The sequence below is a fragment of the Micromys minutus genome (genome assembly GCF_963924665.1).
Source record: "Micromys minutus genome assembly, chromosome: 30".
NCBI lineage: Eukaryota > Metazoa > Chordata > Mammalia > Rodentia > Muridae > Micromys > Micromys minutus.
The window spans coordinates 27,919,392-27,991,480 of record NC_137965.1 but is presented as its reverse complement, the minus strand read 5'-3'; the positions used below and the strand labels follow the sequence as shown (position 1 = coordinate 27,991,480).

The following is a 72,089-nucleotide window of genomic DNA, read 5'->3' as shown; positions in this document are numbered from 1 at the left end:
TATGCAGCAAAAGCCTGGATTTTGTTTATATATCCAGTCTGATAACCTATGTCTCTTTATTGGGGAGTTGAGTCCATTTATGTTAATAGATATCGAGGAATAGTTGTTTCTGTTTCCTGCCGTTATTGCTTTTGTGGGTTGAGTTGTGTCTTTGTCTTTTTCTTCTTTTAGTTTTCTTGTTTAGGAGTTTTCTTGTTTTTATGAGGCTGTATTTTCCCTCATTGTATTGGGTTGTCCACCTATAATTCATTGTAGTGCTTGGTTTGTGGTCAGATATTTGTAAATTTTGATTTGTCTTGAAATATCTTCATCTCTCCATCGATGGTGATTGATAGTTTTGCTGGGTATAGCAGCTTGGGCAGGCACTTGTGCTCTCTTAGGGTCTGCATGATGTCTGTCCAGGCTCTTCTAGCTTTCATAGTCTCTGTTGAGAAATCGGGTGTGATTCTGATTGGCGTGCCTTTATATGTTACCTGACCTTTTTCCCTTACTGCTTTTAGTATTCTTTCTTTGCTTTGGGCACTTGGTGTTTTGACTATTATGTGTCGGGAGGTATTTCTTTTTTGGTCCAACCTATTTGGAGTTCTGAAGTCTTCTTTTATGCTCGTGGTCATCTCATTTTTGAGGGTAGGGAAGTTTTCTTCTACGATTTTGTTGAAGATATTAACTGTGCCTCTTAGTTGATACTCTTCTCCCTCTTCTATTCCTATTATCTTTAGGTTCGGTCTTCACATTGTGTCCTGGATTTCCTGGATATTTTGGGTTAGGAGCTTTTTGTTTTTTGCATCTTCTCTGGCTGTTTTGTCTATGTTTACAATGTTGTCTTCTGCCCTGGAGATTCTCTCTTAGATCTCTTGTAATCTATTGGAAATGTTTGCTTCTGTGACTCCTGATTTCTTTTTTTGGTGTTCTGACTCTAGGATTATCTCTTTTAGTATTTTCTTTATTGTGTCAATTTCCGTTTTAATTTCCCTCTTCCATTCCTTTATTTCTTTGGTTCTGTTTTCCTCTAGTTCTTTGAGTTCTTTGAGTGTTTTTCTTGTTTCCTCTTTAAAAGCTCTGAATCTTTTTGTTTTTCCTCCCATTCTTGTTTAAGTATCTTTATCAGCATCTTGAGGTATGATTTCAGGTGTGCGTCTTCTTTTTCTTGAGTATTTGGAATTCCGATGTTTTCTGTTATGAAAGAGCTGGGTTCTGGAGTTGCCAGGTTGTCTTGGTTTCCTTGGGATATACTCTTTTGTTTTCCTCTTGCCATTTTGTTGTCAGTGATATGTTCTTGCCTTTCCCTTGTATCTGGTCTGTGTCCCTGGATCTCCACTGGTCCAGGTGGCAGATGGGCCCAGCCCTGTTCTATGACTCAGGGTCGCTGGGTAAAAACAGAAGTTCCAAAGTTCTGTTCCTGGTCCCTGGATCAGGCAGGTAGGAGGGTGCGCTCTGCGTGTGCACTCTACAGAGATCTCTCTGCTCCCTGGCCGCCCAGATCTCCCACTCACCAGTTTCTCAACCCCTAGGGGCTGGCGGTTTGCGTGGCAGATGGGCCAGGCTCTGTTCTGCACTCTGAAGTCGCCACCGGGTGGAAACAGAAGTTCCAAAGTTCTGTTCCTGGTCCCTGGATCAGGCAGGTCGGAGGGCACGCTCCGCATGTGCACGCCGCAGAGATCTCTCTTTATAACCTTATTCTTGAGAGACCTACCTCAAGCTACAGGTGCCCATGTGCTTGATACTAGCCCTTACAGGGTGTAGCAGAAAAGCCAGATTCCTGCCTTGGCCGGCCCCAAGATATCCTGGAATAATATTAATATTACTCCATCATAAACTGTTAAGAGGTGCCAAAATGCTCTCCACAAATGAATTTATCTACTTATTTACAAGTCAGTCATGATCCCCTCTCTGCGGCCATCCTCTCAGAGTTCTTTATCCCATTTTTTTACCTGCCAATCTGCAAGAGGGTGCTCCAGAAGTCCAGGACTAACCCCGTTTTGGGCCTCAAGTATCTCAAGAATGAGAATTAGGAACATCACCCATTGTAGGCACACAAGACAATCCTATACTATATATGTGTTTGGGGTACCAGACCTTCTCACTTATGCTGTATAGTTGGCATCTTACTGTGTGGGAGATACCAAAATTTTTTGTTAGTTGAGACTGCTGGTGTACCTATGGGGCCACCTTTATTTTCTGCAACTACCTTACTTCACCTACTTCAATTACAGGGATTCCCAGCTAAACTATAGTGTTTTGTATTTAGTATCTACCTCTGTCTCAGTCATCTATTGGAAAAGCCTCTCTGATAAATTTAATACTAAGGTCCTATATGTAGAAACATCATAGCATCAGTAATAATGTCAGGCCTTGGTGTTTTCCAGAGAATTGGATTCCCAGTTAGGTATGTCACTGGGCCACTTTTCATTGGTCTTTGCTCAAATTTTTTTCCCCACTTCTCTTCTAGAAATGAATACTTCTAGGTCAGAAATTTTGACTTTGGGTGGGTAACACCATTCCTTCTCTTGAGGCCATGTATATCCATTAAAATAGATTTTCAGGTCCCCTCTCTCCACTGTTGGTCATTTCATTTAAGGTCACTCCCACTGATTCCTGCGGGTTTTTCACTCACTCCCAGGTCTCTAGTATTTTATAGCATCTCCTCACATCTCACCTTTTGTGGCTGCATATTTCCATTCATTCTTCAGGCCCTCTGTGTGTCTCATCTGCCCACAACCTCATGCCTAATCCATTTCCTTCTCTTTGCTCTCTTCTTCCACCCAAATATTTCCCTCATTCTGCCTCCCATGATTGTTTGCTTCATCTACTATGTAGGATTGATCGATAATCTCTTAACTTTTCTGCTTCTTAATATTAAAATCTCTGGGTTTTATGCTATGTGTTCTGTGCATTATTGGATAATAATAACTTAGTAGTGAGTTCACATTTATATGCCCATTTGGGTCTGGGTTACTTCTCTTCACTTAGGATAATATTTTTAGTTTCTTATATTTTCATTTTAAACTCATGATGCCCTTGTTTTTATTAGCTGAATAATAATCCATTGTGCAGATGTGTCACTTTTTTTTGTATCCATTTTCCTGTTGTGGGACATCTGGGTTGCTTCTGGGTTCTGGTTCTTACGAATAAGGCCACTATGATCATAGCCCAGCATGTGCCCCTGTGATATGGTGGGGCATCTTTTGAATATATGCCTAAAAGTTGTATAGTTCCTACTACTGGTACTGAATAATGTCTTACTTAAGGTTTTACTGTTGTAAAAAGACAGTTTGACAGAGTCAAGTTTCATAAGAACACCATTTTATGGGGATTGGCCTAGAGGATCAGAGGTTCTGTAAACTATTCTCACTTCAAGAGTATGACAAAACTCAGGAAAACATGGCAACAGAGGAGTTGAGAGTTATATATTTTCAGGTGAAAGCTGCTATAAAAAGACAGACTTCCATACCTCTATGGAAATGTTCTTAAAGCCCACAGGAGTGTCATATTTTCTTCAACAGGATCACACTTATGAATAGTCATTCTCTGGGTCAAGCATATTCAAACTACCACACTCAGATAATGTAACTTATAACCCTTGAAGCATCTATTTTATGTTAATCATAATATTTACAAGAAACCAATAAAGTTCAAGAGCAGAGTACGATGGCATTATTTTAAAATCACTCACTTCTAATAATATTTTATCTATGTGAAAACATATGCTTGCCTCAATGTTATGAAAACACACTATTGGGCATTTTTGAGCACTATCTAAGGTAATAGGGTCTATTCAATAAACTTCAACAGAGAATAACAGAATGTGAAAACAAAAGAATTTTAGGGAGAAAAGTAAATTTTGGATTCACATATAAGAAAACATTATCTGAAAGTTTCTCCAAACAATATACTTCCTCATATCTGTATTTTCAATGTTAATCTTAAAAAGGTATGTGAATTATGAGTACGATCCAAGCCATGGTAGGCATTTGCAATGTAGTTTAATATTCTAGTTACTTTAAAAAGAGGTAAAACACTGTCATTAAAGGCAGAGAGATTCTGTAGAAAAAGTGAAGATATTTAGCTAGCACAGCTTTAGTCACAATGAAGATTGTTAAGGATTTTTTCTGAAAGTTGATGAGTATCTGTAATCATACAATAATATTCTGTACACAGGTAGCACTTGAAAGTCTACACATTGTCCCACTGAAGCCATTCCCAGTTGTATATGCACTGGTTCTACTGAGTAGAGTGAGTTGTTATTAAAATGTAGAGAAGGGAGCACATTGAGTTCTGAATAAAAACAGGTAAGGGAAGGAGTGTGATTGTAGTAATTAAAGAAGGATTTAATCAAATCCTATTATATATGAACATGAATACAGAGAGATATATGTAAAAGAAAAAGGTGTAGTTTATAAGTATAGAATTGTGTGAACCAACATATTAAATACCTTTTCACAGAGAAAATAAAGTACGCTAATTTTTGTGAACCTACGCAGTCTCTTTAGTTAGAAATGTCTGGGAATAAAATGAATCCCCTTAGTCTAGACTTTTGATCTCATGATATCTTACATTACTGATAAGATGCAGAAGAGTGTGTGAAGTATCCAGACAGTCATTATGCAAATAAAAAGAAGAACAACTGCTACCAAAAATCTGTGAGCTTTCTGGCCTATGAAGAACCCTTGGGGATGGCGTTAGCCAGCATAGATTTGTGCTTATCTGCACTCACTGCCTTTGTAATTGGCAGCTTTTTGAAGCACAAGGACACTCCTATTGTCAAAGCCAATAATCAAGCTCTCAGTTATATTTTGCTCATCACACTCGAGTTCTGATTTCTATGTTTTTTGAACTGCATTGGTCAGCCAAACACAGCTACTCACATTCTTCAGCAGACCACCTTTGGAGTTGCTTTCACTACAGCTCTTGCCACTGTGTTAGCCAAAGCTATTTCTGTGGTTCTTGCCTTTAAGGTCAGTTTTCCAGGTAGAATTGTAAGGTGCTTAATGATATCAGGGGGTTCAATCTACATTACTTCTATCTACACCCTGATCCAAATTCTTCTTTGTGGAATACGGATGGCAACATCCCCACCATTCATTGACCAAGATGCTCAGACTGAACATGGACACATCATCATTTTGTGCAACAAGGGCTCAGCTGTTGCCTTCCACTCTGTCCTGGGATATCTGTTTCTGGCCCTTGGAAGATACACCAGGACCTTTTTGTCTAAACATTTGCCTGATACATTCAACGAATCCAAACTTTTTTCATTCAGTATGCTGGTGTTCTTCTGTGTCTGGGTCACCTTACTTTCTGTCTACCACAGTACTAAAGGAAAGATCATAGTGGCTATGGAAGTGTTCTCCATCTTGGCTTCAGGCACAGCACTCCTTGCCTTCATATTTGGCCCTTGGTGTTACATTATCTTGTTGAGACCAGAAAAAAATTCATTTAATCATATGAGGAAAAAAAACACATTCTAGTCATGAATTCTCTTAAAATATAGTTTAAAAACTTTAAGTTATAAACATTGATGCAAAAATACTCAAAAAAATCCTTGCAAACCGAATCCAAGAACACATCAAAACGATCTTTCATCATGACCAAGTAGGCTTCATCCCTGGGATGAAAGGATGGTTTAACATAAGGAAATACATCAACATAATCCTCCATATAAACAAACTCAAAAACCAAAATCACATGGTCATCTCACTAGATGCTGAAAAGCATTTGACAAAATCCAACACCCCTTCATGTTAAAAGTCCTGGAAAGAACAGGAATCCAAGGCCCATACTTAAACATAATGAAAGCAATATACAGCAAACCAACAGCTAACATCAAACTTAATGGCGAGAAACTTGAGGCAATCCCACAAAAATCAGGGACTCGACAAGGCTGCCCACTCTCCCCCTACCTATTCAACATACTACTGGAAGGCCTGGCTGAAGCAATTACACAGCAAAAGGAGATCAAGGGGATTCAAATCGGAAAGAAAGAGATAAAAACATCACTCTTTGCCGATGACACGATAATGTACTTGAGTGACCCCAAAAATTCCACCAGAGAACTCCTACAGCTGATAAAAAAAAGTTCAGCAAAGTGGCTGGATACAAAACTAACTCAAACAAATCAGTAGCCTTTCTATACTCAAAGGACAAACATGTGGAGAAAGAAACTAGGGAAAAGGTACCCTTCACAATCGTCATAAAAACTATGAAATACCTTGGTGTGACTCTAACTAAGCAAGTGAAGGACCTGTATGACAAGAACTTCAAACCTCTAAAGAAAGAAATTGAGGAGGATCTCAGAAAATGGAAAGATCTCCCATGCTCATGGAATGGAAAGATCAACATCTTAAAAATGGCCATCCTACCAAAAGCAATCTACATATTCAATGCAATCCCCATCAAAATTCAAACCCAGTTATTCATGGAATTGGAAAGATCAATGTGCAATTTTATATGGAATAACAAAAGACCTAGAATAGCTAAATCCATCCTCAACAACAAAAAAACATCTGCAGAAATCACTATCCCTGACCTCAGGCTATATTACAAGGCAATTGTGCTGAAAACTGCATGGTACTGGTACAGCAATAGGCATGTGGATCAATGGAATAGAATAGAAGATCCAGAAATGAGCCCTCATGTATATGGTCACCTGATTTTTGACAAAGGAGCCATAAACATTCAATGGAAAAAAGACAGCCTATTCAACAAATGGTGCTGGTCCAACTGGCACTCAGCATGCAAAAGAATGAAAATAGACCCTTTCTTATCTCCTTGTACAAAGCTCAAGGGTAAGTGGATCAAAGATCTCCACATTAAACCAGATACACTGAAACTATTAGATGAGAAAGTAGGGAAAACCTTAGAACACATAGGCACAGGAGAAAATTTCCTGAACAAAACACCAATGGCTCAAGCTCTAAGGTCAAGATTAACAAATGGGACTTAATGAGATTACAAAGTTTCTGTAAGACTAAGGACATCTTCAAGAAAACAAAACGGCAACCAACAGAATGGGAGAAGACCTTTACCAACACCACATCAGATAGAGGCCTAATATATAAGGTATACAAGGAACTCAAAAAGCTAGACACCAGAGAATAAAATAACCCTATTAAAAAATGGGGTACAGAGCTAAACAAAATGTTCTCAGTTGAGGAACACTGAATGACTGAGAAACATCTGAGGAAGTGCTCGACATCCTTAGCCATCAGGGAAATGCAAATCAAAACAACCCTGAGATTCCACCTCACACCAGTCAGATTGGCCAAAATCCAAAAATCAGATGACAACAGATGCTGGCAAGGCTGTGGAGAAAGAGGAACACTTCTCCACTGATGATGGGGTTGCAAGCTAATACAACCACTCTGGAAATCAGTCTGGTGATACCTCAGAAAATTGGATCTATTACTACCTGAAGACCCAGCTACTCCACTTCTGGGCATATACCCCAGAGACACTTTAATACACAACAAAGATATATGCACCACAATGTTCATAGTGGCTCTATTTATAATAGCCAGAAGCTGGAAAGAACCCAGATGTCCTTAAGAAGATGAATGGATACAAAAATTGTGGTAATTTACACAATGGAATACTACTCAGCCACCAGAAACAATGACTTAACCAAATTCTTAAGAAAATGGCTGCATCTAGAGAAGATCATCCTGAGTGAGATAACCCAGTCACAAAAGAACAGACATAATATGCAGTCACTGATATTGGGATGCTAACCCCAGAGGCTTGCACTCCCCCAGAAACAACTCTCAGACTGTATGAAGTCCAAGAAATAAAGAAAACAAAAATATATATATATTTACAATACAAGAAGACTTTGACAAGTTCCATGTTGCGTTTTGTTTTGCATGTACTTTATGCTCATTGTAACTATTAGGTTTTCAATGCATACTGTCAAGCCCTTGAAAAAATCAAGTACTGACTAAAAAATATATTCACATAGTGTTATGTAAAATTTATTTTAATATCTGAAAAAACAGTACTGACAAAAATGTATAATTTTAAGCAAAAAATGTTTAAAATCTGTACATTTATCTCTGTTTTGTAAAATAAAGTCGGTCAAAAAAAAAAAAAAAGAATGTGCATCTCCTAAAACATAGAATTTAAGATGGTATAGAATTCTGTGGTCAAAATATTTACAGATACAGAAAACGTTTTTAGATTACTTGTTTCAATCATCATTTGAACCATTTTAGCCAGTTATACAGGGACCAGCAGATAGGCACATGAAGAGGAGAAGTTACTTCATGTTTTCTCTACCAAAAAAATTTTATTGATTTGTCTTAAATTTAAAATCAGGCATGAAAGATCCTCTCATCTTCTTGTCCATTTGTAGCATAATTTCTTGATGAAATAAAAAACATCCACAAAACATCTCTTTGTGGAAGGAATAGTCTGTCAGTATGTTCTAGTACATACCATATTGCCCACATTTCTTTATTTATACATGTTTATTTGATTAATTCATTTATTTAGTTTGAGTTTTAAGGTTTGTACTATATGCTCCATATGGAATATTTACCAAGACAACTCAGAAGGAGCTTTTATGTTAACAATTTCATAAAATAGCTCATTTATATATCATTCTAAAATATGTTATACCATTTTAGTAATAATGCAATTATATTGGGTTTTGTTTTATAACCCAGAGTTATTATAGTATTATAGAATCAAACTCATTTGTTTTTCACATTTGTGAATCCACATTTTCGCAGGTCATTCAACTTTTCTGGGTGTAATACCTGATGGTACCATTCATGAATTACATCAAATGTTTGTATCCTTTTTTTTATATAAACTTTTTAATTTATATTTTTATCTTTTAAACTTTATTAATATTCTACCCTCTGCCTAAAATAGCAAAACATTTATTTTGGAAAGTCCATTGAAACATATGTTCTTAATTTCCATTAATTTATCATATTAAAACTTAATTGCCTGAATCATAGTCCCTGACTTCAAGCTGTATCACAAAGCAATTGTGTAAAAAACTGCATGGTATTGGTACAGAGATAGGCAGGTAGGTCAATGGAACAGAAAAGAAGATCTAGAAAAGAACTCTCACACATAATGTCACTTGATCTTTGACAAAGGAGATGAAAACATTCAATGTAATAAGGACAGCCTCTTCAACAAATGGTCTTGCTCAACTGGTAGTCAGCATGCGGAAGAAAGAAAATTGATACTTTATTATCTCCATGGACAAAGCTCAAGTGCAAGTGGATCAAAGATCTCCATATAAAATCAGGAACACTGAAACTATTAAGAGAGAAAGTTGGGAAAAGTTATAACAAGTGAGCACTGGGGAAAATTTCCTGAACAGAACAGCAATGGTTTGTGCTCTAAGATCAAGATTCCATGAATGGGACTTAATGAGATTGCAAAGTTTGTGTAAGTCTAAGGACAGTGTCAAAAAGAAAGAAAGAAAGAAAGAAAAGAAGAAAGAAAGAAAGAAAGAAAGAAAGAAAGAAAGAAAGAAAGAAAGAAGGAAGGAAGGAAGGAAGGAAGGAAGGAAGGAAGGAAGAAAGAAAGAAAGAGAGAAAGAAAGAAAGAAAGAAAGAAAGAAAGAAAGAAAGAAAGAAAGAAAGAAAGAAAGAAAGAAAGAAAGGAAAAGAAAAGAAAAGAAAAAAGAAAAAAGAAAGAACCAAAATGGTAGCAACAGATTGTAAAAAGAAAATCATTACCAATCCCACATGTAATAGAGGTCTAATATCCAATATATACAAGGAACTCAAGAAGTTAGACTTCAGAGAATCAAATAATCTTATTAAAAATAGGATACACAGCTAAAGAAAGAATTCTCAATTAAGGAATATCGAATGGCTGAGAAGGACTTAAGGAAATGCTCAAGATCCCTAATCATCCAGAAAATGCAAATCAAAACAACCCTGAGATTCCACCTCATACCAATCAGAATGGCCAAGATCAAAAACTCGCATGAAAGCAGATGCTGGAGAGGATGTGGAGAAAGCAGAACACTCCTCCAACTCTTGGTGGGGTTATACGCTGGCACAACCACTCTGGAAATCAGTCTGTTGGTTCCTCAAAAACTTGGGCACAGTACTATCTGATGACCCAGTTATTCCACTTCTGGAAATATACCCCAAAGATGCTCCAGCATATAATGACACATACTTCACCATGTTGATAGCAGCTTTATTTTAATAGCCAGAACCTGGAAAGAACCTAGACATCCTTCAGTAGAAGAATTAACAAAAAAATTGTCAATTACACAATGGAGTACTACTCAGCTATTAGAAACAATGACTTTATGAAATTCATAGGCAAAAGGATGGATCTGGAGAATATCATCCTGTGTAAAGTAACCCAGTCACAAAGAATGGACATAATATACAGTTACTGATACTAAGAATATAGCCCCAAAAAATTCTGACTATCCAAGAAATAACTCACGAATCATATGAAGCTCAAGGGAAAAAAAAGTCCAAAAAGTGAAAGCCTCAGTCCTTCTTAGAAAAAAAATTAAGTGCATAGCACCATCTCAGAGTGGGGTACACCTAGACTTAAATCATTAATAATTCAAAAGCAAAGAATATAGCCTTGGGGCAATTCTTAGTATTTAAAAATCATTATGTTTAATCTTTTCACACCAGGAAAACTTTGACAATTTCCATGTTACATTTTGTTTTACCTATACTTTATACTTTATACTCATTGTAACTGGTAAGATTTCAATGTATACTATCAAATCGTTACAACATTAAGTACTGACAAAAATATTTTCATATAGTTTTATGCAAAAATGCTTTTAAAAGTTTGTATATGTATCTCTTGTTTTTATAAATAAAATTTAAAAAATCACAAACTTCATTCTCTCAGGTGAAACCGATGCATTTAAATGACAAAGACCAAAATACTAACATTGTAAGGTCAGTTATGTAGACATAATTTATCAGTGTCTATTCTATAGGTGTTTCTAATGGTCATTCACACCATAAACTGTTCAATCTGAGTAGTCTTTTCTACAAGTGAAAACTCTAAGTTTTTCTACTTACTTATTCATATTTGTAGAAGGAGACTAATGATTATTTTAAATGCTCTATAAAAATATCTTTTCAAAGAAAAACCCTAAATTGCCATATGAACACTAGGTAAGTTTATTATATATTTAATTTTTAATATAACATCTTCATAGTGAAAAACAATATATGTAAACCTCTCAATGCATTTAATTTATAATGGTCTCTTTAATTTATGTGTATATATTGAAAACCACCATATATTATTACTTAAATGAAATCTTTTATATATTAATTACATTCTACTCAAGTTCGTTGTTTAACTCTGAGTCTAAAGGGTTACCATGTGTAATGGAATATTTCAAGGTTGAAATTTATGAGTCACTAATAACATCTCTCCAGGATGAAAATGTTTTAGTTTGCAAGGCTTTGCCTACCCTCTATGCAGTGTCCTTTGTGTTCTGCAAATAAGCCTTGATTATTAGCTGTAGAAGACTCTGATGGATTGTTTGAGGTTGATTAAATAAACAACCATATCATTTACAAATACAGATACATTGATTAGTCTTATGTTATATCTAGAACTTCAAGTGCTATATTTAATCAATATATAGAGATTCAACATCCTTGCCTTGTCCCTTAATTTACTGGGTTTCCTTCAAGTATCTTTACATTTAATTTGATATTCACTGCATATTGCTTTTACTATGTTCATGTACATTCTGTGAATTACTCAACTCTCCAGCATTTAAATATGAAAGGATATTGTGCTTTGTTTAATGCATTTTTAGCTTCTAAGGCGAGTATCACGTGATTTTTTTATTGAGATTGCTTATATAGTAGATTTCATTAATGATTTTTGCATATTAAACTATTTCTGCATTCCCATAATTCTACAAAGGAATTCTTACCACTTATATAACAATTCTTAATTTTTATGCATGCAAAATTAACTCAAAGAAATCAGTATCCTCAAAAACATAAGCAATAAAATGTTTAAGAGGGAAGTTATTTTGATAATACAATTCACAAGAAACATAAATAACATCAATATCATGTAGCACTAAACAAGTTAATGAAAAATCTGTGTGACAGACACTTCAGGTCACTGAAGAGAGAAATTGAGAAAGATATCAAAAGATAGATATGTCTTGCTTGTGGGTAAGTAGAATTAATATGGTGGAAATGGCCATCTAACCAAAAGTAATGTTCAGATTCAAGGCAATCCCCATCAGCATTTTAACACAGTTCTTCACACATACTAAAACAATAATTCTCAATTTCATATGGAGGCTTTTGTTTCTTGTTAAGTGTCCATACCATATTCTTTTAATATCAGCTTAATATAATAATGAATTTACTGTTTCAATTTTACCCAAAAGAAATCCTTGCATGCACACACACACACACACACACACACACACACACACACACACACACACACAGACAGACAAATGAATATATAAAGTGAAATTTGATGTAGCCTCTGTATGCATAACAGTGGTTCACAAACTAAGAATAAATATGGCCAGTATATGTTAATTAAAGATATTGTACAACACTACATAAGTAAGAGAAATACAAAATACTGCAAATTTAAAAGTGTTGCTGATAGAAAGTTTAACAGTAAGGCAGGACGATCTTTTATATGTTATAATATCAATTCATTATTATTAATAAAATAAAATTGACACGCAGAAAATCAGCCAAATTTTAAGAATTATGGAAATATTGTGTAACCCACAGTCTAGTTAAGGTTTTACTGCTATGAAAAAAACACCATAGCAAAGGCAACTTCTGTAAAGACACAATTTAATTGAAGTTGGCTTACCAGTTCAGAGGTCCAGTCAATTAACATCAAGGTGGAATCATGGCATCATAGAGTCAGACATGATGCAGTAGCAGCTGAGAATTCTACATTTTCTTCTGATGGCTGCTAGGAAAACACTGGCTTCTATGCAGGTAGGACAGGGTCCTAATGCCTATACCCACAATGACACAATTTTTCCATAGAGGTCATACAACCAAATATTACCACTCCCTCAGCCAAGCATAGTCAAAGTAGGACTTTCTACTCCATGTGCTCCCTAGACTTGTTTAAACACTTGAGTCTATGGAGGCAATATGGAGGCATAAAGTATATAAAAAAGTACATGTTCTCCAACTTACAGTATCCACATAGGCTATAAAAGTTTCAACAATTTAAAAAAAATGCAAGTTCAGGAAATCAATCAATGTAATACACTATGTAAAGAAATTCAAAAAACAAACAAACAAAAAAATCCCACATGATTATCTCACTAGATTCTGGGAAAGCATTTGACAAAATTTAACACCCTTTCATGTTAAATGACATGGAAAGAGCAGGAATCCAAGGTCCATACCTAAACATAATAGAAGTAATAGACAGTAAACCAATAGTAAACATCAAACTAAACAGTAAGAAACTTGAAGCAATCCAACTAAAATCAGAAACTAGACAAGGCTGCCCCCTCTCCCCTTACCTATTCAACATAGTACTGGAGGTCATGGCCAGAGCACTTAGACAGAAAAAGGAAAACAAAGGGATACAAATTAGAGAGGAAGAAGTCAAAATATCACTATTTGCACATGACATGATAGTATACTTAAGTGACACAAAAATTCCACTGGAGAACTGTTATTGCTGAGAAACAACTTAAGAAAAGTGGGTGGCTATAAAATTAACTCAAACAAATCAGTACTCTTACTCTACTCAAAGGATAAACATGCTGAGAAAGAAATTAGTGAAAAATACCTTTCACAATAGTCACAAACAATATGAAATACCTTGGTGTTACACTAACTAACAAGTGAAGGACCTGTATGACAAGAACTTCAAATCTCTGAAGAAGAAAATTGAAGATCTCAGAAAATGGAAAGATCTCCCATACACATAGACTGAAAGGATCAATATTGTAAAAATGGCCATCTTACCCAAAGAAATCTACAGATTCAATGTAATCCCCATCAAAATCCCAACTAAATTTTTCATAGAGTTGGAAAGCATATTTATCTGGAATAACAAAAAACCTAGAATATAGAAATCTATTCTCAACAAGAAAACTTCCATGGGAATCACCATTCCTGACCTCAATCTATATTACAAAGTAATTGTGTTAAAAACCACATGGTACTGGTTCAAAGATAGGCAGGTAGATGAATGGAACAGAATAGATCTTTTGTTATCTCCTTTTACAAATCTCAGGCTTATCCACTCATGTATCATAATTGAGACTGTGAGACACTATTATAGCTTCATTATGCAGATCAAAAGGGCTTATAGAGATGGACTGAAGCTATTCACCTGCTCATGCATTGAGCAGGGGCTACATTATTTGCTTGGTACACAACACACATTTCCTACTATCATATATTATATTATTGTATATATGTATTAATATTAATTAATACAAAAACATACCCAGAATGCTACTTTTAAAAGTTTGTACATTTTCAGAGCAAAAACCACCAGAAACCAACCAATGAAATTAATATCACCTTGAACATGGTAAGATTAACATCTCTTCCAGATTCTTGCCTGGTCCTGCTGTTTCCTCAAAATCTGCATCCAGACAGATTCAAAGAAGCCAGCCCTATGAGTCTAGCCTCACAGACTGTATCAGGTAGACCTGAGGTCTCCTACTCATAGATACACTCAAAGAGCCTCTATAGTGAAAAGAAAATCCAGTTGTCCCAAGATATGGCCAACATCCCAATTGTCACTGTGTTTCTAAACATAGTGTTGCTGCCACTGAAAGGAAAGCTTTCTATAAAGAACAATTCTCACTTTCCTTTGAGTGGTGGCATGGATGGTTGCTCTTATCATTCGGAGACTGTTTTATCTTGGGAATCATACCATATATGTTGGAAAAATTATAACCAACTGCTATCTGCTTAGGCTTTGCTTAACTGTCTGCTTGCATGACTTGACTCTGAAAGAACAACACACCCACCTTTATAATGCTAATTGGCCCAATCACTAACCTACTCCACACCTGGTCTTCCTGTTTTCAGTTGTCCCAGGTTACATACTTCACTCTAGTCAGTTACTCCTTTACCCAGCAGCTAGGGAATTTCCATACCTCCTTTTTAATTACTTCTGAGTGTATATGTTGAGAGACTGGAGTCAGTCATAGAGGACTTGGACCTGAAGATGGAGTAAAATACTTCTGGTAACACAAATAATTGAGTCCTGTCTTTCATTCAAACTCTTAGGCTTTTGCCTGGTTCAGGGGTAGGATGACAGCATAGGTGTTGTTATTTGGAGGTTCCACTGAGATCAGGAAAGGAAGGAAAGACCTGAAGCATTCGCCACATGGAAGAAGCTGGCCAGCAAGTAAGGAGATTGGCGTGGATTGGAAATGGAAGGAGATTGGGGTGGATTGGAAATGGAAGGAGATTGAGGTGGATTGGAAATGGAAGGAGATTGGAGTGGATTGGAAATGGAAGGAGATTGAGGTGGATTGGAAATGGGAACCACTAGCTCTAGTTTCCTGCTGGTAGATCAGTTATCGGTTGCTTAAGCAACAGGGAACTAGAATCCAGGTAGAAACAGCAAAGGAATTTGTTGGTATATTAGAAGCTACCAGCCCCTGGTTTAATCATGCTGGCAGACTGAATATCTCTGATTGGGAGCAAGTGAGAGTAGACTTGCAAAAAAGACTAAGAAAGGAAGGGTCAGCTGCTTTCACCATGGCCACATTCTATAGAAATGGGATCCACAGCTGGTGGATCAATGAGTGGATTGTGCTTAAGCAGAAAGCGTAAAAGAAGTAATGGTAAAATGTTTTTGTCTATGTGCTGTGCTAAAGATTGGGAGGATTGAAGATACTTTTCATAGGTGCTTTTAAGTCTTTGTTAACAGATTAGAGGTAGTTTATTTGGAAGAGAGAGAGAGAAAATAGGTCTCAGAAAAGCAGTCTTCTCTCTTGTCTGGGATGGTATGGTGAAAAAGAAGGAAAAAGAATGTAAACTCTTCCAGAGTTCTTCTAGCAGGAACAGGAGGTCGGGAAAAGTCCTGACTCTCTGGCTCCCACTGGAAAAATGCCCAGCTCTGTTTCTGGGTTCCTTAAGAAGGATATCAGGATCCCTGTGTTATATCTAGTTCTTCTCTCTCTCTCTCTCTCTCTCTCTCTCTCTCTCTCTCTCTCTCTCTCTCTCTCTCTCTCTCTCTCTCAAGCTGTTCACGTGTATCAACTTGTGTCTGTGTTTCTTTGTTTTAGTGTTGCTTGTGTTTCATGTTCAAAAGATAAAAAGGTTAAAATGTGGTATGTTGGTTGCTTAACTCTTGATTTAGTTTTAATTCATCTCCAAACTGGTAATAATAAAAGATAAAAATTAAAATCAGGCCTTTAGAGCCCTGCCTCTGAAGTTAGCGCAGCTGGAGACCTGCTGGGAACTGAATATCTGCCCAAACTGCTTGCAAAGGTGCAGGCAATGTCTGTATTTAGAGCTGATGGCTGTTTTTCCTAGAAAAATCTCTGACTGTGCTTTTTGAGCTCCACAGGAGACCAGGGGCTCATTTTCTAAAATTACAGCTAGGAAAAGTGAGAATTTTATCTGGTTTAAATATATAAGATGTGTCTTTCTTTCATGTTTGCTTTTGACTGGTTTTAAAAGGTATAAATATGCTCTGCAGGTCTTGGTTGTAGATTATTGGCTTATAAGCAATTGGGTATGATCAAAAATTTTTAATTTTGGTAACAAAGTTTGTTTAAAACTAGTAACTTGGTCAGAGTCAACCTAAACAACACGTGTCGTGTGCCACTTGTTTTCTGTATATAGGAAAATGGTTTTCTATGGCTACCCCAAACTTGGGATAATATTTTAAGTAATTCTTGTTCCAGAAAACAGTCTTAAAGCATACGATTTAAAATAATGAGGTATTAAAAGCTGCTTATATATAAGAACTTGCAACCAAATTTTCTGGCATGAGTCACATATTTTCTATATGTAGGGAACTTAGGGGGACATTAGAGCCTGGCTTACTACTTTGGCTGTGATTCCTAAACAAAAAAATCATAGATTTAAAAGATTGTTTTTATACTATTTCTTTGCATCCTTGTGCTTGTAAGGGTTTGCACTTGGCTTGTCTGCTTGTGACTTTGAGGAGCCATTGAAGCAATGGGTGTCATTGGAAAGCTTTGCCTCAGGAAATGACTGATGCCATTGTATTGTGTTAGAGATTTGTTGCTGTTTCAGTGGTGAGAAGTTGGGTTATCAGTCATTCTAGTCAGATTGCAATATAGAAAATTCATAAAGATAGTTCTACTTATTCAATATGATTTTCAAAAATTATCAGATGTTAGCTGGTTAGAACCTTGCCTTAAGCTCACCTCAGAATGTCTCAAACCTTTGTCTTTCATTCTCAAGAGATCAAATCCTAGTCTCCTCTGCAGTTAACTGAGAGGTGAAGGATTTTGCAGAAAATATAGGAAAAGAAATTAGTTAACAGCAGATATTATATAGATTATGATCAATTCTTGGCTGTCTATGTTTTTGCCTTATACTCACAGCAGTTCTTTTGGGAAAGAAACCATTAATATGAACTCATCTTTCTTTCTCCCACCTTAAGGAAAGTTATAACATCCTTTGCTGTGTTAATATAGAAGTGTATAATAGAAGGTATTTTTTTTTAAGAAGGGAATGTCTTAACCTGATGAAATATTTGTTCCTTATTCTGAACAGCAATTAAATTGGTTATTGCTAAATACTGATGTTTGGCTTATTGTATGTGCAAACTTTTCAGGAAAAATTGATAGCTAATAAATCATTATCTAATAGACAAGTTGTTAAAGTTATTTTCTCTATACATGCTTTTATATTTCCTGTAAATTTATGTATTGAGCCCATAGATAATGCAATTGCTGTATATAGATGATTCATGTATGAAAAAGCAGTGTGTACAGTTGGATAACATGTTCATTATCTTCAGTTTCCACCTGCTACAGCATAGATTATTAGACTATGTGCTGTAGCCACTGTTTTGTAAATGTTAAAAAAATTAGTTAAACCTTAAATTTATATACTGATAGACAATATATAGCTTATGGTTTACAATTGCTTGAAATTGTATTGTTTTTAGATATTGCTAATTCTTGAGTTTTACAATTGTTTATACAAATACAACTTAATTTAAGAAAATGTGCTGTCCCATATTTTATAGGGTATTTAAGAGATACTGGGTCACATGGATCCCTTAGTAAATGCAATGCCACAGCAGATTTGTATACCACAGATTGCAATCTCACTATTTACCATCAAAATAGTAATGGCCTGAAACAACTATTTGAAATTTCTAAAGAATGTACATGTCAAATTGTAAAGATTTGTCCTGAATGTCCTCAGTTTCTTCCTATAACACATAATGGTGTTCACACTTGAGCACTTGTACCTAACCCATTATGGAAAATAGATATTATTGATATTTCTAATGTTAGAACATGAAGATGTTTATTTGAATATTAAAACCTTTTGAGGCTGTCTAGTTGAAACTGCTTTAACTTGCAAAGCAACTAAAAGTGTATATTCTCTGGACACTTGTGTCCTCTGTTTGGTGTTCTTTAGAGTAATGCTGATCTCATCTCTGATAGACAACTTGCTGCTAAAGCCAGAGATTGTTTATGACAGGTAAAAAAAAAAGCATTAAAAAGATTGTATTTAAATTGTATAGAACATTCAATTCCTTTATATTTACTGGTATTCCATCTGATCATACTCTAACAAGTGTATTCTGGCAGCAAGGACCTGGTTTATGGGTACATTTACTAGCCTCGCCTTCAAGAGTTGTTGTTTCTTATCCCAAGCTGTTATTAATTTAATAACTATAAGCACAAACCTAGCAGTGCAGACTTTTTTAAAAGAGCCAGAAGTTATCATTACACCTTATACTAAAGAGTAGGTATGTTATTTGTTTTTTTGTTTGTTTGTTTGTTTTTGTTTTTTTTAAATATAGGATAAGCCCATACAGATTGGGCTATACTTTCTTGCTGTACTATTGGTGAACTTGATAACCATTATCCTGCTCATAAATTGGGTCAGTTTTTTTTTTTTTTTTTTTTTTAAGAACATCTTGTCATTTGTCCTAAGTTGGTTTCCTTTATCCTTCTTCCCCGTGCTAAGTAAGTTTTTACAGATGGATATTCTAATGGCTTTGCTTCTGTATTATCTGAAGAGATTTATAAAACCTACCAAGTAGCAGTTAAATATGCTCAAATGGCTGAAATTATGGCTATGCAATTTGTTTTGCAGAGGTTTCCTGAAGAAACCCTAAATATTTTTACTGATAGTGTCTATGTTGCTCAGATATTGTCACCTTTAGAAATTGCCAATTTATTGCCCATGTCAGCAGTTCCTGATCAGTTATTGAAATTGCAGACTTTGATTTGGCAAAGAAAATTCCCTATATTTTTAGTGTACATTAGAGCCCTTACTGCTCTTCCAGGACCTCTATTGAGAGGAAATCAGCTTGTAGATGCTTACACTTGCCCTTTTGCATATAGAAGAATCTAATGTGGATATAGCTATTCAGATGCATAGTAAATTTCATTTGAATGCAGGATCCTTAAGATTTCATTGTAAAATTATGAAGGTGCAAGCTTGATGGATAGTCACTCGATGTCCCATGTGTGCAGAATTCATTTCTGCTCCTAATTTGGGAATCAATCCTAGGGGACTGACTCCCAATGATATTCAGCAAATGGATGTCACACATGTCTCTTCTTTTGGGAAACTGCAATTTGTACATGTTTCAACTGATACTTATTCCGGGATAATATACACATCTGCACATAGTGGTGATAAACAAAAAGATGTCAAAAATCACTGCTTGCAAGCCTTTGCATATATGAATGTTCCCAAGAAAATTAGAACAAATAGTGGCCCTGCCTATTACAGTAAAGGGTTTAAAGAATTTTGTTCATATTATGCTATATTTCATAAGACTAGAATTCCTTATAATCCTTAAGGACAAGCAATCATTAAATGTACTCATTGCACCATAAAGATGTATTTGTCTAAAACAAAAATGGGGGAGCATATCTTCCCTCATGTGCATCTATCAATAATTTTATATATTTTAAATTTTAAATTTAAATTTAAATTCTGTAAATTCTAAAGTCCACTCTGCAATTGACGCTGGAGAGTGTGCCCAGCTCAGCAGGGAATGGTGTGATGGAAAGACCTCATGTCTGTTTTATGACAGGGACCAGATTCCATTTGACTAGAGCCTGAAGCTCTGTTTGTGTTTTCCCTCAGGATTCTGAGTCACCTGTCTGGGATCCTGAGCGCTGTGTCTCCTCCATGAAACCCACATGGTAGTAGTATTGTTATTAATGAAGGGGATAGTTTCATTTGTTCTCAACAGTAACATCATCCAAGAAGCTGCTGGGGGAGTGGAAACCTTAGAGTAGTGACATGGACGCCAGAATCTGTACCCACACGTGTACCCATGGAGTGTACTGGAGAGAATCAACTGATTCTTGCCTGCACCGGGAGGATTTTGACTGCAGCCATTATTCGTGCTGTTTCAGAAGCTGCTTTTGTAGCTGTGATCTTTTGAGAGTAAGATAGTTTGAGCTCTGTAGAGCATGAATAAACTAGGTGGCCAGTGACAGGAAAACCCAGGGAGTTTTCGTCCTAAGACATAAACTCCATGGGGGCCCAAGGGGGCTATTCCAAGACAGGTAAGACCAATAATGACATCTGTGTGTGCCTAAAATAGTTCCCTAAGTTTAATAAATAATGTTGGGGTAATGTTGGAAAATCATAACCAATTCCCAATTATTTAGGTTTAACTGAACACTCTGCAGGCATGCCATGACTCTGGGAGAGCAACAGGACCTCTTTTGTAATGCTAATTGCCCCAGTCACAAGCCAACTCAACAACTGGTCTTCCTGTTTTCAGTTGCCCTAGGCTATGATTTCTCCACCCAGCAGCTAGGAAATTTGCATAGCTCCTTGGTAATTACCTCTGAGTGTATATACTGGGAGACTGGATTCAATCGAACCGAACTTTGACCTGAAGATGGAGTAAAATACATCTGGTAAAATGAATAATTGATTTGTGTCTTTCTTTCAAACCCTTAGACCTTTGCCCAGTTCAGGGTAGGATAACAGTGCAGGGCTGTTACATATGCATTCAACAAATCCAGTTCTTATTGCTGATGCCAAGAAGTGCTGACTGACAAGAGCCTCATAGGGATATCTCCTCAGAGGCTCTGCAAAAGCCATACTGAAACAGATGAGGATGCTTGCGGATAACCACCATACTAATCACTGAGGCCCCAATAAAGAAGCAAGACAAAGGACGGAATGAACTGAAAAAGTTTGCAATTCCATGGGAAGAACAGAAATATCAACCAACAAAATTGCCCGAAGCTCCCAGGGACTAAAACATAACTAATGAGTACACATGGAGAGACCCATGGCTTTAGTGCATATGTAGTAGAGAATGGCATAGTCTGGCATCAATGAGAAAAGAGGCCTTTATTCCAGTAAAGGTTCATTTCCACAGTGTATCTGAATGCCAGGGTGATAAGGTAGGAGTGGGTGGTTGGGAGTGGGAGCATCTTCATGGAAGCAAGAGGAGAGGGGAGGGGGTATGAGAGAGGGGGTAGTGAAAAAGTGGATAAATTTTAAATGTAAATATGTAAAATATCTAATAAATAAAAAAGACAAAATGATTAAGAAACTGACAAGTCTGCAATCTCTTAGATTGGTAAGGATTCTTTGAGGATAAATAAAAATTTAATATTATAAAGATCTAATTAGATTAACAATAATTAATTTAATATGTACGTCTAGCTGAGTATGTCTTTGCTAATTGCTCATTACGTAGCTGTCAAAGGATTTAGATACGCAACAACATATGTTTTTTAGTCCCCCAAAAAATTTCTTTCACAAGGTCAGTGATTTAGACAAAAACCTCAATCTGTCAGAATTTTGAAGATGATGGATGCATGCTAAAATGGGAGTAATTATCTTTATCTTTAGGAAGAGGAACACATGTCCCTTCATTAATATAGAATTGGTACATAAATTCATGTGCAGGTTAATGCTGCCTACTTGGACTTCTCCATGGATTTCTTTATTTTATTTTCTTTTTATTGGATATATTATTTGTTCAACCACATTGGAAAAAACAACAGTATGAACTCACCAGAACCTCCCAAGCTTCCAGGGTACACGTGAAGTGACCAAAATTTCTATCTGCAATAGTAGCAGAGGATAGCTTTATTGGGCATCAACTGGAGGAAAGTCCTTTAGTCCTGGGAAGGCTCAATGACACACTATTGGTGAATCCAGAGTGGGAAGGCAAGAGGGAGTGGCTCGGTGTGTTGGGGAGTGCCCTATTAGAGGCATAGGCATGGTATGGGGGTTTCTGGAGGAGAAATAAGAAAACAGGATAACATTTGAAATACAAACAAAGAAAATATCCTGTAAAAAAGGAAGAAAATACTTATTTTAAATTTCTAGACATATAAAAGCTACTGTTGCCAACTGTTAGTTAGAAATAATTGAGAACTTCATGTTAGAAATCAGTAATTATATAAATGATAAAGTTCTTCAATGCACTTGGACCTACCATTTTAGTTATGCTCAGAAATGATGCACTTAGTTGCATGAATAAACTTACGTTTTCGGTATTTTTTTGCATCTTGAGGCTAAAATAATTAAATAGAAATAATCATAGTTTTTCTATTTAGATAGACTTTTTATAGATAGGTAATTCTCTCATACTTCAAAGATCTTCAGAATGAACATTTAAGACATTTCAATAAAAAAAAATATTTTTGTGATTCAGAGATACACCAAGTCAAGGCAGTACTCTGAATCTTCTCCAAAGAAGATAATGGGCAAACATTAATCTTCACTCTGAGTTTGCTACAAATATGTCAAAATCGGCCTGTAGGTTATCAAGTGCCCTTCACTTTGTCTGAGAGAAGAACAGAGTCCAAACATTTGACAGGCACGTGTCTGAATAGTCAAATGCCCTAAATTTTCTAGTCAAGGTAAGACATTCCTCCAAACTTTCTTCTTTCAAGTCAAATGTCTCAGAAATAATTCTCCTGGCTGCCAATGATAGATGTCCCCACTGCTATAAATAATTTATCCCTCTCAGGTCTTTTATGGGTTTGAAAAATCACACTTATGATAGGCTTCATATGTCCAGAGCTTAACATTAATCAGTGAAGTTCTGATATTATAATAATAGCTTCAGGCCCTAAAACTAAAATTTTCTTTGGTTGCCTGCTAAGTATAAACTTTAAAATGTGCTTTTCATTGGGGTCCTTTGACACAAATCCTCTCTAGAACTTTGAATTCAACAAGATTGGATAGAGTATTGAAGTACTTTCTTGAGAGTTATTAAATACAAATGAAGCATGTGGACCAACCCCTCAGGACATTTGCCACCTGGAACAGTGGAAATCCAGGGACACAAGCCTGGTGAGAATGCACCCTGAGTAGCCAAAGCACAGAGAGGTCTAGGCCAAGGACACAGAAAATGCAGGTCTCTGGTTGGTTCAGGGGAGCAGGAACCCTGGCATAGAGACTTGGTACCGGCCCAGAAAGCCGTTGCATGCGGACCAAACGCTCAGACCATTTACCACCTGCTACAGCGGAGATCTAGGGACACAGGCCTTGAGAGACTGTGCTGTGAGTAGCCAAAGCACAGAAAGGTCTAGGCTGAGTACGAAGAAAATGCATCCCTCCGGTTGGTTCAGGGGAGCAGGAACCCTGGTATAGGGATTTGGTATCTGCCCGGGAAGCCCTTGCACATGGATAAAACACTCAGGATATTTGCTACCAGGATCAGTGGAGATCCAGGGACACAGGCCTGGCAAGACTACACTGTGAGTAGACAAAGTACAGAGAGGGCCAAGCGGTGCAAGCAGAAAACGCGGCCATCTGGTTGATTCAGGAGAGCAGGAACCCTGGCATAGTGACTTGGTAGTTACCCAGAAAGCCCTTGCGTGCGGACTAAACACTCAGGCAATTTACCATCTGGAAGAGCGGAGATCCAGGGTCACAGGCCTGGTGAGAAGACACTGTGAGTAGCCAAAGCACATAGAGGGCTAGGTGGAGCATGCAGAAAACGAGGCCCTCAGGTTCAGTGGAAATGAAACTCTGGCTTAGGGACTCGGGAACTGCCGAAATGCCCTGGCTCAAAGTCTAGACACACAGGCCCACAGTAAGGCACAAGCCCTTGTCAGTGTGAGCCAGGATTTGCTCGAGGAAGGCAGTGCTTGAAGTTCAACTCTATAGACACTCTTACACCTAGACTAGAGAGGAGTCAGATACATATACCCAAGGAGAGCAAATTGGGAGACCTCAGAGAGAGAAAAATTTTGTGCTGTTGGGAAAAGTGTCCCTTGTGGCCTAGAGAAAGAACCTGGTCCCTGCCAGTAGTTCTCAAGACCTGTGGGCACAGGGCTGAGCCACCAGAACAACCTCACAAGATCTCCCACATCTGAGGCCACAAAGACAGAGCTGAGTCACTGCTACCAGAACTCACTGGTTGCCCACCAAAAGCCAAACAGTCAGAATCAGATTTCTTCCTAAAACCATGGGTCCTAAGGTGCAAGGGAGAGACAGATGCCAATCACTGACAACAAGATGGCAAGAGAAAAGCAGAAGAACTTAAGGAATAGAAACCAAGACAACCTGGCAACATTAGAACCCAGCTCTCCCATCACAGCAAGCAGTGGAATGCCAAACAATTCAGAAAAAGAAGACTCAGACCTGAAATCATACCTCAAGACAATGATGGAGATCTTTGATAAGAGCATGAATCACTCACTCCCTTAAACAAGTATGGAAGAACAAATATAAACAAAGAGAAGCTAGTAAAGGGAAACATGAAAAACACTCAAAGAAATCAAAGAACTACAGGAAAACAAAAACAAAAAGATGTAGGAATTGAAAATGGAAATAAGAACAATAATAAAAACACTGAAAGAGAAAACACTTGAGGTAGAAAACCAAAAGAAAAAAAATCAGGAGTCATAAATGCAAGTGTCTCTAACAGACTGCAAGAGATGGAAGAGAGAATCTCAGGGGCCAAAGACAACATTGAAAACATAAACAAAACTGTCAGAGAAGATGCAAAAACCAAAATGCTCCTAACCCAAAAAATCCATGACACAATGAGAAGACCAAATCTAAAGATAATAGGAATAGAAGAGAATATCAATTAAGACGTACAGTAAACATTTTAAACAAAATCATAGACGAAAACTTCCCTACCCTTCACAGTGAGATGACCATGAGCATAAAAGAAGACTACAGAACTCCAAATAGAGTGGAACAGAAAAGAAATTCTTTCTGACACGTAATAGTCTGAACGCCAAGTGATCAAAACCAAGAAAGAATACTAAAATCAGTAAGGGAAAAAGGTCATGTAACATACAAAAGCAGACCAATCAGAATTACACCCGACTTCCTGAACAGACATCATACAGATCCTAAGAGAACAAAAATGTCAGCCCAGACTGCTATACCCAGCAAAACTCTCAATCACCATATTTGGAGAGAACAAGATATTTCAGGACAAAACTAAATTACACAATATCTAACCACAAATTCAGGACTACAAAGAATAATAGGTGGAAAACCCAATAAAAAAAGGAAACTACTTCCTAGATAAAACAAGAAAATAACTAAACAAGAAAACCAAAAGAAGAAAGACAAACAGGTACAATTCTACCTCTAAAAGCAAAAATAGCAGGAAAAAGTAATCACTATTCCTGAATATCTGTTAACATAAATGGGTTCAATTCCCCCAATAAAAAGAGATAGGCTATCAGTCTGGATATAAAAACAGAATCCAGCATTCTGCTGCATACAGGAAAATAATCCAAGACAAAGGCAGACATTTTATCAGAGTTAAAGGTTGTGAGAAAAATTTCCAAGCAAACGGACCAAAGAAACAAGCTGGAGTAGACATTCTAATATTGAATAACATAGATTTTCAAGCAAAAGTTATCAAAAAAAAATAAGGAAAGGCACTTTTTACTCATTACAGAGAAAATTTATAAGGAGGAACTCTGAATCCTTAACAAAAATGCTCCAAATACAAGAGCACAGATATTCATTAAAAAAAAAAAAAAAAAAAAAAAAAAAAAAAAGAAATGCTACTAAAGCTCAAAAAAATACATTGCACCACATACAATAATAGTGAGAGACTTCAACACCCCACTCTCATCAATGGACTTGTGGAAGCAAAAACTGAACAAGGACACAGTAAAAGTAGTAGAGGTTATGAACCAATTATAATTAATAGACATCTACAGAACATTTCACCCTAAAAAAAAAGAATGTATTTTTTTTCAGCACCTCAGGGCACATTCTCAAAAACAAACCATATAATTGGTCACAAACAAGCCTCAATAAATATAAGAAGACTGAAATACTCCCATGCATCCTATCAGATCACCATGGTCTAAGGCTGGTCTTTAATAATAACAAAGACAACAAAAAGCCCATATACACATGAAAACTGAACAATGCCCAATTGAATGATAGCATGGTCAAAGAAGATGTAACAAAAAAAATTAAGGATTGTCTAGAATTTAATGAAAATTAAAACACAATATACCCAAACCTATGGGAGGCAATGAAAGCAGTACTAAGAAGAAAACTCATAGCTCTGAGACTTTCCAAAAAGAAACTGGAGAGAGCATGCACCAGCAACTTGAAAAAGCAGTTGAAAGCTATAGAACAAAAGGACGCAAATACAACCAAGAGGAGTACACAGTAAGAAATATTAAAATGCATAGCAGAAATTGACAAAATAGATACAGAAAGAACAATTCAAAGAGTCAACAAAAACAGGAGCTGGTTCTTTGAGAAAATTAACAAGATTGATAAACCCTTATCCAGACTAATTAGCGGGCAAAGAGAGAGTATACAAATTAACAAAATCAGAACGGAAAGTGGAGACAGAATAACTGAAACTGAGGAAATTCAAGAAATCATCAGATCCTACTAGAAAAGCCTATACTCAACAAAGCTGGAAAATCTAAAGGAAATATATTAATTCCTAGACAGATACTAGATACTAAAGTTAAACCAGGACCAGATAAACTATCTAAGTAATCCTATGACACTTAAAGAAATAAAAGAAGACATCAAAAGCCTCCCAACCATTAAAAGCCAAGGTCCAGATCGGTTCAGGGTAGAATTCTACGGGACATTTACTGACAACCTAATAGCAGTACTCTCCAAATTGTTACACAAAATAGAGTCAGATAGAACACTACCTGACTCATTTTTGAGGCCACAATAACCCTCGTTAAAAAACCACACAAAGACCCTACAAGGAAAGAGAACTTCAGACCAATCTCACTTATGAACATTGATGCAAAAATACTCAACAAAATCATTGCAAACTGAATCCAAGAACATATCAAAACAATCATTCAGCATGATCAAGTAAGCTTCATCTCAGGGATGAAGGAATAGTTTAATATACAAAAGTATAACAACTTAATCCACCATATAAACAAACTCAAAGGGGAAAAAAAAGCCATATGTTCATCTCACTAGATGCTGAGAAAGCATTTGACAAAATATAACACTCCTTCATGTTCAATGTCTTGGAAAAACAGGAATCCAGCATTCCTACCTAAACATAATAAAAGCAATATACAGCAAACCAATAGTTAACATCAAACTTAATGTTGAGAAACTTGAAGCAATCCCACTAGCATCAGGGACTAGAAAAAGCTGCCCACTCTCCCCCTACATGTTCAGCACAGTACTGGAAATCCTGGCCGAAGCAATTAGAGAGCAAAAGGACATCAAGAGGATACATTTCAGATAGGAATAAGTAAAAATGTCACTATTTGGAGATGAAATGATAGTTTACATAAGTGACCCCACAAATTCCACCAGAGAACTTCTATAGCTGATTAAACAACTTAGTAAAGTGGCTGGATATAAAATTAACTCAAACAAATCAGTATCCTTTCTTTACACAAAAGACATACATAAAGAGAAAGAAATTAGGGAAAAGATACCCTTCACAATATTCACTAACAATATGAAATACCTTGGTGTGACTCTAACTAAGCAAGTGTAGGACCTGTATTACAAGAACTTCAAGTCTTTGAAGGATGAAATTGAGGAAGATCTCAGAAAATGAAAAGATGTCCCATGCTCATGAATTGGAAGGATCAACACTGTAAACATGGCCATCTTACCAAAAGCAATCTACAGATTCAATGCAATCCTCATCAAAATTCTAATATAATTCTTCATAGAGTTGGAAAGAGCAAATTCATCTGGAATAACAAAAAACCAGGATGAATATTGTAATCCATCCTGAACAAAAAGAAAACATATGTGGAAATCACTATCCCTGACCTCAAGCTATATTACAAGGCAATTGTGTTGAAAATTGCATGATACTGGGTACAGAGATATAGAATAGAAGATCTATAAATGAGCCCTCACATATATTGTCACTTTATTTTTGACAAAGGAGCTGAAAATATTCAATGGAAAATGTACAGCCTCTTCAACAGATGGAGTTGATTCAACTGGCACTCAGCATGCAGAAGAATAAAATTAGGCCCTTTCTTCTCTTCTTGTACAAAGCTCAAGTGCAAGTGGATCAAAGATCTCCACATTAAACCAGGTACACTGAAACTATTAGAAGAGAAAGTAATGAAAACCTGAAAACACATAGACACAGGGAAAAATTTCCTGAAAAGAACACCAATGGCTTGTATTCTAAGGTCAAAGATCAAGAAATGGGATTTAATGAAAGTGCAAAGTATCTGTAAGGCTAAGGACACTGCCATGAAAACAAAATGGCAGCCTACAGATTGGGATAATGTCTTTACCAACCCCACATCTCGTAGAGGCCTAATATCCAAAGTATACAAAGAACTCAAGAAGGTAAACACCTGAGAATTAAACAACCTCTTAAAAAATGGGGTACAAACCTAAAGAAATAGTTCTCAATTGAGGAATATCATTGCTGGCAATGATGTGGAGAAAGAGGAACACTCCTCCACTGTTGGTGTGTTTGTAAACTGGTACAACCACTCTGAAAATCAGTCTATTTGTTCCTCAGAAAATTGGACATAGTAACACCTGAAGACCCAGTTATTCCACTTCTGGCCATAAACCCCAAAGAAGCTCCAACATACATTAAAGACACATCAACCACAATGTTCATAGCTACCCTATTTATAATAGCTGGAAGCTGGAAAGAACCCAAATGTCCTTCAGTAGATGAATGGATACAAAAATTGTGGTATATTTACACAATGGATTACTACTCAGCTATCATAAACAATGACTTTATGAAATTCCTAAGAAAATGGATGCATCTACAGAATGTCATCCTGAGTGAGGTGACCCAGTCACAAAAGAACAGACATAATATGTATGCAGTCACCAATAATTGGATACTAACACCAGAAAGCTCTAAACACCCCAGAAACAACTCACAGGCTCTATGAAGCTCAAGAAAAACAAAGGCCAAATAAATGAAAGCCTCAGTCCTTCTTAAGAAAAAAATAAATGTATAGCACTCTCTCAGTGTGTGGTACACCTGGACCTTAAATCATTAATAATTCAAGAGCTAAGATAATAGCCTTTTTGGCAATTTTTGGTAATCACAGACCTTTATGCTTAATCTATATTCAATAAGAAATAAGTTTCCATGTTTCATTTGGTCCTACATGTAAATTAAGCTTATGGTAACTAATGGGATTTCAATGCATGCTATAAAACCTCTCAAAGAATTAAGTACTTACAAAAATGTTCATATAATGTTATGCCAAAATGCCTTTTAAAATATGTATATGTATCCCTCTTTTTTAAAAAGTAAAGTTGTAAAAAATAAAATGAAATAAAAATAAATAAATAAATCCAAATGAAATGGACATTGCAATAATAATTCTTACTCTGAGAGTTCTCATAATGTTTTTTATTATACAAAATTTACAGATATTAGAGATAAAGCCCCTTTCTTGAAATATCAGTAAAAAATATTTGGATAACCTATACTTTTGAATATTGTATAAATTGGTTTGGAAGTTGTTCTAGATAACTCACAATTTTTAGTTTCCAACAAAAGCTCTGCACTGTAGTAATTTGTGTGGTTATACCTGCAATGTTTTCTTTTCAGCCTTTTTCTTTTTCACATAGTTGGACTCTTCTGATGTAACCTGTGGAGATCAGCCAAAATTGTTGTTTATATTAAAAGTTTCTTGCTTCATATGTTTATCCAGATCATCCCAGAAGAACAGCCCTGAGCTCTTGCTGTTTGTAGTGTTTGCTGAAGTCACAGAGCCTTGGGCTAGTGAAGAATATGAACAAACATGTTTCCCAACTTGTTTTTCACTTGAATCGAAGGCCTCAGCAGCCAAGTCCAAGGGATGAAATAGTTTCTAAATTCCCAAATGGCATTCCCAGTCACTTGGAATGACTACTGTGACAGACAGAGTCATCAACAAAATCAAAACATACATGGTCACAAAAACATGAATGGAGCATATATGTATTGGACACTGTATCTTCTGCACCAAGAAAACCCAAGTACTAATAGGATGTTCGCCTGGATTCTTATCTTCTGGTTCTTGCAGACTCCCAAATTTGTTTCTGCTATTGTCTTTAATATCAGTAGATGTTATAGCATAATCCGTGAAGAATTTCACCATGAAGGAGATGTTTTGATTGGTGCATTTTTCCCTCTTCATACCTTCTACACTGGGAAGAAAATACCACATCCAACTCTAGCATATCAATATTTGGACAATTACCTACAGTAAGTACAATTGATTTTTTTTCTACTTCAGAATGTTTATGACACTGAGTGTGTAGTCATTAAAATTTACTTATAGTTTATATTTTATTTTCACAAATTGACTCTTAGACATTCTAAAATCTTTTCATCAATTTTATTTTTCTTTTATGTTATTTTCATCACTCAGAATGAAATGATTTGGTAACTTTGACTGTGTTCCTTGTAGTTTCCTCATTTGATTGATAACCATAATCTCTTATTGCCATTCCTGTTATTCCACAATGTCTGAATCGTTTTCAGTGTTAGAATTTTGAGGATGATTTATTACAAACCTGACCTTGCTGGTGTTAGTATTATAGAAATACTGCTGGTGCCTGTGATATTAGATGGTAGCACTAAATGCAGTCAGTTTCAATGCTGTGATGCTTGAGTAAAGAGGCAATGTGTGTTACAGCAGCTGATTCCAGTGTTGAAAATGTCACAGTTAGAAGTTTTGAACACTTCTTTGCTCCACAGATGCTTCATCTATCACCTGTATTATTGTAAGTGATAGTTTGATAATTTTTATTATCAGACAACTTTTTTGTATTTACCCATTTGCATTGGTTCGCATTATTTATTCTTGTTTTTATCTATGTGTCTCCCAAACTATAGTGAGTGTGAGAGTTTCATCATGGTGCTGATACTTAGGCAGAGTTAAATAATTTATGTTAATGGATAGTGTCAGACAGGTGTTGCTGAGTTGAATTGAAATATTCATGTATGGTTTTTAATAAAAATATAAGATGGTTTTATCCTAACCAGATGTTCATTCCCACTAATGACATTTTTTATGTCTGTTTAAGACATAAATAAAACAATAGTACTTGTAAATCCCTACGAATATATGAATAATGTGTTGGAAATTAAAAAGTAAAAAATTACAATAAAAATACATGAAGATTTTAGAATCATTAAAAGTGAATTTGTCAAAATAATAATTTAAGCAAAACAAAGATGGTGTGAAAGTGAATTATAATGTAGAGACAATATTCTGGGCCTGGTAAAATCTTTTCAGGCACTAAGTCACTAAATAAAAAAATGTGGAGGAGATAATTATTTTGATATAAATTAAAACTTTATAGATTTTACCTTTGACTTTTTATCAATATTTAATACATATCAAATATTGGTATATAAATTAGTTATTTAGCTAAAATATTTTGTGGTACTTCTAACTTTTTAGAAAATCATATTTTCACTCAAAGTAAATAATATTTTACCATATGCATAGTAGATTGGACAATTTTGGTTGTTGCGTGGATCCTCTTCTATTTCATTGCAATTAATGTTCTTAAAAATACACTTATCTGGTGTCCTTTTCTTTTAGCAGTTCAGGTACCAATGTGTATGTATAAGTGTTTCTCTTTATTTTGTTCAACAGCAAGCCATTTACTGCAAAGACTTTATGTCCTAATATGTAAGCAATTAGTGTCTGCTTTAATCACAAAAAAGAGAATTGATTCCTGTGAAAAATATTGAACTTGCATAATATCAAAAAAAAGTAAGCCAAATTAATGACAAAATGCAGTCATTTATATTATAATGTATTAAGAGTATTTGTGATATATAAGGTTCCTTATGAGTATGGAATAATATTAAAAGAACAGTGGCTTGTTTTATTTTCACGTTCATGGTATATCATTTCGACTCATTATCACACTCCTTATTAGTATGTGTGTACATACTTTTTAAGTACCCACAAATGCAGGTGAAGGTAAAACAGTGTGAACAAATGTTCTCATTCTACAGTGTGTGTTTTAATAGCAAGCTCAGGCCCCCCTTTTCAGAACTAGGATCCTGTAATGCACAAATCACATCATTGGCTAATATGTTCCATATGGAAAATAGGTCTGCTTCACCTATCTTTTTAGTTAAACAACTTTACTTTAAAAAGCAGAAATAAACGTACAAATTTTAACAGAATGTTTGCATTAAACTATATGAATATATTTCTGTCAGTACTTGACTTTTTTAATGGTTTGATAGTATGTGTTGAAATTTTACAAGTTACAATGAGCATAAAGTGCATGTAAAACAAAAAGTAACATGGAAATAGTCAATGTTTTCTTGGTGTGTAAAGATTAAACATAATGGGTTTTAAACAGAAAATAATGCCACAAGGCTATATATTCTTAGCTCTTGAATTAGTAATGATTTAAGGTCTAAGTGTACCACATTCTGAGAGGTTGCTATACATGTATATTTTTTCTAAAAAGGACTGAGTCTTCCACATTTGTCTTTTTTTTTTTTTTTCCGAGCTTCATATGTCAGTTCTTTCTTGAGTATTCAGATCTTTCTGGAGCTGGATTCCAGTTATCAGTAACTGCTTATTATATCTGTTCTTTTGTGACTGGGTTACCTCACTCAGGATGATATTCTCTAGTTGCATCCATTTGCCTAGGAATTTCATAAAGTCATTGTTTCTAATAGCTGAATTGTACTCTATGTGTAAATGAACCACACTTTCTTTATCAATTTATCTACTGAAGGACATCTGGGTTATTTCCAGCTTCTGGCTATTATAAATAAGGCTGCTATGAGCATGGCAGAGCATGTGTCTTTACTATATGTTGAAGTATCTTTGGGATATATGCCCAGAAATAGCATAGCTGTGTCTTCAGTTAGTACTATGTCCAATTTTCTGAGAAACCGTCAGACTGATTTCCAGAGTGGTTGTACCAACTTACAACTCCTCCAACAGCAGAAGAATGTTCCTCTTTTTCCATATCCTTGCCCACATCTGCTGTCATCTGTGTTTTTGATCATTGCTATTCTGACAAGTGGGAGGTGGAATCTCAGAGCAGTTTTGATTTGCATTTCCCTGATGACTAGGGATGTTGAGCATTTTCTTAGGTGCTTCTCAGCCATTCGATATTCCTCAGTTGAGAATTCTTTGCTTAGCTCTGTATTCCATTTTTTAATAGTACTGCTTGATTCTCTGGAGTCTAACTCTTGAGTTCTTCGTATATAAATGTGGCTTCAAAGGAAGAGATTGGTAGTGTTTAAACTGACTCTATTATGCAAAATACTTTGGAGAGTATTGGTATTAGGTCACCAATGAAGGTCCAATAGGATTCTGCACTAAACACACCTGATTCTTGGCTTTCTTTTGGGGGAGGAAGGTATTGATGACTGCTTTTATTTCCTTCGGTGTTATGGGATTGTTTAGATGGTTTATCTGATCCTGATTTAACTTTGTTATCTGGTATCTGTCTAGAAATTAGTCCATTTCCTCTAGATTTTCAAGTTTTATTGAGTATAGGCTTTTGTAGTAGGATCTGATAATTTCTTGAATTTCCTCAGTTTCTGTTATTATGTTTCCCTTTTGATTTCTGATTTTGTTAATTTGTATACTCCCTCTAGTTAGTCTAGCTAGGGGTTTATCAAACTTGTTGATTCTCTCAAAGAACCATGCCTCCTTTTGTTTATTTTTTGTATTGTTCTTTTTCTTACTACGTAGTTGATTTCGGCTCTGAGTTTGATTATTTCCTACCTTCTACTCCTCTTGGGCGTATTTCCTTCTTTTTTTTTCTAGATCTTTCAGCTGTGCTGTTAAGTTGCTAGTGTATGCTCTCTCCAGTTTCCTTTTGGAGGCACTCAGAGCTATGAGTTTTCCTCTTTCTACTGCCATCATTTTATCCCATAGATTTGGGTAGTTGTTCATTTTCATTAAATTCTAAAAAATCCTTAATCTCTTTCTTTATTTTCTTCTTTGACCATGCTATCATTGAGTAGTGCATAGTTCAGCGACTATGTGTATATGGAATTTTTGTTGTCTTGCTGTTATTAAAAATCAGCCTTACTCTGTGGAGATCTGACAGGATGCATGGGAGTATTTCAATCTTCTCATATCTGTTGAGGCTTGTTTTGTGACAAGCTATATGGTCGATTTTGGAAAAAGTACCATAAGGTGCTAAAAAGAAGTTATATTCTTTTGTTTTAGGATATAAAATTTGTAAATGTCTGTTCATTCCAATTGCTTCATAACCTCCTCTAGTTTTGCTGTTTCTCTGATCAGTTTTTGCTTCCATGATCTGTCCATTGATAAGAGTGGGATGTTGATGTCTCCCACTATTATTGTATGTGGTGCAATATATGTTTTGAGATTTAGTAGGGTTTCTTTTATGAATGTGAGTGCTCTTGTATTATAAGCATATATGTATAGGATTGAGAATTCCTCTTGATAGATTTTTCTGTAATGAGTAAAAGGTGTCCTTCTTATCTTTTTTGAAAACTTTTGGTTGAAAATCTATTTTATTTGAAATTAAAAAAGCTACCCAAGCTTGTTTTCTGGTGCCATTTTCTTGGAAGGTTTTTCCTTAGTCTTTTATTTTGAGGTACTGTCTGCTTTGTCTCTGAAATGAGTTTCTTGTATGTAGCAAAATGCTTATTCTGTTTATGTATGAAGTCTAAAAGTTTATGTCTCTTTATTAGGGAATTGAGATTATTGATGTTAAGAGATATTAAAGAATACTGTTTTTTTTGTATCCTGCTATTTTTTTAACAACTTTATTTTACAAAACAAAGATAAATGTACAGATTTTAAACATTTTTGCTTAAAAATATACATTTTTGTCAGTATTTTTTCAGATTTTAAAATAATTTTTACATAAAATTAAATGAATATATTTTTAGTGAGTACTTGATTTTTTTAAGGTTTGATAGTATGCATTGAAAACTTAATAGTTACAATGAGCATAAAGTACATGTAAAACAAAAATGTAATATGGAAATAGTCAAAGTTTTCTTGTTTTGTAAATATTTTTTTTGTTTTGTTTTGTTTTCTTTATTTTTTGGACTTCATACAGACTATGAGTTGTTTCTGGGGGAGTGCAAGCCTCTGGGGTTAGCATCCCACTATCAGTGACTGCATATTATGTCTGTTCTTTGTGACTGGGTTATCTCACTCAGGATGATATTCTCTAGATGCAGCCATTTTCTTAAGAATTTGGTTAAGTCATTGTTTCTGGTGGCTGAGTAGTATTCCATTGTGTAAATGTACCACAATTTTTGTATCCATTCATCTTATGAAGGACATCTGGGTCCTTTCCAGCTTCTGGCTATTATAAATAGAGCCGCTATGGAGAGTATTGCTGTTATATCCCCAATAAATGTCTGATAAAATTCTGCACTGAACCCATCTGGACCTGGAATTTTTGTGGTTGGGAGGCTTTTGATGACTTCTTTTATTTCTTTAGGTGTTATAGGGTTATTTAGATGGTTTACTCGGTCCTGGTTTAACTTTGGGATCTTGTATCTGTCTAGGAATTTGCCATTTCCTCCAGATTTTCCAATTTTGTGGAGTATAAGTTTTTGTAGTAGGATCTGATGATTTCTTGAATTTCCTCAGTTTCAGTTGTTATGTTGCCACTTTCCTTCTGATTTTGTTAATTTGTATATTCTCTCTTTGCCCTATAGTTAGTCTGGCTAGGGGTTTATCAATCTTGTTGATTTTCTCAAGAAACCAACTCTTGGTTTTGTTGATTTTTTCAATGGTTCTTTTTGATTCTATTTGGTCTATTTCTGCCCTAATTTTGATTATTTATTGCCGTCTACTCTTTTTGGGTATATCTGCTCCTTTTGTTCTAGGGCTTTTAGCTGTGCTGTCAGGTTCCTGATGTAAGCTCTCTCCAGTTTCTTTTTGGAAGCACTTAGGGCTACGAGTTTTCCTCTCAGTACTGCTTTCATTGCATCCCATAGGTTTGGTTATGTTTTGTTTTCGATTTCGTTGAATTCTAGAAAATTCTTAATTTCTTTCTTTATTTCTTCTTTGACCCTGCTATCGTTTAACAGAGCGTTGTTTAGTTGCCATGTGTATGTGGGCTTTTTGTTGTCTTTGTTGTTGTTAAAGACCAGCCGTAGACCATGGTGATCTGAGAGGATGCATGGGAGTATTTCAATCTTCTTATATCGATTGAGGCTTGTTCTGTGTCCAATTATGTGGTCAATTTTCGAGAAGGTGCCATAGGGTGGTGAGAAGGTGTATTCTTTTACTTTAGGATAATAGGTTCTGTATATATCTATTAATTCTAGTTGGTTCAAAGTCTCTGCTAGTTTTGCAGTATCCTTGTTCAGTTTTTGTTTCCATGATCTGTCCATTGGTGAGAGTGGGGTATTAAAGTCTCCCACTATTATTGTGTGGGGTGAAATGTATTTTTTGAGCTTTAGTAGGGTTTCTTTTATGAATATGGGTGCTTTTTTATTTGGAGCATATATGTTAAGGATTGAGAGTTCCTCCTGACAGATTTCCCCGGTAATGAGTAAAAAGTGTCCTTCCTTATCTTTTTTGATAACTTTTGGTTGGAAATTTACTTTATTCGATATTAGAATAGCCACTCCAGCTTGCTTCTTGGAACTGTTTGCTTGGAAGTTTTTTTCCCACCCTTTTACTCTGAGATAGTGTCTGTCTTTGTCTCTGAGATAAGTTTCCTGTGTGGAGCGAAAGGCTGGATTTTGTTTATGTATCCAGTCTGATAGCCTATGTCTCTTTATTGGGGAGTTGAGTCCATTTATGTTATTAGATACAAAGGAATAGTTGTTTCTGTTTCCTGCCATTATTGCTTTTGTGGGTTGAGTTGTGTCTGTGTCTTTTTCTTCTTTTAGTTTTCTTGTTTAGGAGTTTTCTTGTTTTTACTAGGCTGTATTTTCCTTCATTGTATTGGGTTTTCCACCTATAATTCATTGTAGTGCTGGGTTTGTGGTCAGATATTGTGTAAATTATGATTTGTCTTGAAATATCTTCATCTCTCCAACTATGATGATTGATAGTTTTGCTGGGTATAGCAGCTTGGGCTGGCACTTGTACTCTCTTAGGGTGTGCATGATGTCTGTCCAGGCTCTTCTAGCTTTCATAGTCTCTGTTGAGAAATCGCTTGTGATCTTTTTCCCTTACTGCTTTTAGTATTCTTTCTTTAGTTTGGGCACTTGATGTTTTTACTATTACGTGTCGGGAGGTATTTCTTTTCTGGTCCAACCTATTTGGAGTTCTGAAGGCTTCTTTTATGCTCGTGGTCATCTCATTCTTGAGGGTAGGGAAGTTTTCTTCTACGATTTTGTTGAAGATATTTACTGCCTCTTAGTTGATACTCTTCTCCCTCTTCTATTCCTATTATCCTTAGGTTCAGTATTCTCATTGTGTCCTCGATTTCCTGGACATTTTGGGTTAGGAGCTTTTTTTTTTTTGCATCTTCTCTGGCTGTTTTGTCTATGTTTACAATGTTGTCTTCTGCCCCCGAGATTCTCTCTTCCATCTCTTGTAACCTATTGGAAATGCTTGCTTCTGTGACTCCTGATTTCTTTTTTTGGTGTTCTACCTCTAGGGTTATCTCTTTCAGTGTTTTCTTTATTGTGTCAATTTCCGTTTTAAATTCTCTCTTCCATTCCTTCATCTCTTTGGTTGTGTTTTCCTGTAGTTCTTTGAGTTTTTTTTTTTTTTTTTTTTTTTTTTTTTTTTTTTTTTTTTTTTTTTTTTTTTTTTGTTTCCTCTTTAAAAGCTTCTGAATCTTTTTGCTTTTCCTCCTGTTCTTGTTTAATTATCTCTATCAGCAACTTGAGGTATGATTTCAGGTCTGTGTCTTTTTTTTTTTCTGGAGTGTTTGGAATTCCGATGTTTGCTGTTATGGTAGAGCTGGGTTCTGGTGTTGCTAGATTGTCATGTTTTCCCTGGGATATACTCTTTCGCTTTCCTCTTGCCATTTTGTTGTCAGTGATATGTTCTTGCCTTTCCCTTGTATCTGATCTGTGTCCCTGGATCTCCACTGGTCCAGGTGGCAGATGGGCCGAGCCCTGTTCTATGTCTCAGAGTTGCCAGGTGGGAACAGAAGTTCCAAAGTTCTGTTCCTGGTAGCTGGATCAGACAGGGCATGGCGGGGCAAGGCAGGGGGTGCACTTTCTGTGTGCACTCAGCAGAGATCTCTCTGCTCCCTGGCAGCCCAGGTCTCCCACATACCAGTTGCTCATCCTCAACAAGCCACCGTTCCGGGTGGCAGATGGGCAGGGCTCGGCTCTGTGCCCTGAAGTCGCCGCCGGGTGGATACAGAAGTTCCAAAATTCTGTTCCTGGTCGCTGGATCAGGCAGGACAGGGCAGGGAAAGGCACGGGTGCACTTTCCGTGTGCACTCAGCAGAGATCTCTCTGCTCCCTGGCAGTCCAGGTCTCCCACCCACCAGTTGCTCAGCCTCTAAGAGCCGCCGTTCCGGGTGGCAGATCGTTTCCTGCTATTTTTGTTGTTAGAGGTAAAATTATTTTTTTGTGCCTTCCTATTTCTTTTTTTTCTTCCTTAGTGGTTTTCTTTCTTTTCCTAGGGTGTTATTTCCGATTTTGTGTTGGGTTTTCCATCTATTATGCTTTGTATTACTGGATTTGTAGTCAGATATTGTGTAATTTGGTTTTTTCCTGGAATATCTTGGTCTCTCTATCTACTGTAATTGAGATGTAATTGAGGTTACTGGATATATTAACCTGGGCTGGTATTTGTGTTCTCTTAGAGTCTGTATGATGTCAATCCAGAATCTTCTACCTTTCATAGTTGATGTTTAGAAGTTGTGTGTAAGTCTGATTGGTTAGATTTATATGTTACATGTCTTTTCTTCCCTGACTGCTTTTAGTATTTTTTCTTTGTTTTAAACATTTGGTATTTTCTATTATGTGTCAGCAAAAGTTTCTTTTCTGGTCCAATCTATTTGGTCTTTGTATGTTTCTTGTTCATTCATGGTCATCTCATTCTTAAAGGCAGGGAAGTTTTCTTCTAAGATTTTGTTGAAGATATTTACTATGCCTTTTACTTAATATTCTCGCCCTCTTCTATGTCTTAGGTTTGGTCTTCTCATTGTGTCCTGGATCTCCTGGATATTCTGGGTTAGAAGATTTATGGTTTTTGCATCTTTTCTGACTGTTTAGTCTATATTTCTATGTTGCTTCAGCCTCTGAGATCCTCTCTTCAATCTCTTGTAGTGTGTTTCTGATGCTTACATCTATTACTCATGATTTTTTTTAGTGTTTTTGTCTCCACAGTTGTCTCTTTTTGTGTTTTCTTTATTGTTTCTCTTTCTGTTTTCAATTCCATCATTTGTTTATTTGTGCTTCTTTGAATGATTTCTCCTAGTTTTCCTGTAATTGTTTGAAGGAGTTTTTCACATGCTTCTCAAAATCTCCATCATCATCATGAAGTATGATTTTAAGTTTAAGTCTTGTTTTACTGAAATGTTTGACAATTCATTACTTGCTGTGGTGTTAAATCTGGGTTCTGATGTTGCCATTTTGTTTTGGTTTTCATTGCCTTAGTTCTTTCGCTTTCCTCTTTCCATCTTGTTATCTGTTATTATAGGTGACCTTGTTGTCACTGACTGGTGCATGTCTCTCCTGTGGATCTGAGTGACCATAGGCTCAGGGAGAAAATTGCTAAACCTCACAAGGACCCTATAATCAAAGAGAACTTTAGACCTATTTCCTTCAGAAACATCAATGCAAAAATACTCAATAAAATTCTTAACAAACATATCAGTCAACCAAACCCTCCCAGGGATTAAAATCTAACCAATGAATACAAATGGAGATACTTATGGCTCCAGTTGCATATGTAGCAGAGGGTAGTTTGTCTCGCATCAATGGGAGAAGAGGCCTTTGGTCCACTGCAGGCATGTTTTCACAGTGTAGGAGAATGCCAAGGCACTGAGGTAAGAAAGTGTGGTTCGTATTTGCAAAAAAATGGTAGGGTAGGGGGAGATGTGAGTGGAGGGAAAGGTGATAACATTTGAAATGGAAATACAGAGAATATGAGATAAAGGTGATATAAATTTTTTTTAAAAATCCTTTAATAACAAAGCTAATGACAATATATATTGTCTTTTAAATCACAAGGACAGAACATTATTTTTTTCAGCACTAGAAGTTTTTTTTTTATCAATAGATATATTATTAGGTAATGCATGTAAGAAGAGAGTAAAAAGTTTTTTACTTGTCACTTTTAACACTTCTCAATTAATGTTTTTTAAGCTACCATAAACTGTGTTTTCATCAATGTAAAATAAAAGCACCTGAAAATATTGCATGGACACATTTCAATTGAGTATCAAATTTATAATAGCTTATGGTTCTTAAATACTTGTTTTCTTTTTATCATTTATTGGATATTTTATTTATTTCTATTTCAAATTTACACCCTTCCCATTCTTTCTCCTATTTCCTCTCTATTTGCTTCCATGAAAATGATCCCAGTCCCAACCACCCATTCCTACCTCATCACCACAGCATTCCCCTACAATGGAGAAATTAGCCTTCACAGTACCAACAGCCAATGTTATTCTTTACTACATATGTGACTGGAATCACGGATCACTCCATATGTACTCATTAGTTGGTGTTTTAGTCAGTTGGAGCTCTGTGGGATTTAGTTTGTTGACATTGTTCTTCCCATTGGGATGAAATCACTTTCAGTTTCTTCAATTCTTTTTTTAGCTCCTTCATTGGGGTAACCATACTCAGTTGATGAGGGAATCCTCATCTGTATAGTATGACTCTGGCAGAGCCTCTGAGGAAGCAGTCATATCATATATATGCCAGTAAATACTTCTTGGCGTCAGCAATAGTGCTTGGGTTTGGTGGCTACATATGGGATGGATCCTCATTTGAGGCAGTCTCTGCATGACCTTTCTTCAGTTACTGTTCCACTCTTTGTGCCTGTATATTCTCCTGTGAGAATGCTATTCTCCCTTTTAATGACAATATGTGTTGGTCTTTCAAATAGTAAGGAGAAGACCCTATTTTTAAAAAATTGTATATCTGTTTTCTTTCTATTTTACAACTTTTCCCCCAAATTAAGAATAACATATCTTTCTTCAATTTAGAAATTGCCTTTTATCTATTCCACATCATCAATTTATTCTATTCTTTATGGTCCTATGTATAAAGGTAAAAATAAATTTAATTAATTGTCAAAAAATTGTTGCTTTTCCTAAAAAGATAATTAAGCCACATTTTAAAACATCATTAAATCACCTCTGCACTCAGAGTAATGGCTCCTGACAACGTTTAATGTAATTTAATAATTTCACTCTGTGTTACCCTAATACCTTTGAGGAAAGGCCATCCTAGAATATTAGTTGTCTAGAAGAAATCACAGCATGGGCAAAACTTGATACTTCTTCCGAAATTATCAAATAACATTCTTGAGTGCCTTTAGTAGAAATGGACCCCATAGGATGATTTCTATGAATGCCTGGCCCCCACTGAGTGGTCTTGATAGAGTTAGTGTGTTCCTTTTCAGGGTGTTTATAACTGTAAGAAGGTCAATTTGCCCAGGGTCTTCACTTCTGTGTTTGTGGATAAAAATGTAGGTCTCTCAGCTCCCTGTCCAAGGCCATTTCTGCCTATATAAGAAAATGCTTCCAATCGTCCTGAAATAGACAAGATCTCTGAAATTATAAGTCAGCTGCAGTTAAATGTTTTCCTTCCTAATACTTGTTATGACCACTGTGTGTCATCACATACATCAAACATAAGGAAGACAGAAGCTGATACCAAAGATTGGGTTATTGTTGTGATAGGCAATGCTTTTAAGTGTTTTGAGGAATATTGACTTTGCAACTAAATCAGTGAAACTCTTTAAGTGTCGATTAAGGAGCCAACAAAGGAAGACTGAGGCAAAAAGTGTTGCTGAGTAAGACTTGTCCTCTGTGTTCCCGGATCAAGTGGACAAAGATGAGATGAACATTACATTATTTCATAAAAATTGCTGTTTGTATATCTTGGAAAAGAATGATGCTGGATTTTGACCAATTGCAAAAAGTGTGCCTAAAGCGAAAGTGAGGTTATATATTCATTCCCATGACAATAAACATCTCAAAAGAGGCTATTATTGACACTGGCAATATGTCAATAGTGTTTAAGCATGTAAAGACATATAATGAAAAATATAAAGCTGAGAAAGAAAAATGCAAGATTTACAGATCCAAGAGAAAAAAATATTAAGAACTGGTATTGGTCTAATTCTTATGCATAAATACATACAGAGATTAAAGGAATGCTTGATGCTAAATGGAACAAATGGAGTGAAAATTTCTGGGGAAAATTAAAGCCATCTAGGCTTCCAATTTGTTAGAAGGAGTTTATGTCCAGCTTCAAATACAGATTTGACTTTCAGGATATATTATTTTAGAAAGTAAATAAAAGTACGTTGCTTATGGCATCTTTCTGTATGACTAAGGACATCTGTTAAGGTCAGGATTATATCAGGAATGCCTATGCAAGAAGACTTAGATGACACATTATCACAAACTCCAAAAGACTGCCAAGAACACTCCATGATGTTGAAGATGACAGAGCTGTGGAATATCTGCCCAGGAACACTGCTAACATGGAATCGAAAAAGCCCAGGAGAAAGATTTTTTTTCAAGTGAACAGAGATTCAAGAAATTGGAGATGTGATGAACATTTTGAAATCAGGTATTGAGTTAGGGTTTGTAGATTGCTTAGCTTGTTTTTGATCTTCCTTAGGCCTACTATTTTCTTACTATGTTCTTTTTTTTCCTAAATATTAAATGGTATTGAAAATTCCTTGCTATTATCTATGAGAAATATTTGATCTATTTTTTATATTTTTATTTTCCAGGAGATTGCAATGAAAAGTTGCATAAATTTTACAAGAGACTTCTAAACTTTGGACATCTAATAAACCTAAGGCTGTTCTAGAATATAGGAATTTAAATTGGACTATATGTGTTTTGCACTATTTTATGGCTACAACCCCATCAGAAGCAAGGATGAAATGTAGTGCTTTTAACAAGAATGTCCATAGACTATACTGTTTAGAATTTTTGACCATACCAACTGGCAATATTAGGATGTATGGCCTTGTTTGAGTAGGCATGGAATTGTTAGAGCAAGTATATTATTTTGGTGGTGGGGTTATATAAGTAGAACCAGTCTAACCAGTGTGTTCCCATTTGTACTTTTCCTGATGCTACATTAAGATGCTCAGATAAATTGTAAAGAACATTACTGCCTTTATAATGTCATGGATCCTCCCATGAAAATAATAGACTAAAACACAAAAATTGTAAGCTAATCTCATTTAATGTTTTTTTTAATGACAATAGTCATATTCCTTGTGTCTCTTCACAGCAATAAAAGGCTTACTAAAAAGAATTTCTTCTTTAGATAGGAATTGGACTTCATGCTAACATTAATTTTCCTTGCTGGTGTTTTGAATCACTTGAACATTCACAGGTCATTGTATGTTATGTTATTTTATTTTATGTAAGATCATAAATATAACTTCCCTCTTCTCTTGAGAATTTATTGTTTTGTGAGGTTATTTATAATCTATGGTTTATAGTTCCTGTTTATTGCTTTTGTGCTATGTTTTTAAGCATTGGGGAAGAAGAAGAAATATACAATGGAAACTTAATAAAGGGTTTTTTCTGTGATAAATTCACTTTAACGGAGAGATTAATTGATACTCTTTTGTCAGTGTGGATTTGAGTCACTTCTAAATAAAATGTATTTTCCAACAAAACTTTTTAAACAGATAAGCAGATTTTTCAGAGAGTAAAATACCCCAAATATGAGGAACTGAGTTCATACCTCCCAAAAGAGTATGATTACATACCTATAATCTGCTAATCATATTGAGGTTAGAAGAGAGTAACAAGAGAATTTCATCAAGCTTGTTCTGTAGAAATCTAGGCATATTTGGTTAAGAAAAATAACTCAAGCAAGACTTTATTCCCAGTAGTATACAGAAAGAAACAGGAAGGTATTTCTGAATTCAAGACCAGCCTGATATACACAACAAATAACAGTCAAGTAATAGATACTATGTTATTAAGTAAACAAGCAAAAAACTGAACACTAAATGAATAAAAACAAAAATGTATAAATGCATGAATACATAAACAAATAAACTCTTCATAAAAAAAGGATATTACAAGGTATCAACCCGGGGCTGTCTAAAATACATAGTTACTGAACACCATACATAGGAAGAGACACACATACACACAGTCACACACACAAACCTTATAAATACACATAATGATAAAAATAAAAGGAAACTGTGCTGCATTCTTCTTAATCTCGTCTATTCAGTTACTGAAGCAGGCTTTTCTAAGCTTGTTCTCTGACACTAGTAATTCCATGCTGCCATATTCAAAAATTTATATCAGAAAAATAGACACATTGGCCACATATAAAATATAATTAAATTCAAAATATTTTTTAATTAAGATATTGTTTTTAAAATGTGTTTGGGTTGATAATAAAATAATGGGTTTTCATAACTGAAGACCTTAGAAGGGGAATATCTGAATTCTAATAGAACTTCTCTTGGTGTAAAATGATTTCTTACTTGTAAATAGAGTGTGTAAAAAATTAAGAATTAAAATATAAATAGTATGTGGTTTGAAGAATTATAATTAATGAGTTGTAATGGTAAAATATCTTACCTAATTCTCATACATTTTCTAATCTAGTTCATCCATTCATATTAAAGAAATTAAATTACAAACTTATTTGACTCAAAATTGATCTATAAAATTTGCTGTACTAAATATGTGGATGTGAGTGATATATATACATATATAATATGTATATAATTATATAATATATATATATAATTACCCTCTTGTGTGTTTTTATGCCATAAACCCAGATATAACTTTAAGAACTACCAGTATATTCTGGCTCTGCTATTTGCTATTGAGGAGATCAATGAGAACCAAAACCTTTTACCCAACATATCCCTTGGATTTGATTTCTACAATGTCAGATTCATTGAGAAAGAAACACTTATTAATGCTATTATTTGGCTCACTGCTCATGTGCAGGGATTTGTTTTACCTAATTATAATTGTAAAATGAGAAATTTAACTGCTGCACTCACAGGAACATCATGGATAACATCTGCCCAAATTGGGACATTGTATCAACTCTTTAAATTTCCACAGGTGAGAAAATTTGGATTGTGGAAACTGAAAGGCAGTTCATTTTCTTTATTTTATAGTTGTCTTTAACCTGAAAAAGTTTTAATCCATTATCCAAGCATCACAGAAATACCCTGATAAATGGAGTTCCTTTCAGATTTTTCTTTCTTGTAAGAGAAAGGATGGTGTAGTTTAAAAAAACATGTAAGCCCTTGAAACTTACAAGCTTAACAAAACTTTCTGTAGAATGTAGGGAATGGAATGTTCTTTAAAATGTTCTCCTGCTATTATATATTGCTTTAATAATATAATTTTGTTTGATGTTAATATTCCTCTTCTTTCCAATTTGCTTCAGATTACTTTTGGACCTTATGATCCCCTGTTGAGTGACCGTGGTCAGTATTCTTCTCTGTACCAGATGGCCCCCAAAGACACATCTCTTTCACTTGCCATTGTTTCTTTGATGGTTCATTTTAGGTGGACATGGGTTGGTCTCATTCTCCCTGATGACCACAGAGGAAATAAAATTCTATCAGACTTTAGAGAGGAGATGGAGAAAAATGGTATTTGCATAGCTTTTGTAAAAATGATCCCAGCAACATGGACTTCATATTTTACCAAATTCTGGGAAAATATGGATGAGACAAATGTAATAATTATTAATGGTGACATTGATTCTCTAGAAGGTGTAATGAGAAATATTGGGCAAAGGTTACTGACAGGGAATGTCTGGGTCATGAACTTTGAACAACATGTTACTCGACTTGCTGATTATTTCCTGTTAGACTCATTCCATGGAAGCCTAATTTTTAATCACAATTATAGAGAAAATTTTGAGTTTACCAAATTCATCCAAACAGTTAATCCTAATAAATACCCAGAAGACATTTATCTTCCTAAGATGTGGAATTTTTTCTTCAAGTGCTCCTTTTCTAATCTTAATTGTCAAGTTTTGGAAAACTGTCAAACCAATGCTTCTTTGGATGTATTACCTAGTTATATATTTGATGTGTCCATGAGTGAAGAGAGCATTAGTATTTACAATGCTGTGTATGCTGTGGCTCACAGCCTCCATGAGATGAGAGTTCAGCAACTTCAAATGCAGCCTTATGAAAATGGAGAAGGGATGGAGTTCTTTCCATGGCAGGTAATAAACGTTTTACTGCATTTATTGTCAGCACTATGTCGTATGTGATTTACAATTACAGTAAATTAGATATTGTAAAAATCAGTTTATCTTGTTCACAATCATGAAATTTTTGTGTTTCTAACGTTACCTAGACGTCAAAGTAGTTTCAAATGTATGATGTTGTAAAAAGGTTGTGCAGGAACAGGATCAAGTATGCCTAATTAACCTCAAGTTTATGTCTTCAATATGTTGTTGAAAAAATTTTCTTATGTTAATAGTAAAAAATTTTATAACTCAATGCTTCATATATCTGTTTCAAGAGAAGATAAAAAGGGACATTTTGAAAAAACAATAATGGTTGGTTTATATATAAATGATACCTTTTAATGAATTTCTAGACATCAGCATCACATCCTCCTTTGAGACTGTGAGCCTCTAAAAATATCCTGAAATGAATGGGTCTAGGTAGGTTTCAAAAAACATGATATTTTTATAGATCAGTCGTCATTGATTGCTGGATTGAGCTTGGTTCATAGATTTCATTTAAAGAAAAATAATAATTAAGAAGCATAATGGGACTCTGGATGCTCAGGTTTTCGCTAACTTCTCATTAAAGGAATTTTTACTCAAGTTGATTTTCACATCAAATATTAAAAATAATAAGACACATTTCAAAACCCACATATTGTTCTGCACCTTGGGCACAGTATAATAAAAAAAATATTTTTTGTCAGCTTAACACTTTCTTGATGGACATTGAGGTGAGGAACAACAGGAATTTAGACTGGAGACAAACGGTAGATGCAGAATATGATATTATTAACCTTTGGAATTTACCAAAGGGTCTTGGACTAAAAGTAAAAATAGGATCTTTTTCTGCAAATGCTCCAAAGGACCAACAGTTGTCTTTGTCTGAAGAGATGATTCAATGGCCAGAAATATTTTCAGAGGTGGGTTATGTATTGTTTAAATGCTTTGTTCTTGTATTATAAAGACAATTATTAGTTTCTGTAATAATGCTGCTTGACTCAAGTTTCTTTACACTTCTAGTATCAGTACAAGATACCATAAAGTAATACTAGTATAGTTGCTATTCAGTTTCTTTGATTCAGGTCATTGGAAGTATATAGTGTTCAATAAGTGCCCAAGTATTAACTCATATGTGGATTAGGTTTCACAAATTTGTCTCACATTAGGAATGGAACACGTGATCAGAGGAATTTTACATCTCCAAATGACTCATATGTTACTGCACTAGAATTGAATCAGTCATATGTGATCAATATCAAGAAACAATATTTAAATTTATTTTTTATTTTATGTTCAAATACCATGACCAAAATTGAGTTTTGGAAGAAAGATTATATTTTGCTCTATGTTTCCTGAAGTGCCAGAGTCTACCAAAGACAGAGGCATAACAAGATGTTATACTAGAGACAGCATAGGAAACAGAAAGAAAATGTTTTTATCTATATATGTTAACAGTAAATAAAATTAGAAACCTGGAATTGAGGAAACATTATAATGTTTCTTTTCCCCACCACAGTTTCATAATTCTATCAGAAAGTCTGAAACCTGAAAGTTTTAGCAACATCCCATAATATATCACCATAAAGCAAAAAAAAAAAAAAAAGCCTCAAAAGCTTTAGCCTACATTAAACGTTTTGAGTTCAAAATACCACATAATAACTCCATGAGCATAACCTAACCGTCATTCAATTCTCAGTATGTCCTATCTCATCCAATGTTTAATAAGAACTTCAAATAACAGTTTTATGGTATAAGTACAAAACTAATGGGGTACTTATTTGCTTCCATGACAATTATAAGTCCTCTCAAACTGACTGTCAAGATTCACAATAATATTGGATGTTAAGATGTTCAACCCAAATATCAGAGAGTAAAGTGTTCAACTGTATGGACCGAATGGCCTTCTCTATCATGTTCCTGATCACCAATGCTTCACAAATTTGTTCTTAACTAATTAAAATTCCAAAATTGTAACTCTATGATAATTCACAGACCAAAATTTAAGCACATTGGCCTTTTCATGGCATTTCTTTCATTTTTTATTTATTTCTTTAAAATGTTTATTGATTATTTTATTTACATTTCAAATGTTATCTGCCTTCCTGATTACTCTCTGCAACCGCCCTGTTACATCCCCCTTCCCCCACATTTATGAAGGTGTTTCCCCACACCCTCCACTTCTGCCTCTCTGCCCTAGAATTCCCCTAGGGGCACCAATTCTTCTCTAAAACAAGGGGTTCCCTCCCATGGATTCCAGATAAGGCCATTCTTTCCTACATATGCAGGTGGATTGATAGATTTCTCCATTAGTTCTTTTTGCTTTGAGGTTTACTCTCTGGGAGCTCAGGAATGTATGGTTGGTTGATATTGTTGTTGTAATCCCATTCAGCTCCTTCAGTCATTTTCCTAACTCCTCTATTGAGGTTCTCATAGTTAATCAGTTGGTTGGCTGAAAGCATCCATAACTGTATTGGTAAGGCTTTGGCGGAGACTCTCAGGAGACAGCTATATCAGGCTCCTCTCAGCAAGCATTTCTTGGCATCAGCAACAGTGTCTGCATTTGGTTGCTGCATTATGGGATGATTCCCTAGGTGCGGCATATTCTGGATGCCCTTTCCTTCAGTGTCTGCTCATTTCTTCATTCCTGTATTTCCCGTTAACATGAGCAAATCTGGGTTAATACTTTTAAAATGGTGGGTGGCCTAATTCTTCACCTGGAAAACCTGCCTAAACTCTGGATAAGGTCTCTTCAGGTTCTTGATCCTTTGTTATGGGTATTTCAGCTAATGGTACCCCGTTGGTCCTGGAATTCTCTTGCATTCTGGCATCTGGTACTTTATGTTGAATACATCCACCCCCCCATTACCACCCATAATTTTTAAATTAGGTGTTAATAACATTTCATCACCCTTCACTGCATAACACTGAAGAGCTGTTTTTATGGTTTTTCATAAATGCCTAAGCATTAGATAACATTCTTTTCATTCTTCTCAGATCCCTCATTCTGTGTGCAGTGAGAGTTGTGGGCCTGGATTCAGGAAAGTAACCTTGGAGGGTAAGGCCATCTGCTGCTACAAGTGCACTCCTTGTGCAGACCACGAGATTTCTAATGGGACAGGTAAATGCTTCTTTATGGATAACTTTCTATTTCTACACTGGATAACTCAATATGCTCACAAATGAAAAAGATCACATTAAAAGTCAGATATATATTTTTTATTACTTTTTTAAGGAATTTAAATATCGTGATTCATGATCATCCCCTGAAATAGGTCACCACATCCATTACAAATTATACTTTATATACATCTTCAATCTTATGCCAACATTAGTACTGGAAGACACAAATATTTCTCTTTGTACTTCCAAATGTTTTTCATTTCACTCTGCCACTTTGAATATATTAATAAATTATGAAATATTTTTAAATATATTTCAATAATTTTTAAGAACCATATAAGTATCAGACATGTTGATTCCTCACAGGGATTATTAACAACTCATTTCTCATTTTTAGTTTTTGATAATTTTATATATTGTGTTTTCATTATATTCACCACACACAGTCCTCCCAGATTTATTTCCCCTTAACTAGCTACAAAATTTTGTTATTTAACTATTGAGTACATTTATGGATAATCATTTATACGTCCTCATATACATGTAACTTAAAGGTTGTTAACCAACCTTGTGCTGTACACTGAAAAGTAATGCTGATTTTTCTTTCAGTAGCTAACAACCGCAAATAACTTATTTTATTGGGGTGGTTGGGTAACTTCATGGCTACCTCCAATATCTTTGCTGAAATTTGGACTGGGTTAAGCTTCCATGAATCTAATACATTTTCTCATCTGTTTTGAATTTATGGCAACATTTTTTGTGTTTAAAAAACAATTTTATTTGTAGTCTTCTATACACTGAAAGCTTGCTAACTTTCTGCTAAACTACTCTGCATTTTTTTTTTACTGGAAACATTACAAAAGATTAGGTGCTGTAATCTTTTAGGGAACATGTATTGCTAGGGGCTGACTTTAGGTTTTAAAATTCCATGTGACATCTGGTCTCTATTTTTCTTTCTGCTGCTTTATTCAAATCAGGATTAAAGAATTCAACTTCTTCTGTTCCAGTGTGATCTATCGAATGAGGTTCTAAGCATCCTGTTGTTATGAAAATTAATAAATATTCTAAAACTATATGCAAACAGCACAATTAAAGAATGCATTTATTTATTTAAAATTCAGTCATGAACTTCATACTGAGGCCACTCTTTAACAGTTCTTTATCCTATTCCTTTACCCCTCCCCAGTCATCAAGAGGAGGCTCTCTTACCATCAGGACCCTCTCCTCTTTCGGCCTCAAGTATTTAGATAAAGAAAATTAGGAACAGACCAGGCAGCCCTCTGCTATCTATGTATCTGGGTGCCTCAGTCAAGTTATGCAGCATGCTGTATAGCTGGTGGTTCAGTGTCTGGGAGATCTTGGAAGTCTTTGTTAGTTGAAACTGGTGTTTTTCAAATGTGGTCACCTTTATCTTCTGCTATTCCTTCCTTTACCTAATTCACTTGTAGGGGTTCCCAACTAAATTATAGTGTTTGGGTTTAAGTAGCTGCATATTTCTCAGTCAACTATTGAATGAGCTTCTCAGAAGACATCCATACTAGTGTCCTGTATGTAAGAACATCATAGTATCAATAATAGTGTTGGACTTGGTGTTTCCCAAGGAGATGGATTCCCACTGGGATTCCTTTTCTTGGTGTTTTCTCCACTTGTGTCTCAGCAGTTCTTCTATAAAAGTATAAGTCTGTGTCATAGGGCTTCTAATTCATTTGAGTTAATTTATTATCCAGCCACTTAGGTTACTTCTTAGCTATAGAAGAACTCCGGTAGATTGTGAGAGGTCAGTTATGTAAACTACATAAGATACCATTTACAAATGGTGATATCTTGATTATTTCTTGTCAAATTTGTATATCCTTTATCTACTATTGTTGCTTTATTGTTATATCTAGAACTCTGAGGATTATATTTAATAGATAATCAGAGAGCGGATATTCTTTCCTTGTTGCTTAATACAGTAGAATTGCTTCAAGTATCTTTCCATGTAATCTGATGTTTTCTGATGGTTTTCTGTATACTACTTTTACTCTGTAAGTGCCTTAAGTTCCTGATCTCTCCAATACTTTCACCATGAAGGGATATTATAATTTGTTAAATGCTTTTCAGTCTTTGAATGAGATGATCATACTTTTTTCATTGGTTTTGTTTATGTAGTTGATTACATTAATGTTTTTTGCATATTGAACCATCTCTGCATCCTAAAATTCCATAAACAACTTATTCCAGCTGATATAACCATCCAAGAATGTTTCTGCATAAAAAATTAGCTCAAAAATCAGTAACCTCATATACTTAAGCAATAAAATGTATGAGAACAAAGTTAGGGAAACAATACCATTTAGAAGAAACACAAATGATATCATCCTCATGTAGCTCTAATAAAGTAAATGAAAGCTCTATGACACTAATTTCAGGTCAATAAAGAGAGAAATTGAGGAAGATATCAGAAGATGTAAAGATCTCCCTTGCATTTGGATCAGCAGATTAACATAGTGGAAGAAGCTGTCTGAACAAAAGCAATGTCCAGATTCAATGCAATCCCCATTCAAATTTCAACACAATTTTTTATTAATTTTGAAATAATTCTATACTTCATACAAAGGTGTTTGTTTCTTATTAAGTGTTTATACTCTCTTGTTTTAATATTAGCTTATATATATATATATATATATATATATATATATATATATATATATATATATATATATATATAATACATTATACTTTTAAATTTTAACCAAAAGAAATCCTTACACACACACACACACACACACACACACACACACACAAAATATATATATAGTGAATTTTTGAATGTATCTTCTGTATGCATAATAACTGCTTCATAAACTAAGAACAAATCTGGACAGTATCTGTTACTACTTATGTTGTACAACAGTATAAAGCTAAACGAAATGATAAACACTGTAAATTTAACAATATTGCTTATAGAAAGTTGAACAGTAAGGTAGCGCTATATATTATATGTTAAAATATCAATTGAATAATATTAATGAGATAAAATTGACTCCCTGGTTATTAATTAAATTTTATGAAATATAAAAATATTATGTAATCAACTGTCTTAGTTTGGGTTTTACTGATGTGAACAAACACCATGACAAAGGATACTCCTGTAAGGACAACATTTCTTTGGGGCTGACAATATTTAACTGGGTCCTTTTACCAGTTCAGAGGTACAGTCAATTATTGTCTTGGTGAGAGCCCGGCATCATCTAGTCAGCAATTATACAGCAAGAGCTAAGAATTCTACATTTTATTCTGAAGGCTGCTAGGAATAGACTGGTATCTAGACAGGTAGGATAAGAGTCTTAAAGCTCATGCCCACAATGACACATTTCCTCCAATGAGGCTACACTGACAAATAGTGCCACTCCCTGTGCCAAGCATAATCAAACTAGGGCTTTTCATTCCCTGTGAGCTATAGCATTGTTTATACACTTGAGTCTATGGAAGCAATATCTAGGGATAGTATAAAAAACATATTTTTCTCTAATTTTCAAGATCCACATAGTCTCTAAAAGTTTTAACAATGTTAAAAATGCAAGTTTTTTTGTCTCTTCTGAGATTCATGCAAACTCTTAACTGTAATCCTCATAGCAAGACACAAACTAGATGCTAAAACTCCAAACTCTGGATAAGCATGTCTGTTGTTAAGGAAGTCTTCAGGCCTCTACTCCATTTTTATCTTTGTTGACAGCAACAAGTTTGCTTCTGCTTAGCCAATTCTAATTCCTGTTAGCAGCTTTTCTCAGAAGATACCTCATGGCTCTGAAATCTTAAACATTTTGGGTTTTCAAGGCAACTTCAACATTATAGCTTCTTGGTCCAATGTCTGCTATCCACACATGATCTTCTAGGCTCCAATGTAAGGCTTGTATTACTTCTCCAGCTGCCCTATGAACCACTCTAGGCTCTTGTTGATTCCACTCTATTTCTGCTGATGTCCTTGGTGATCATCCCATAGTATTGGTGATCTCCATTACACTTCGGTCTTCAACTGCAGCTAGGCTTCACCAATAGCCCTTCATAGGTTCTCTTCAGAGTGATATGAATGCCTCTACTTCTTTGCATGGCCTCTTCAGGCTTGGGACATCAACTACAACTGAGGCTTGACCTTCAACAATGGCCTTTACTGGCCTCTCATAGTGCCACACCTAAGCTATTCTCCTTGACCCCTTCATACATTCAAAATCAGCACGACAAATCCTTCCATAGCACTAAGTAAAAGTTGTCTGTCTTTGGAACACAGCTTCTCTGTATTCTCAAAAATCATTTCCCAAATGATTTCAGTGGTGCTGGTTTATTTTTAATTATTTTAATTACTTAGCTCAGGCTAACAGAATCAATTGTTCCCTTCATCTCTGGTTATTGACTCACACTCCAGAGCCAATACTTTCTGTGGCTGGAATATGGCTTTTTTATTCTATTACCAGTTTTTGTTTCACAACTCTGGAACTGCTCAGGCTTGGCTGTCATGGGATTTCTTCTGTAGATTGATCATGGACTCAAAAATCTGCATGGCTTTGTTTCCTGAATGCTGAAATGTAATGCATATACAGCTGGATTTAAGCTTTACTCTACTTGGAACCTGCTGTGTCACATTCGTGCCTTGAACTCAGAGATCTGTTTGTCTTTGTCTCCTGTGATTAACACAGTTTACCATCATACCTGGCCTAAGCTTTTTATGACCACGGTTCCACATGATCCAGGTATACGCCTGTGTTTTCTGTTCTCTTAATCTGGAGCACAAGTGTGTTCTCTATGTGCAGATTGTAGTTCTCTATAGATTAAAACTCAAAAGTATTGCTTTTTGAACTGAATATACAAACAAAACTATTTGTTTGGGTGTGATTTTACCCACCCAACTCTCTTAATTCTTTCTCTCCTTTAACATAGGATTTATCATCATTTCATTAACTGGTTCCCCTTTACTTTAACTTGAAATATATGTTTTATATTTTTCCATTCTGCTTGCTATGCTCGCATGAAAATGTTCTTTATGATACTTAAACAGAGATGAAAGTCTCTGTTTATCTCTTTAAGACTTTTTTTGTCAATTCATTTAGTATAAATCTCTTTATTTTGGCCTTAGTTAGGCTTTTTAGAAACAGGAAAGAGTCATCTACATTTATTCACCAAAATATTATAAGAGTATCTCCAAATAAAATTTTTTTCCTGTGAAACTTGTAGAACCGGGCTTTCACGTTTCAAATAACCCTCATCAACAAAAGCTTCCATATTCCTAAAAGGATGATACATTAAATCCCACTTACAGCATTCTGGTGCTTTCCAAATTAAAAATCTCAAAATCCACATTTTCCAAGCAGGGACATGACCAACCTTATCACAGTAGAACCCGACTTTTGGTACTAACATATGTCTTAGTTATTATTTTACTCGTGTGAACAAATACTTTAACAAGTCAACATTTATAAGAAAAACTTTTCAGCAGGATTGGCTTACATGTTCAGAGGTTCAGTAAAATATTCTCAAACAAGGAATATGACAGCATCCAAGCAAGGATGGCAGTGGAGTTGGTTAGATTTCTACATTTTAGGTGAAACCTTCTAGGAAAAGTTTGACTTCCAGGATTCTAGAAGGAGGGTTATAACGCCTACAACCACAGTGATAACACAACAAGGGCACACTTCCAAATAGTGTCACTCTCAAGGCTATGTATATTCAAACTACCATACCCAGGTAACCAAACTAATAAATCTTGGAGCATTTATTTTAAGTTCATCATAATACTAACAAGAATTTAATAAAAACAAGAATTTAATAAAGTTTTAGAGCAGATTATTATAACTATTTAAAAGTTCCTCACATCTTCTAAGAATATTTTATCAATGCTTGGTTAAATGTTATAAAAATATATTATTGGGTGATTTTTGAGCACATTGTAATGTAATAGAGTCTACTCAATAAACTTCAGCAGAGAATTAACAGAATTTGAAAACACAAATATTTTACAAAAAAAAGTTTATTTATGATTCACAAATAAGAAAACATTATATGTTTTGTAAAACTTCTTCCATTTACTAGATTTCCCATGTTTAAATTAAAAAATATGTAAATTATGATTACTATCAGGGCCATCATAGAGTTTTACAATGTAATTTCATATTCTAGTTACTTTAAAAAGAGATACAGCATTATCATTAAAGGCAGAGAAATATTGTAGGACAAGAGAAGAAGATAATTAGCTAACACACCTTAAAACACAATTAAGATTCTTAAGGATTTACTGAATGTTGATGGGTACCTGTAAAGATAAAATAATATTCTGTACATAGGTGTAGCTTGAAAGTCTACACATTTTCACACTGAAGCCACTCCCAGTTGAATATACACTGGTTCTACTGAATAGACTGAGAGGTTATTAAAATGAGAAATGTAGAGAAGAGAACACATTGAATTCTGAATAACAACTGAGGGAAGGAAAGGAGTGTAGAAACTAAAGAAGAAATGAATCAAATTCTATTATATATGAACCTGAAAACAGAAAGAAATATATAAGGAATATACATTTTGCAGTTTATATATGCAAAATTGTATGAACAAACATACTAATTACTTTTTCCCTGAGAAAATAAAGAATGGTAATTTTTGTGACAGTCTTTATTTAGAAATGTCTCAGAAAAAAATAAATCTCCTTAGTATAGGCTTTTGATCTCATTAAATCCTATATTTCTGATAAGATGCAGACCAGTGCATGAAGTGTCCAGAGAGTCATTATGCAAATAAGGAGAAAACCATCTGCTATCAAAAATCTGTGAGCTTTCTGGCCTATGAAGAACCCTTGGGGATGGCATTAGCCAGCATAGCTTTGTGTTTATCTGCACTCACAGCCTTTGTAATCAGCATCTTTGTGAAGCACAGAGACACTCCTATTGTCAAGGCCAATAATCGAGCTCTCAGCTACATTTTGCTCATCACACTCAAATTCTGTTTTCTATGTTCTTTGAACTTCATTGGTCAGCCGAACACAGCTACCTGCATCCTTCAGCAGACCACCTTTGGAGTTGCTTTCACTATGGCTCTATCCACTGTGTTAGCCAAAGCTATTACTGTGGTGCTTGCCTTTAAGGTCAGTTTCCCAGGGAGAATGATAAGGTGGCTAATGATATCAAGGGGTCCAAACTACATCATTCCTATCTGCACTCTGATCCAACTTCTTCTTTGTGGAATATGGATGGCAACATCCCCACCATTCATTGACCAAGATGCCCAGACTGAACATGGACACATCATCATTTTGTGCAACAAGGGCTCAGATGTTGCCTTCCACTCTGTCCTGGGATATCTCTGTTTCTTAGCCCTTGGGAGTTACACCATGGCCTTTATGTCAAGAAATTTGCCTAATACTTTCAATGAATCCAAATATCTGTCTTTCAGTATGCTGGTGTTCTTCTGTGTCTGGGTCACCTTTCTTCCTGTCTACCACAGCACTAAAGGAAAGATCATGGTGGCTATGGAAGTGTTCTCCATCTTGGCTTCCAGCACAGCACTCCTGGCCTTCATATTTGGTCCCAAGTGTTACATTATCTTGTTGAGACCAGACAAGAATTCACTTAATCATATAAGGAAAAAAACACATTATTGTCAGAAGAATTCTTTTACAATATAGTTTTAAAAAATTAGGTTGTATGTTAACAACTTCATAAAAGGAATCATTCATATATCATTCTAAAATATCTTATGCAATTACAGTATAAATAAAAATATATTAGGTTTCATTTTATTACCCAAATTCACTATGGTGATATAGTATGAAATCAATTTATTTTCCATGGTTGAAAAGCACATTCACTCTGCTAATCTTTTATATATAATAGTATTGTATTTAAATGAGTTGCTATATTCTGTGTCTAAAGTGTATATATAATGTGCAACATAATGTTTCAAGGAAGAACTTTCTGAGTCATGAAGAACATCCGTTCAAGATGAAAATGATTTAGTTTTAAAGGCTGTTCATAGCCTATATCCAGAGTCCTCTGTATTCTGTAAATATTACTTACATCTTTGAAACTACAAATCTTTCATTCCAAGGAGTTAATACTCTGCCTTGTAAATCATGAGTTGTAAAAAGAATGTGCATCTTTTAAATATAGAATTTAAGATGGTATAGAATTCTGTTGTCAAAATAGTAACAGATAAAAAAATGTTTTTTAATTGCGTGTTTCAATCACCATTTGTAAGATTTTGACCATTTGTATAGCCACCACCAGATAACCACATGAAGAGAATAAGTCAGTTCCTGTCTTCTCTTCTGTTGTCTTCTCTTTTAAAAAATGTTTTATTGCTTTGTCTTAAATTTAAAATTAGGCACCTAAGCTCCACTCATCTTTGGTCCATTTGTACCATTATTTTATAATGAAAAAAAAAAAAAAAAACAACCACAAAACATCTTTTTGTGGAAGGAACAGTCTATCAGTATGTTCTAGTGCATACCATATTGTCCACATTTCTTTATTTATACATGTTTATTGGCTTGATTGATTTATTTAGCCTGAGTTCTGTGGCTTATACTACACTCTCCATATGGAATATTTACCAAGACTGCTCAGCAATTCTGTGCTTTTGCCCTGCTTTGTAATTGACGTACTGGAGGTTTAGATCTGCAGGTCTGGGAATTCCATGTACTTCAACAGATCATAAAGTAAATGTGTGGGAAGGTCACATCAAAATTCAGGATCTACCAATGACTGGGTAGTTGCTGAGATTTACCCCCAACACAAAGGAGAGTTCTTCATCTGTATCCTGGCTACAGTACCCAGTGCTGCAACCATCAAGGGGCAGAGCCAACGCTCCTGTTCTCATGTCCTAATGGCTATTTGATCCACAATATGTAAAGTCATGACCAACTCTATTGTGCTTGCAAGGAGAGCTGCTGGGTATGCTCTTCAAAGTGTTGTTCCCATGGAAAGACAGAGAAAGTTTTTTTGCCATATGTCAGGTCTGCCCTCTTGCATGCCATAGTTTTGGGAAGGAAAGGGCTTATTACCATCTCTCTATGGTCCACACCAGTGCATAGTAACAAAATGCACGGTCAGAGATTGTACAATCAGAACATCATAGGATACAACTTTCTCCACACCAACAGCATCATCTCTACCATGCTACTCATGGGATGTACAGGTTCTTCTCTCCAGAGTGTTGCAGTCAGTGAGGATTAAGCAATATTCTGATATTCTCAGGAGCCGGAGCCGGGAGATAGCTCTCCAGCTTAATGAAAGTAGTGAATGATTGTTCTTTCCTTTTCTGTCCTTTGTTATTTTATAGATGCCTTTTTAAGTAAGTAATTAAAACACTTATTTGAAAAACTATACTTGAATCAATGATATTGTTTTATAGAGAGCTGTTTCTTTTCTTTTTGATATTATATCATTTTGGCTAAATTATTTAACATTTGCATCCTGATTACAGCTTCCCCTTTCTTCTCTATTCTTAGTCCCTCCCTCTTACCTGCTCTCCACCATTGACCATGCCCACCCTTGTCCTCAGAATTGGGAGGCATTCCATGCACATTAACTAGCCTTTGCATATCAAGTTGCAGTATGTTTAGCCTCCTATTTTTCAATGGAGGAGAGAAAGATCTTTTCAGTGAGGGGAAATCTATCTAAATGAAGACAATGTAGACTAATTTTCTTTTTAATGTTATTAATTTTGGTCACATTTATAAATGATTTGTGAGAACCATGGTTTGACACTCTGGAGTTTCTTATTTCTTTTCTAATTGATTCTCTTTCTTCCTACAACATAGTTGTGCATTGCTTCTCTGTAATCTTGAATCATCAAAGTGAGAAGTAAATATTACGTGACTGTGGTATCTGTTCTATAAACTGTTTGTTTAAGTGTTTTAAATTCAATGTCCTTAAGTTTACTATAAAAAAGGAAGAATGCACTGGAACCTATGAAAAGATGTAATATGAATGCCCTGGATGTTTTAGTAGGTGAGGTCCTGACTCTGAAAGTCTGGAAAACTTTGTTCCATTCAAAGAATTCACATAACATGGAAGGAGCAAATGATGGATACATATTTTTTCACTGATCTCTATCTGTGACTTTTGCATACTCCCCCAAATTTATGATGGACACTTACACATAACTTATTTTAAGTGTGACAAAGGTGGAGACATTTCGACACCACTTCAATTACTTTGCCTAAAAAATAATAAAATAAAATAACCTAAAGTCTGCCTACTACCAGTCAGAGAATTAGTGTATATTGTATATTTTCTACTTGTAACTTCTTCAAATCTGACAACTGCTTCTTATTAGCTGTGCATAAGTCTCACTTGGACATAAGCTTCATGTGCCAAGCCAACACCATTTTTTCCAGTGATTTCCTAAGTCTACTCTAAGCCTCACTTAAAATCTTCATTTTCTCCTGCCCATTTTCCAGTGATTTTCTAGCTTCGATTTTGTTAAGAATATCAAGGATTCAAAAAATTATAAATATTTCTCTGAGTGATGTGGTCCCTCATATCTTAAGCACTTCTTCAGTAATATTTCTATTTTCTGAACTACATCTTCTAAAGGGTCCATGTGGCTCATAGCACCATGTAGAAATTGATGGCTTCTCTTTGAATGTCCCCTTCAATTCAAGTATCCTTGAGTAATGACTAGCTTAGTACAAACATTTGCTTCTGTTCTGAGCCAAGTCTGATAAATCCTTATGAGATATAGCTTTCTATACTTCTGGGAACTTGTTCCTCCTCTCCAAAGCCAAAATTTCACACTTCTTAAGGTTGTATTTGTGCAAAACAGAGAATTCTAAATTGCCCAAGTTTCAGTGAGAGATTCGTTCTCAAAACTCACATGAACAGTTACAATCTACACTTGTTTTGAAGAAATCAAAAACATAGCTTGGTGATAATACTCCCTGCTCAATAATCATTATTCACCTGCCTGCAGAATGATATACCTGCGTATATTTCACTTAGTGCATGGACAAATTTAAATAAGAATAGAGGTATTCACTCCATGTCAGAAACACAGTAATTTGCATAAGACACACGGGAATATACTTGAAGTTTCAGATATAAACTGTCTGAAAATTTTTCGATAGTAGTGAATGATCTTCAAAACATCATCAAACGAGACTTCATAAAATTAGTTTATCCCCAGCAAAAAAGCAAACAAACAAGCAAACAAAACTGTTCATATAAAGACTAAGAATTCTACAAAAGGAGAGAAAACAATTTCAAAGTGTGTGTCACAGAGTGTTTCATATTTGAAATATATAATGAAATGTCCAAGCCAAATACTTCTGACATAAACTTGTTCATCAATAAGTACTGTAATTAACTAAATTGACAGTTCTAAAATGAAGAAACATAAAGGCCAATGAATATTTATTTATATTATCCAACATTATTAACTATCAGAGAAAACTAAATAAATATTAAATATTCCATTTTATCACAGTAGAAATGTCTACTTTAAAGACATTATTGAGAACCCATTGAGAGTAAGCTGTTGGAATATCAGGATACTTATCCAGCTCTGATAGACTTAATGACTACAAAGTTACTATGGAAACATTAGTGGAAATTCATAAAAATATTACAAAATTGTCAGGAGCATTATCATTTCTGGGTGCACAGTCAAAGTATTCTTCTTCCAACTTAAGAATATTTACTTATGTCTGATTTTGTAAAGTATATCTAATCACAAAGCTAGGAATCAGTGCCCAAGCTTGTATTGATAACCGAGTAAATACATAAGAAAACTGTTTTATATATAAACAATAAAAAGCTGTTAAAGTGTTAAAAATCAATTTTTATTGCCTATTATTAGGACTCAATATTTCATCTTAATTATCACAATGTTTGCTAGAGAACTTGCTAAAAGCACAACAGATCCAATTAATGGCTCTGTTATATGCCATAATAGTCATTAAAGTACACCCAACAGGACAAAATTCTACCCTAAAACCTGGGACTCATATTCTGTCCCATCCATTTTTCAGATGACCTCTGCATTCCAGGAGGCCACACTCAATTTATAGATTCCCTAGGGAAAATTGGCAACTAAAATGCCAAAGGAAATTTAGGCCAAAACAAAACAAAACAAACCTATCAGAGACATCAAATTGGTCCTAAAGATTCACTGATTGTCCAAACAATGGGCTATGAAGGCCAGAGAACTAGAGAGGAAACAGATAACAATAACAATAAAGATAGACATTACTACACAAAAATGAAAGCAACTTAGATATTCCTCAACTTACATGGGTATCGGGGAAGTACTGAAGGTGTCAAGGGGGTGAGCTACCACATAGGACGAGTAAGAGTGTCATCCAACCAGATTCCAGGAGATATCTGGGACTGGACCACCAACCAGGGAGTACACATGGAGGAACTGATGGTTCCAGCAACATGTGTAGCAGGGAATGGCCTTTTCCAGCATAGGAGGAGGAGAGGTCCTTGGCTCTCTCGGAGATCAATACCCCATAACACAGACATGCCAGGGTGGAGAGATGGGAGGGGGTGGATGAGTAAGGAAGCCCTCTCATGGAAGCAGGGGGAAGAAGAATTGGATAGGGGAAAACAGGAAATGAGATAACATTTGAAATTTAAGTAGAGAAAATATCTAATAAAAACAAAAAGAAGAAATAATGGATAAAGAAAGTGTAATTTATTCACACAATGAAAAGCTATTCAGCTATTAAATCAAAAGACATCAATAATTTTTCAGCCAAATCAATGGAAATTGTTCGTATCATCCCAGTGAAGAAACTCAGATCAAAAAGACTTGCATGGTATACTCACTAATAAGTGGATAAAATGCAGGATAACCATGTGACAGCCCATACATACAAGAAAAGCTAAACAGGAATGGATGTCTAAGTATGCTTGCTTAAAAAACTCACAGGAAGGGGAATAAAATAGTTATAGGAGGTAGATGGTTGGAGGTAACTGAGAAGTTGAAGAGAAGGAACTACAATGTTAGTGCCTTCCAGATCAGGGAATAGAAGAGACAGGAGATATGGATAAGTAAAACTTGCTGGGGTATGGGAGTGAGACAAGTTTAGAGGATGTTTCAGAAATGTGGGATAATAGAGGCTACCAAGATTTAGTTGGGTGACATTACCTGAGACTCACAGCAGAAGGGATATGGACCCTGAAGAAGTCATCTTTTTCAAACAGGCAGGGTTCTAATGAAGCAACAGGGATACCAACCTACTCAGAAAATTTGACACAAAAATTATCCTGCCTACAGGAAATGCTGAGATAGGGGTGGGAGCAATGACCGAGAGAATGGCCATTCAATAAGTAGCCCAACTAGAGACTTGTCCCATGGGTAAGTACTAGTCCCTGACACTAAAAATTAGGTTCTCTTGTTTTTGCTTAGCATATTTTTCCTCTGAGAGGTTCCACCCAGCAGCTAAGAGACAGGTCCTGAAACTCAAGCTAAATATTGGATGGAGGTTGGGGAAAGATTGATGGCCCCAACCCTGGGTATTTCAATAGAGTTAAAGGATAAGAAATGACCTTAAATCTAGTGCTATGAAGATGATAGTGATAATTGAAAGTGATGAAGTGATAAGATAATTGAAAGAAAATGAATGAAACTTTCAGAAGTCACTCATATAAACACAATAAACAGGTGGAGGGAATGAGAAAAACTACTAAGTACATTACAATAAAAATAGAAACTATAAAGAAAATGTAAATTTTGATAATCAGGAGGTGGCAAACTGAAATAAGATACAGAAACATGAGACAAAATTCTCATCAGCCAAAGGTAAGTTAGTAAAGAGATGATGTCGGGTATAAATGATACAAACAAAAAAGATATTAAATAGATTGCACCAGGAATAAAGTTCTATTCAAATAATCAAACAAAATAACATACAAGTAATCAAACAAAAATATACAGAAGAAAGGATACAAAACACTAAAGACAAAAAAGGCCAAACTGCATATAAAGGCAGACCTCTTAAAGTTACTACTGATTTGTCAAGAGAGAATCTAAAATTAAAAAACTGACATTTGTATTTACAGATGTCTTTCAGTATGACAAGGATACAGATATCAGCCATGATTCATTTACACAGCAACCCTCTCCATTACATTAGGTTGAGAAATCAAGGCACAACACATGTCCACAAACCCACTAGTACAATAGTTACTAGAAGGAAAAATGCAAACCAAGGAGATTAACTATAATCAAGAAACACAGGAAATAAATAATTGTACACTAGTAAAACCAAATGAAGGGACAGGTACCTACCTACACACACACACACACACACACACACACACACACACACACACACAAAACCACACACACATTACCACCACAGCCACCAAACACCAACACTACTACCACCACCAACAGCAACAAAAATATCAACAGAACAACTACCACCGCCACCATCAATATAACAAGAATTAACCATTGTTCATTTATTCATCTCAACTTGGTCTCAATTCTCAACTTATTTACACAAGCTAAAAATATTAACATGAAAACAGAATCTATCGTTCTGCTTCACACAAGATAAAAGACTACATTAATGATATATATTACCTCTGAATATAAATTTGAAGTAGATTTTTCAAGCAAATGAACCCAAGAAACTAGTTTGTGTAGCAATTCTAATTCCTACCAAAATAGTCATTCGACCAGAATTAATCAAAGGAGAAGGAAAAGGTACTTCACCTCATCAAATGTATTATTCAGCAAGATGACTTCTTTATTCTGAATATCTATGTTCCAAATGCAAGAGAATCCAAAATCATAAAAAGAAACAGTACTAAAGGTTAAAGCACACAATGACATCTTCACATTAATAATATAATACTTAATCTCTTAATATTAACAAATGGGCAACTCATACAGAGAGAAACCAACACAAGAAATAATGGGACTATGAAACAAAACTTTTGAATCAAATGGACCATATTGAAACCATCAGATTTTCCCAAACACAAATCACATACCTTCTTCTCAACACCTCAAATAACTTTCTCCAAATCTGTCCATGTGTTCTGCCACAACAAAACTCTAATCAGATTCAAAAGGTTTGGCATAATCCTTGTATTTTACTAAAGCACCATAGATTAAAACTGTACTTCAACAACAACAGAAACTCAAACTACACATTGTAACTGAACAATGCTCTCATCAAGAAAGAAATGCTGAAAGAAATAATAGACATTTAAAAGTACAATGAAAATGAATGCACTATGTACCCAACCCCATGGCACACAATGAAAGCAGTGATAAAATCAAACTTCAAAGCATTAATGGACTTCATAGAAAAACTCTGAGAGACCAATAAGAGCAATTTAACAGTATCCCTAAACAGTGTAGAATGAAAAAAAAAAAAAAAAGCAAATAATCTCCAGAGAAATAGATTGAAGGAAATAATTAAAATCTGGGCCGAAGTAAATAAATGGAAACAAAAAGAACAATACAAAGAATCAACAAAACCATAGGTTGGATCTTTGTGAAAATCAATAAGATACAGCCATCCTTAACCAAATAAACTAAAAACAATAGAGAAAAATAAAAGCTTAAAAGATCAGAAATGAAACATCATAGAAATCCTAAGGAACTTTGGATATTACTTCAAAATCATGTACTTTACACATTTAGAAAATACAAAACAGTGGGCATTGCTTTTGTATACAACTCTCATGGTTTGTATATCCTTTGCCCAGGGATTGGCTCTATCATGATATGTGGCCTTGTTGGAGTAGGTGTGTCATTTTGGACATGGGCTTTAACTTCCTGGTCTAGATGCCTGAAAGCCTATATTCTGCAAGCAACTTTCAGATGAAGATATAGAGTCTCTCAGCTTTGAGTGCACGTGCCTGCCTAGATTCTGCCATGTTCATGCCTCTATGACAATGAACTAAAATTCAGAACTTGTGAACCAACCCCAATTAAATATTAATTTAAAAATAGTTGCCATGTGTTAATATCCACTTATCAGAGAAGTGTTCCTTCTTATCTGGGTTATTTCAGTGGGATGATTTGTATATGCTCAGGACTGGGATTGGCACTACTAGCAAGTAGGACCCTGTTGTCACTGTGTGACTGGCTATAAGACCCTCATGCTAGCTGCCTGAAAGCTGGTATTCTGCTATCAGTCTTTAGATGAAGATGTAGAACTCTCAGCTGCTCTTGTCACATGCCTGCCTGGATGCTGGCATGTTCCATTATTGATAGTTATGAACTGAACCTCTCAACCTATAGGCAAGAGCCAATTAAATGTTGTTTATGTATTAACAGCATGGGTCATGATATCTGTTTATATCAGTAAAATGAAAACTAAGACATAAGTTGCTTGGTATCAGGGATAGCAGTATTACTGTGATAGGACTGGCCATGCTTTTGTCTAGAAGAATGTGGATTTGGGGACTTTAAATTGGAAAACAGTGGAATGCTTTAAGTAAGGCTTAATGAGCTATGTTAGTAAGAATATGAAAGAAATTGTTGCTGAGACTGATTTGAACTCTGAAGACTTTGCCCAAGTGGTTTGATGGAGAAGAATTTAATGTGTGTCCTAGAGACTGTTTGGGGGTATGTAGGCTGAAGAATGTCGCAGTTTTCTGCCTTGTTTGAAGAGTATACCTGAAACTAAGGTAAAGAGATTTATATTAATTCCATTTACAAACAACATCTCGAAAAAGCCCAACAGATATTTTGTTCTATGGTAAATCTCATGAAGAGTATTTTGAACAAGCATAGAAAGGAAAAAATGTAAAATGCATGGGTCAAGAAATAAAGGGGCAGCAGGAATTGGAACTAAATCCTTTATTCAGGGATATTAAATTTAATTAAGGGAGTTGTAACCTTGGAGCAAGATCCAACCTTGCTATGTTTAGAACTATAAAGGTTAGTACAAGCTTTACTTTCTAGAAGACTACAGAAAGCAGATCTGAGTTCCAGGTCAATCTGGGACATAAACAATTTTAGATCTAGGCTTAGTCGTGCCCTCATTTAATCCCAGCACATCTAAGATAGGCATGAGTTTAAAGCCAGCCTACAGAGCAGATTTCAGCACAACTAAGCTTAGACAGTATATTAATTGGAAAACAAAAAGCTTTTTATGACATTATATAACAAATGTCTTATGTTCCATTCTCAGGAAGCAGTAGAACTCAGCAGTTTGGTCATTTGCCTCTGGCTTAATAATCAAGAGGAGGAGACTACTGGGACAATTTATGCTTGTTAGGTGAAGCTAGGAAATTATGAGCGATTACAAAGATACAGCTTCACTCTCACTCAGGTGAAACCTTCTGCAAAGTAATTTTTGAGAGCCAATAAAGCAGTGTTGCAGAGATAGCCAAGGTTGTAATTTGTGCTTCAGCTGTGCATGGTAATGAATAAATTTCTCCAAGGTGGCAATGGTTTTGAATTCATCAAGGTTTCAGGAGGAGCAGCTCAGACTATGCATTGTGAGGAGCTATGGAACGCCTTTGATGAAGGTACAGTTTCACTTGTAGTTTATATCTCCAGACTGCAGGGTAATGCAAAGATGTTGTGGTTTGTCACCATAAACAGAGCATAGTCTATTAGTGAATCCCAGTTGTAGACGTAGACACTGCATATTATTGATGATAGTACCATGGGATGATCTCCAAGAATATCAGGAACAGTAGAGCAGATTTACCTGAGCTCAGAGTGCTGCAGACGGCAGGGCTTGAGAAATGAATCCAGTCCTTCGTAGGAGCCCAGATGACACATATATTAATCCCAAACATTAAAACATGAAACTGTAACTTTATAATTGCATCAGAGAATGAAAGATAGTTCAGGTGACAAAGATAGGCACTATATGCTGAGGAAAGCTGTCAACAGTGTATGGAAGCATCCAAGGAGAAAGAAGTTTGGTGCAGTCATAATGATAAAAAAGGAGTTGGAGCGCTGAAGACAGCTTAGCACCAGATACAGAGATGCAGAATATGGCATTTTCATAGCTGGTTTCTAATCTTGATTTGAGGATTACAGTGATTGGATGAATCATAGAAGAGAATTTAAATTTTGGACTTTTAAAATTGTTCAGACTGTTTCAGACTATGGTGACTTCAGAAGATAGACAATATATTTTGAATATGCTGTGTTTCTGTATGGCCACCAGAGACTCATATGCTTAAAAAAGCCATGGTGGCCAGGGAATGGAATGTGATAGTTTGTATATGCTTAAATCAGAGAGTTGCACTATTAAAAGGTTTAGGTTTGTTTGAGTAGGTTAGTCACTGTAGATTTTGCTTTAAAATCTTGTCCTAACTGTCTAGAAGCCAGTATTTCTGAGCATCATTCAGATGACGAAACATAGATGCCTGCCTAGATGATTTACATGCCCTTTCCTTAATGATAATCAACTAAAACTCTGAACCTGGGCACTTGGACCATCCACCACCAGGAACAGCAGAGATCCAGAGACATAGGCCAGGTACAAGGAAAAGGCAAGAACCAATCAATGAAAACAAGATGGCAGGAAGAAAGTAAAAGAACATACCCCAGGGAAACCAAGACAACATGGCAACACTAGAACCCAGCTCTCCTATCAGAGCAAACAGTGAAATATCAAACACTCCAGAAAAAAGAGATGCAGACCTGAAATCATACCTCAAGATGATGATAGAGATCCTTAAACAAGAACGGAAGGAAAAGCATAAAGAATTAGAAGCTTATAAAGAAGAAACAAGAAAAACACTCAAAGAACTCAAAGAACAAAAGGAAAACAGAACCAAAGAGATGAAGGAATTGAAGAAGGAATTTAAAACAGAAATGTACACAATAAAGAAAACACTAAAAGAGACAACCATAGAGGTAAAAAAAAAAAAACCTAACAAAGAAATCAGGAGTCACAGATGCAAGCATTTCCAACAGACTACAAGAGATGGAAGAGAGAATCCGAGGGCCAAAGACAACATTGAAAACATAGACAAAACAGTCAGAGAAGATGCAAAAACCAAAAATCTCCTAACCAAAAATGTTGAGAAGTTCCAGGACACAATGAGAAGACCAAACCTAAAAATAACAGGAACAGAAGAGGGAAAATATCAACTAAGAGGCACAATAAATATTATCAAAAATTGTTAAAGAAAACTTCCCTACTCTTTAGAATGAGATGCGCACTAGTATAAAAGAAGCCTACAGAACCCCAAATAGGTTGGGCCAGAAAAGAAATTCTTCCTGACACATAATAGTCAAAACACCAAGTGCCCAAAGCAAAGAAAGAATACTAAAAGCATTTAGGGAAAAAAGTCATGCAACATAAAGGCACCCCAATCAGAGTCACAACTGATTTATCAACAGAGACTATGAAAGCTATAAGAGCCTGGACAGAAATAATGGAGACCCTAAGAGAGCACAAGTGCCAGCCCAGGCTGCTATACCCAGCAAAACTCTCAAACACCATAAATGGGAGACGAAGAGATTCCAAGACAAAACTAAATTTACAAAATATCTGACCACAAACCCAGCACTACAATGAATTGTAGGTGGAAAACTCAATACAATGAGGAAAACTAAATTCTTGTAAAAACAAGAAAACTCCTAAGCAAGAAAATTAAAAGAAGAAAGACACAAAAGCACAATACAAACTCCAAAAGCAAAAATAGCAGGAAACAGCAACAACTATTTTTTTGATATCTGTTAACATAAATGGACTCAACTCCCCAATAAAAACATGTAGGCTATCAGACTGGATACATAAACAAAACCTAGCATTTTCCTGCATACAGGAAACCCATCTCAGAGACAAAGACAGACATCATCACAGAGTAAAAGGTTGGGAAAAAAACTTCCAAGCAAATGGCCCCAAGAAACAAGCTGTAGTGGCCATTCTAATATTGAATAATGTAAATTTTCAACCAAAAATATCAAAAAAGATAAGGAAGGACACTTTTTACTCATTACAGGGGAAATTTGTCAGGAGGAACTCTCAATCCTTAAAATATATGCTCCAAAAAAAGCACCTATATTCATAAAAGAAGCGCTACTAAAGTTCACAAAATACATTTCACGCCACACAATAATAGTGCGAGACATTAATAACCCACTATCACCAATGGTCAGATCATGGAAACAGAAACTGAACAAGGACACTGTAAAACTACCAGAGACTTTGAACCAACTGGAATTAATAGATATCTACAGAACCTATCATCCTAAAACAAAAGAATACACCTACTCCTCAGCACCTCATGGCACCTTCTGGAAAACTGACCACATAATTGGTCACAAAACAAGCCTCTACAGATATAAGAAGATTGAAATACTTCCTTGTGTCCTATCAGATCACCATGGTCTAACATTGGTTTTTTATAAAAACAAAGACAAATAAAAGCTTATATACACATGGAAACTAAACAGTGCTCTATTACTTGATGGCATGTTCAAAGAAGAAATAAAGAAATAAATTAAGGATTTTCTGAAATTTAATGAAAGCAAAAACTCAACATACCCAAACCTATGGGATTCAATGAAAGCAGTACTGTGAGGAAAACTCATAGCTCTGAGTGCTTCCAAAAAGAAACTGGAGAGAGCATACACTAGCAAGTTGTCAGCACAGTTGAAAGCTCTAGAACAGAAAAAAGCAGACACACCCAAGATGAGTAGACAGTAAGAAATAATGAAACTCAGAGCAGAAATTGGCCAACTAGAAACAAAAAGAATCATTCAAAGAATCAACAAAACCAAGAGCTGGTTCTTTGAGAAAACTAACAAGATTGATAAACCCTTAGCCAGAATAACTAGAGGGCAAACAGAGTGTATCCAAATTAAGAAATTCAGAAATGAAAGTGGAGATAAAATAACTGAACCTGAAGAAATTAAACAAATCATCAGATCCTATTACAAAAGCCTACACTCAACAAAGATGGAAAATCTGGAGGAAACGGATAAATTCCAAGACTGATACCAGATAACATATTTAAACCAGTAATAGGTAAACAATCTAAATAATCCCATAAAACTTAAAGAAATAGAAGCAGTCATCAAAAGCCTACAAAAAAAAATAAATAAAAATAAAAATAAAAATAAAAAAATAAAAATAAAAAACAAAAAAACAGGTCCCGATGGGTTAGGTGAAGAAATTTATCAGACATATCAGACATTTATTAACAATATAATACTAATACTTTCCAAACTATTCCACAAAATAGAATCAAATGGAACAGTACCTAACTAATTTTTCAATGCCACAGTAATGATCATTCCTAAACCCCACAATGTCCCAACAAGGAAAGAGAACTTCAGACCAATCTCACTTATGAACATTCATGCAAAAATACTAAAAAACATCCTTACAAAAGGAATACAAGAACACATCAAAAGGATCATTCACCATGATCAAGTAGGCTTCATCCCTGGGATGCAGGGATAGTTTAATATATGGAAATCCATCAATGTAATTCACCATACAAACAAACTCAAAGAAAAAAAACCACATGGTCATCTTACTAGATGATGAGAAAGCAATTGAAAAAATTCAATACCCCTTCATTTTAAAAGGCTTGGAAAGAACAAGAATCACAGTCCCATACCTAAACATAATGAAAGCAATGTACAGCAAACTAATAGCCAACAACAAATGTCATGGTCTGAAACTTTAATCAATTCCAATAAAATCAGGGACTAGACAAGGCTGTACACTCTCCCCCTACCTATTCAACATAGTACTTGACGTCCTGGCTGGAGCAAATAGACAGCAAAAGTAAATCAAAGGGATACAAATTAGAAGGAAGAAGTAAAATCATAACTGTTTGCAGCTGACATGATAGTGTGTGTACATGACCCCAAAAATTCCAGCAGAGTGATAAAAAACTTCTACAGCTGATAAACAAGTTCAGCAAAGTGGCTGGATAAAAACTTAACTCACACAAATTAGTAGCCTTCCCTTACTCAAAGGACAAACATACCGAGAGAGAAATTAGGGAAAAGATACCCTTCACAATAGATACCGAAAACAATATGAAATACATTGGTGTGACTCTACCTAAGCAAAAGACGAACCTGTATGACAAGAACTTCAAATATATAAAGAATGAATGTGAGGAAGATCTCAGAAAATGTAAAGA

The 72,089-nt window shown here is 35.3% G+C and overlaps 1 protein-coding gene across 1 annotated transcript; it reads left to right on the top strand.

Annotated features, from left to right (window-relative positions):
- Window positions 1-30,577: 30,577 nt before the first annotated feature.
- Window positions 30,578-57,664, top strand: LOC308439935 (vomeronasal type-2 receptor 116-like; the record flags this gene model as incomplete). Its single annotated transcript, XM_080941880.1, has 6 exons — window positions 30,578-30,795; window positions 45,464-45,758; window positions 46,090-46,881; window positions 47,598-47,813; window positions 49,888-50,011; window positions 56,736-57,664. The coding sequence occupies 6 exons, from the start codon at window positions 30,578-30,580 to the stop codon at window positions 57,662-57,664; spliced, it is 2,574 nt and encodes an 857-aa protein (XP_080798006.1).
- Window positions 57,665-72,089: the final 14,425 nt, after the last annotated feature.